This window comes from Cricetulus griseus, chromosome 2 (genome assembly GCF_003668045.3).
Source record: "Cricetulus griseus strain 17A/GY chromosome 2, alternate assembly CriGri-PICRH-1.0, whole genome shotgun sequence".
Classification (NCBI taxonomy): domain Eukaryota; kingdom Metazoa; phylum Chordata; class Mammalia; order Rodentia; family Cricetidae; genus Cricetulus; species Cricetulus griseus.
Window position 1 is genome coordinate 10,297,585 of NC_048595.1, and position 72,089 is coordinate 10,369,673.

Here is a 72,089-nt window from a genome sequence, read left to right on the forward strand (position 1 = left end):
CTGTGTGGATTTTCTTAAGGTGTTTTCAATAGGAAGTATACTATTATGGAGCCGTGTGAGAGTCACCCACACCAACAGACCTCGGTGGCCCCTCACTTACCTCTCTCGGTCACAGACCTTCAGAGGGAAGAAATAGTGGGAAAGAATGGAAGGACTTTCTCAGCATCGCACAGCAGGACAATGGGTGGCTGTGTAAGGGTAAGAGCTTGCACCCTCCCCTGCCCTTGTCTGTCATCTGTGCAGAAGTTCTGTGCCCCTGAGCTGAGTCTCACAGATGTGAATCACCAGTGGATGAATTTGTTTTTTTCCCCTCTTTCAAGACCAAACTGAAGCCTGCGTGTCACAATGAATGGAGGTTGGGGAGGGCACAAAGTAGCCACAGAGAAGAGAGTTGTGGGTCAGAAATCACTCCTGCTCAAGTTTTTGATGAATTCCACCGAGCTGGAATTCAGAATCTCTCTGGTTTTGGAGCCAGAAGGTCACCCTTCTCATACCTTAGAGTCACCCAAGAGGAGAGTCTCATGAGGAATCTTCTGGGTCATATTGGCCTATGGGCCTGTCCGGGAGGTTGTCTTGACTGTAGCCTACTGTGTTGAATGTCCAGTTGGTGCTCACATATGCTTTTCCACACTAAAGATCATTCAGTGTTTCTATCTTTGTGTGGCATTTTTGGTTTTCTCTTTGCTAGGGCGTTTATGCCTGTGACTGGGAGGACTGAGTGGGAGCTACATGAGAACAGGCCCTGTCCACGGTCTTCTCAGAAGCCCAGGGACTTTACCATCTGCCACCTGGGAGGCTGTGGCAAGGGCTCTCTGCTTTCTTCCTCCACTTCCTGTGAGATGGATGAAGCACACTCATGTCCCAGGGGTGTTTGAAGAAGATCCAGCAGGGCGAAGCATGGAGGGACACTTTTATAATAATGGCCTTGGATACCTAGCCAGTGTCCTCTCCACTGTGCAGTGTGATGCAAGGAACCAGAAGGAAGAAATGCATCCACCCAAACAGATGGACCCAGGTTTGTCCTGGCGGCACTCCCTGCTAGCTCCCAAACCGAAACACCCCCTCCATGGTGGACCCTCAAGTCTAGGGATAAATAAAACCTGCAAGTCCCAGGAAGCTGCTACAATATACGAAGTTTGCACAGCCCTTCTCCAAGGCTATGTCAGAAGTGAGGATTTCTAGGGACTCTCAGACCAGAGGAGTCACCTGCAAGTCACACAGGGAGCCCCAGGATTGCAGCTCATGAGAGTTGTCTCCCATGTTGGAAGTGGCTTTTTGATGACACAGTTGTTTTTGGGTTACCCATGCTCCTGTCAATAACCCCAGTAAAACCATGCCTTTGGTCTCTTTGTCAGCTTCCTATCTAGGGTGGATAGATTGTTCATGTCTCCCCAGGAAAAGTGGGACCCATAACCAGTTGATACCCTCTCTGGAACTTCCATTTCCTCCCTCTTCAGGGAGCATATAATGGCAAAAAGACACCTTTCACACCAAGTGTCCTGTCCCTAGCAGGCACCCAGAATGGCTTTCTTCCCTCCCATTGAGACCAGCTGCCCTCTCTGGGGTGCCTCTGGCTAAGGAGAAGAGGCCACTTTTGTGCTGAATGCATAGATGGAGACTTTCCTTGGCATGGCTGGTCCTGAAACTATAGGAGTTACTCTTCAAGTCCCGGCTGCAAGGCGATGAGTGACAACAGGCAGGACAGCAAGGAGGATGGAGACTCTTCATCTGTAACTCCCGAGATGAGCTCTGTAGGCAAATTCAGCAACAGGAGCGAAGAGGGGAGCCATCACTATGCACACTGCTTTTGAAACGTGAGCACCCTGAAGACAGTAGTTACAAAGGAAGACAGGAATGTCACAGCAGGGCAGCTGGACAGTTACAACAACTGCTCACACTCTAGTGTAGTGGGAACACATGGAATAAGACAGGAAAAGATTAACTTTTAATTTTATGTTTGGCAAGTAGAACAAAATTCTGCTGCACAACAGCCCTGATGCTCCTACTTGTCATCTCCAACATTTGGGGGACCAGGGTGGCTAGTGCAAATAGAGACCCATATGGTATACCTGTAAGCATTTAACTGTTATATTCATCACGTTGTTGGCTGAGTGGAAATTCTTCTGTCTTCCACCTCACAGACAAATCTGCTACCAACCTGAAGAATTGGGTTTGAATGTTTGGTCTGGGTTCCTGAATAGTTAGTTCTTGAGGTGTCAGCTATGAGGAAAGAGTTGGCTCTTGTTCCCCAGGCCCTGCCCCCCAGCCCCCGCTCACTATATTTCGCTCATGAAAAGGTTTCCTTCCATACCTGCTATGGGATGTCCTGACCCTACATCTGTTCACATCTGCAAACCACTGCCTCTTGCCATCCCCTGGGCTCATGTGTGTGGGAAAACACACACATACACATACACACACCAACCCAGCTGCCACAGGGGTTTAGACTATGTAGCTAGAACTCTGAGGATGCAGACACTTGGAGCTGTGGACACCTGGAGGTAGGAGGAGGAGACACAGGGAAATAAAGACCAGAGAAGATCTCTCTCTCTCTGGTGTCCAGCCTGGGAACCAGGACCAAAGGTAAAACTGATCACCGAGGTGTCTGGAGACTTCAAGGCTCCCATGATGTGTCTTCACACATCTTCACAGCGATGGATAGATTCAGAGGCTGGAGAATCCGTGCCAATGCTCATCTGTATCATGTTCCGTGCCAATGCTCATCTGTATCACGTTCTGTGTCTTTTGGAACACACACATGACCTTTCTTGGAGCCTTTTTTTCCTCACTAGTGAACTCAGGGCCTCTTTTGCAATCTGTGAAGTAAAACACAGTTGCTACATTTGTGACAATTTATGAGAAACTTTTGTTTTCAAAAGTTAGAAGTCATTTAAAATAAGCTCTTAACTCAGAAGGCTGAGGCAGGAGGTTCACTGTGAGTTCTAGGCCCTCACAAGGATATACAGTGAAACCCTTTCTCAACCACCCACCCACCACCCACCCAAAACAACTTATAATTTCTCTTTTGGAACAGTGTTCTTGTGTTTTTGATCCTAAAAGGGGGGGGAAATGTTGGGGTCAGGGGTTGCCAGCTGGAAAAAATTTGGCTTTTTATTGCTAATTATCTGTACCAAGTGGTTATGTAATGGAGATTTTGAGTATAAACACGCAGTCTTTTTAGTCTTTCATTTACCGGTATGAATAACAAAAACCAGCAAATGCAATCAAAGTTCATTGAAATGGTAATTCTAATTTGTACTTACCACTTATCCTCGAAGCTCTAATATTCCTCAGTTAAAGCACCCGCCCGCCCGCCCGCAGCCTAGGTTCCTGTGCTGCCTCTGGCATTCACTCTGCTACTAAGGGGGTTCCTTCAGTTTACTTCTCCTGTGTGCCATGTGCCATCTTTCTTTTTTTCTTCACAAGAGAGGAGAAAATGAGTTTCTTTGAAGGTGTGTTTTTCCGCCTCTGCACACATTAATACACAAAAAATTCCAGTGTCAGGAGTAACTTGTTGAGGATGTTGAAGGAGCCCAGATAAGGGTGGGCCATTGAAAAAGAAGATGGCAGGAGGAATTTTGTGCTTTAAGAAAAATGGATTTGGGTCAACCTTAAAAAAAAAAGCTTCTATTATTCAGATGCAGGCTTGCTTAGAGCTTTATAAATGCTGAATTTGCCCTTTCTAGGGGAATCGTCCCTGTTTAGAGAGATTGGTTTGTTCAGGACAGTCAGATATTGGGCTAAAGGGTTCTTTGTGCATTGGGGTGGATCTCCCAGGCATTGTAGGTGCTCAGATGTGTCCTCAATTCCCACCCTCTGCCATTACTGGTACCCTGCTCTGGATTGAATTGTGCATGCCCAAATTCATGCAAAAGTCTGAATCCTAGCTACTTCTCAATGTGACTTTATTTAAAAATAGACTTTTGTGTGTGCAGTTGGTTAAGACAGACTTGGTCATTAGAGTGGGCTTTGGAACCCAGCTGGTAGCTCAGTCAATAACGTGTTTAATCACACAAATGTGAAGGCCAGAGTTTGATTCCTTAGACACTACATTAAAAAGGCTGGGCATGGTGGTGCACACTCCTAAATTGTAAAGGTAGAGGATCCCTGGGGCTCACTGGCCAGTCAGCCTCCTCTCATCAGTCAGCTCCAGGTTCAGTGAGAGACTGTCTAAAAAATCCAACAAACAACAACAAAATGTGGACAGCTTCTCAGGAACCATACCTCATGTCGTCCCTGGCTTCCACATGGACATGGGCACACACACACATAGACACACATACACACACACACACACACACACACACACACACACACACACACACTTCTTTTTTTGTTGTTGTTGTTGTTTTGAGACAGGCTTTCTCTGTGTAGATTTGGAGCCTATCCTGGCACGCACTCTGTAGACCAGGCTGGCCTCGAACTCACAGAGATCTGCCTGCCTCTGCCTTTGGAGTGCTGGGATTAAAGGTGTGCACCACTAATGCCCGGCTACATACTTCTTTTTTATTTAAATAAAGGGAAGGTTTAGACACAGGTACCTGCTGGATGCTGAGTGACACCATGGGAAAGTAACTGGCTCATGGTGACGCACAGTCAAGAAGCACAGAAAAGCCAGGCACAAGGAAAGGACAGACTATGGCCGCCTTCAGCTGGATGCCCCTGGGAGCCCCAGCCCCAGTCCCAGTATCCAGAACTGCGATGCAATGATGTTCTGTGTTTCAAGTGTCTTTGCGCACATCACCTTATGACAGCAGATCTAAGAAACTTTTTGCCTCTAATGGTGACTAATGAGAATGCCTTGGGTTCAGTAGTTGTAACAGAGGTGACAAAGTCCACAGGGGCCCCCAAATTTACTATCTCTCCTGTCACAGAAGGATGTTTGCAGCCCCTGATCTAAGTTCTCCCGTAGCACCTTTGCACTAAGGACAGTTGCCAGCACTAACTAGATCCTAACCGCTGCAGCCACCCTTGCTCTCCCGGGCAGTGATCGCCATGTCTTATTATCTAAGCATCAATACAATTATCTGTCTGCCCCATCTGAGCTCTGTCCACAGCCTTTGGTACCATAACTAACAACAACAGGTATTCAATGTGTATTGGTTGAAAAATCGTTGGCAAGTCATTTATCATTTCTGAAGCTGCTTTCCCATCTGAAAAAAAAAAAAAGAAACATTACTAGAGGTTGGGGAGAGAGGATCTGCCTTGTCCTTAGAGACTGCTATAGCTGAGCGACATAGACTGAAAGAGAAATGTTTCCTGCTTTTTAAAAAATGTTCATCTATGTGTTTGTATGCAGACATGAGGGTGTTCATGTGTGTGTAAGTATGCCTACAAGCATGTACCCATGCATATGTGTGCACCCTGTTTAAAAGCCACAGGGCAATCTCGGGTGCTCTCCTTGAAAATGCCTCCCACCTCCTTTGAGAGAGGGGCTCTCAATGGCTTGGAGCTCATTAATTCAGTCAGCCCCAGGGATTCTGCTGTCTCTGCCTCCCCAGCACTGGGATGACAAGCATAGTCACACCTAGCCTTTTGTATGTGTGCTGGGGATTTGAACTCAGGTCCTCATGCTTGCAAGGTAGGCACTTTTGTAAGGATTCAGGCATTATGCTGGCTTGCCCCTGTCACCTGGCAGAATGCACTCAGGCAGCACCCTGGTCAGCATGCAGGTACAAAGGACCCCTATAAAAGGAAGACCACCCTTGGGCCTGAGAAACGAATGCACCAATCAGTATGGACAGTGCTAGGTTACCATCTGAGCTCTCTCTCCAGCCCCATTTCTCTTTTTTTGAAGGCAGAGAAGCTGAGTCCAGGCACTGGCAGATTCAGCGTCTGGCAAGGCCAGCATCCTTGTGCCATCATCTCCCTGTAAACAGCTGCTGGAAGGGACAAGGCAGTTCTCTGGGCCCCTTTAAAAGGGACCTAGTCTGTTTGGAAGGGTCCCATCTTATGGTCTAATCTCTTTTTGTAGTTCCCACCTCTAGTAAGCTGGGAGTTAAGGTTCGACATGTGGATTGATGCTGCCCCCAAGTTCAGATTGTAGCCAAATCCTTTCTCTTTCAGGTGGGGCCCCTGTACCAACCCCCAGACGACCCAGAGGAAAACCAACCAAAGCTCCTTAATATGCACGTCTCACGTATGCATGAGGATACCTAAGCCTGAAATATTGAAATGGCATGGGGACAGTGACAGAGTGCTCTGTGCCACAGAGCCTGACAACCTGAGTTCCATTTCTGGGTCCCAAATGGTGGAAGAAGAGAACTGACTCCTGCAGGTTGGCCTTTGACCTCCACACATGACATGGCATATGTATGTACACATGCACACATGGACACACATGCACACACATGCTCAGAGTTAGCAAATGAAAATGTAATTTAAAAAAGAAACGACTTAGACCCAGTCTCAGCTAGGCTCCAGGCTAGCCAGGGCAGCATGAAACCTTGTCTCAAAAACCAAAAAAAGTAAACTAACAACGAAAAAGAAGTGGTCCAAAGCCCAGGCTTTTTCTGCACCTTCAGCAAGGAGCAGTGCATTCATGGGGGAATGACAGAAGTCAGGGAGGGAAAAGGGCTCCTTGGGCCCCAAAGGGGAGAAACCGTGGGCTGGAAACAGAGTTTTAGTGTGATTGCAGACTGCTCTGGCAATCTCTGGGCTGGGGAGAACCTAGAATTGTAGGAAGAATTTATTTCCGGTCTGTAAAAGGAAAGGGGAGGGATGAGGAGACTGAGTGATCTCAGCATTGTTGCATCTTCATTGCTTCCAGGTTTATGTGGGGGTGATACTCGGGCTCCCTCCATCTCCTGTGCATGCATGCTGTGGTGTGGAGGGCATGTGGGAAGTGCCAGGCGCAGGCTTTCTTCAGGGTCCTTTTGTGTCTGGTTCTGCAGCCCCGGCAGTGCACAGAGCCCCCGGCTTTGTGTCCCTGCTCTGAATTCTGGCACAGTGCAGACCCAGCATGTGTAACTTGTTTTGACAACCCCAGGTAATGATTTGTCATTAAGAGCTACTGTGGAAGCCTGACCCCCTCTGGGGAAGTTTCCATGGTTTCTATGGCCTCATCACTAAACAGTCCCGAAAGATGAAGAAAGAGCCTTCCTTGCGATTGCCATTAAGGCCATACTTGTCACCCTGGGAAAAGTTAATGGACAGAAACATATTGATGTGCTAACAGTCTTGGACCTTTCCCCTAAGTAAACCTTTTAGGTAGCCAGGGTTTATTCACCTTAATTAAAAATTATCCGATGGCCTCATCTCTTCCTTTACTCTGTGGACATGAGGATGTGAGTAAGGTTGTTTTTTTTTTCTCTTTAAGGAAATTAAATTTTAAAACTCACCCTTCTTTAAATAAATCCTTTGTTTGCTTTGTTAAGCAGACAAGCCCGCTGGCTCTCCATTGTCAATTAAATGTAGGTGTTAATTAAAATAGCCACACACAAGCACTCCTAGGGATTAATCTGTCACTTAGAACTGGTCTTCGAAGACCAGTTGAGTCACAGTACATGACCTGAGGTACTCCTATTACCCTGGGGCATGGGAAGACAGTCTTGATATGTTTGCTGTGTACATTTTTGTGTGTTGTATATGCACACTTGGGTGTGCAGCTGAGCATGCCCGTGTTAGACCAAAGGAGGACTTGAATGTCCTACTCTATGATTTTTTTGTCTTACTCACTTAAGATAAGGTCTTTCATTGAGCCCAGAGCTATCCCAGTGGCCAGGAAGCCCCAGTGATACTCTGTCACCTCTCCACACAGTGCTGAGTTTTCAGGCATATATATTCAATGCCTAACTTTTTAGCTGGATGCTGGGACTCGAACTCAGGTCCTCATGCTTGTGCAGCAAGTGCCCTTGCTCACTCGATACACCAATTTTAAGTAGCTCTTTTCACCAAAAGATGAACCATGTTGTTGTGTGACTTAAATAGGTGTTGCCCATGGGGTCAGATCCTGTCTTCAACCTGTACTCGCTATATGACACGTGAGCTGAGATTCTTTGACGGTGTCAAATATTTGAGCATAGCTGACAGAGCTGTTGCAGCACACGGAGATGATTGTACAACTGAATCTCAGTGTTCAAGAATAAAGTTTTATTGACACACAGGCATGACAATTTGATGACTGGGCATCTATGGCTGATTCCGGATTTCAATGAGCACCTTGAGTTTAACCTGAGTGTACTCATACATGCACATACCTGCACATGTACCTCCTCACACATGTCATACCCCAGTCCTTACGTCTGACAGCTTTCAGAAAAAAGCTGCCTAGCTACCAGACATTTGAGAAAACGTCTTTTCCCTGAGCAGTAAAGTAATATTAACAATGGTGTTGTTTACCTGGTCGCCTAAGCAACCAAACTGGGGTTTTATGAGCAGTGAGTGTTTATGGTGATGTGGGATTTGTACAGCAAGCTTTACCCACTGTTCAGTGTCCGAGAGGCCAGAAGAGGGGATCAGATCTCCTGGGACTGCAGTTGCAGACTGTTGTGAGCTCCCATGTGGGTGCTGGGAACTGAACTCCGGGTCCTCTCCAAGATGAGCAAGTGCTCTTAACGCTGAGCCATCTCTCCAGCCTCCAGTGGCTCACTCCACTGCAGGGCCATGCCATAGTTTGCAGCTGATGAGCATCTAGGTATTTTCTAGTTTGAGACAACCATGAATGAAGTTGCTATGCACACTCACAGAGAAGAGCCTGTGCCTCCATGTCTTCAGGAAACACCCAGGGGAAGCATCATTGGTGCATGCAGTAAGCATGTGTGCTACTTTATAAGAAACCATCAGGCTGGGAGAAGGCCCCATTTTGGTAAAGTCTTTCCCAAGCAAGCATGAAGATCAGGGTTCAATTCCCAGACCCACACAAAAAGGTCAGGGCTGGTGTCTCATGCCTGTAAATCACAGCAGTCTCATGGAGGATGCAAACTCCAGGCTAATGAGGGGCCTATCTTAAAAAGGAAGTGCAGCTGGGAAGAAGGCTCAGTTGTAAAGCCCTTACTGCACAAGTGTGAGGACCTGAGCTCAAATCCCCAGAGCCCATAGAAAATCTGGACAAAGCAGCACACATCTGTGAAATCAGTGTCACTATGGCAAGATGGGAGGCTTAGGCAGAATGTTCCAGAAGCTCTCAGACCAGCTAGCCTGGTGAACACAGCAGCGGATACTAAGAGACCCTGGGAGGCAAAGATCAGCAGCTGAGGTGATCCTCTGTCCTGTGCTTGAGTGCCAAGGAACGGGCACATCTGCGCTCACACCTACAAATGTGCGGCACACACTCACACACACACACAGACATACATACACAGACATACACACAGACACACACAGACACACACAGACAGAGACACTCAGACACACACACAGAGACACACACACACAGACACACACACATACACACACAGAGAGACACACACACAGACACACACACATACAGACACACACACAGACACACACACATACACAGACACACACACACAGAGACACACACACATACACACACAGAGAGACACACACACAGACACACACACATACACACACACACAGAGACATGCACACACACATACACACACAAACACACACACACACAGATACACACACAGACACATACACACTCACACACATACAGACACACACAGAGAGATACACAAACACACACAGACACACACAGACACACACAGACACACACACACAGACACACACACAGACACACACACACACACAGACACACACACACACAGACACACACACAGATACACAGAGACACACACAGACACACACACATCACAGAGATACACACACATACACACACAGACACACACACACAGATACATACACATACACACACAGACACACACACACAGATACACACACATACACACACACAGACACACACACAGATACACACACAGACACACACACAGACACACACACAGATACACATACACACACAGAGACACACACATACACACACACAGAGATACACACACAGACACACACACAGAGATACACACACATACACACACAGGCACATACACAGAGATACACACACAGATACACACACACACACACACAGATACACACACAGAGACACACACACAGAGATACACAGAGACACACACACCGACACACACACATCACAGAGATACACACACATACACACACACAGACACACACACAGAGATACACAGAGACACACACACATACACACACACATCACAGAGATACACACACATACACACACAGACACACACACAGATACACACACATACACACACATACACACACACACAGATACACACACAGAGACACACACAGAGACACACACAGACACACAAACATACACACACAGAGAGATACACACACATACACACACAGACACACACACAGAGATACACACACATACACACACACATACACACATACACACACACACACACACACACACACACATTGCACAATCCATTATGACTCTTCTCTCATTTTCTTTCTTTTTAAACTATATATTACTGTGTGTGTGCATACTTCTGCAAGTGCTTTTTAAAGTATAGTGGTAATTTTTTTCTACCACTGAATATTGAATATAAATAAGACTTAGGGCAGGCTAGACAAATATCTTACCTCTGAGCTACATCTCAAGCTCTGTACTGGTAACATTTTACTTGATTTTTTAAATTTACATTTTAAAGTTTTATTTTTTGCAGGGATGGGGGGCTCATGGCTTCTATCTTGCTAACAGAGGTTAGGCAGGGAGGAAGCATCAGTGTGTGGCCAGACCAGAGCCCAGGCACATTCCTGCACTATCAAAGAGCACGCACAGCCAACAGTGAGTGACGCAAGGTAATTGGTCCAGAAAGACACTTGAGATTGTTCCATAATCGGCATTTTTATTGATTTTAATCACATTAGGTATTGTTGTATGTATACCACCATATGTTGCATGTATGCCGCTGCTTGTGTCTGGAGGTCAGAGAACAACTGTGGGAGTCAGTTCTCTCCTTCTACATGTGAGTCCTTGGGATCGGGTCATCAGGCTGGGTGGCAAGCTGAGCCACGCCACTGGTCCGTGTTTCTTTGATTTTATAGTAATCCTTTACACACAAGCACAGACTCATGTACACACACACACACATGAGCAAACATGCAAATACACGCATGCACACATATGCATGCACATGCATCCATACAATAACATCATTTCATCTCTTATTTTCTCCTTTTAACTTTGTGTCTCCCAGTTCAGCGCTTATCCATGAAATTACTCAGTTTTCACATCAATTTACAGCTAAGTGTTGGGTAATGTACTTTGTGCAATTTGTTTTTCCCGTGTGATTAAAATCAATAAAGATGTAATTTATGGAACAATCACATATTCAAGTGTCTTTCTGGACGAGTTCCATTCTGTCACTCAGTGTTGGCCGTGTGTGCTCATTGATAGTGCATCGATGAGCCTGGGCTCTGGTCTGGCCACACACTGATGCTCCCTCCCTGCCTATCCTCTGTTAGCAATATAGAGGCCATGACTGTACCTGCTCTCCACTCCATCCCCTTCTGAAGCCTGCTTTGCCCTTCTGCTGTACCCGTGCTCTTGCCCCCGCACCCATAGTCCACCCATGGATTAAACAAGACCATTAGATGATAAACTAGATTCATTAGATCGGAGCCCTTGTGAAGTAGTTTAAGTGTCTCTGGGAACAGCCTTGTAAACACGGTCGATATTAGTATTGTGGGAGGCTTCAAAGACATTTGGACTCATGAGCATCTCTCTCCCCTCAAGTGCAGGACCACAGACACCTGAGCCATCTCTGATGCTATGACTGTAAGTTCCCAAGGGGAAGGGATGATGGTGTTTCACCCTGGAGACTTGATAGGATGAGGCTTGCAGGAAGCACCAAATACTGAGCTAAAGTCACTGCACTGAGCCCAGCCTGCCCTTTTTTGCCTTATTGTCCTGCTTTGCCTCCTGAGACCTTTGGACAATTGCCCGAGAAAATCACCTAGACTGTTGGAATACCCTAAAGCACCGTTGGCAGGGGTGGAAGTAATTTCCGTGATGTGGAGGTAGGCCTGGAAGGCTCTGTTAAGATTACAAACCTCCACCCAGCATTCCTAACCGGACTGGTCATCCTGAAGACAGGAACAATCCAAATGAGTCAAAACTGCAAAGACCAAGGTTTGCACTTAGTGTGTATTGTGGCTGGGAAAGAGATTGAAAAATACCACAGGGACTGGAGAGGAGGTGGCTTAGCCTCTAAGAGGTTGCTGTTCTTGCCCAGTGCTGGAGTTTGGTTTCCAGCATCCACATCTGGCAGTTCACAGACCTCTGTAACTCCAGTTTCAGGGTATCTGATGCCCTCCTCTGGCCTCCACAGGCATTGCACCCACACAGTGCACATACATGGATGTAGGGGAAGCTGTAGTCACGCCCTCACAAGCATGGTTAGGCACACCTATAGCCAGACCCTAAGTAGGCGTGGCTACAGCTCCCCCTACACATGGAGGCAAGCTACTCATATACAAGAGATAAAAAAAATAATAACTATTTAAAAGAGAAAAACATGTAAACATTTATCAGTATGGAAGTGTTTAGCTGTTGGGTACTCACAGAATAGATTTAGACAATCTGTGTGTGTTCATGTGTGTGTGTGTGCACGTGTGTATGTGGCTGTGCGGGCAGATGCACATATATGCATGCAAACACGGAGATCAGAGGTTGGTATCAGGTATCTTCCTGGATTGCTTTCCTGGGCGCCTCTTGTTTTCGCCTCAGCACTGAAATTACAAGTGCAGTCTACCATATTAACTTTTTAAAATATTTAAATATGGGTTCTGGAGATGGAACTCAGGACTTGTCTTCATGCAGGCACAGCAAACACTTCACTGAATAAGCCATCTCCTCAGGCCTACTTAGACAAATTTTAATGAGGTAATATTAGCAGTTCACCCCAGAAACAGCCCTATAAAAAGGAAAACAGGAGAGACGTGATGGAAACTCTGTGTGTCAATTAAGGGAGCAAGTCAGGAAACACAGTCTCCTTTATTGAGTGTGACAGCTTCTCAGAGAGAGCCTCTGTGGCTGCAGGCTCTGCACGATTCACATCTGGAGGAATACACACCCCGGAGAATGGGCGTCTATGAGGATATACCTGAGCTGGGACAAAGGTGATGGTGAAGGAGCTTAGGATGGGTGCCAGCCTTCCAGGGCAATCTAATCCCTATGAAGTAGCTTGGGGGTTTGCAGAGAGTGGTAGGTTGTAGGCTGGATGTTTGGAGGGGGAGCAAAGGAGAATGATGATAACCAAACAAGAAATCAGAAGAGTCAGCATTTATTGAGCCCTTACTTTATGCCAGGTACCATCTGCATTCTCCAGGTAGATTTCAGAACAACCCCTGGAAGATAGGAGGGGCACTTGAGCTCCTCAGGACTGGGTAAGTCTTCCAGAAGGAAGTAGGCTTGAAGGCAAAACTCACAAACTGAGATTCTCAGCCCCTGGAGGCTGTTGCCATCACTGGGGAGTTTATTCAAATGTGAACAAGTCTCCAGGCTGATCCCAACCCTCCTGAAACAGAGCCAAAAGCTCCATTATATCTGTGGTGTCCCCTTCCCACATTGGAGAATGCTTCTCAGAAAGTCCCCTGGGCCTGTAAGGAATGCTGAATTCCATGGCCCTCTAATAGAGACTCAGCTCCCATAGCCTCAGAAGGTCCTGGGAGTCTGTCTCTTTAAAGTGACCCTGAATATGCTTCCTTCTGCAGCATGGGTGGAGAGGATGCTGGGAGTCCGGCCTTCTCACATGCACAGTAGGAAGAGAGATCCTGTTTTGGGGACAGATTTTGTGAAGTGGAGAATAGCTACAAAGGCCGGATTGAACTTGCTTGGGAAGCCTTGGCTTCATCAAAGAAGCAAAATTAGCAAATTCATCAAGGAAGACTGGAATCTTCCAAGCGATCAGTAACACCAGACCCATGCTCCCTCCAGCCTAGGCTGGGTGCTCACGGCATCAAAGAGTCATGGGTCGCATTGCCTTTTTGCTACTTCCCACCTCCTTGACTCATCAGTGAGAATAATTGATGCTCCAATAGCCAACATGAACCATATAGTGGCCTTGATAATGGAAGGAATTAACCCTGGGCCATGAAGTGCCTCACTACCCTTCCACCCCAGGGAGCTGGACAACTCTGGCCCTCGCATGCTCATCTTGACCTGCAGTGTGTGTTACTACCCAGAAAGAATCTAGGTGAGCTGCTGGAAATCTTCGGGACATTCAAGGACAGATGCTGAGTTCATCCCTCAGGTGGCTTCCTTCTCATCTTTCTTGAATCTTGGACACCATGGTGCTGTCTCATGGAACACGGATAAGGCATGAGAGCATCTGTAGTACCAGCCCATGATGAGGACAGCAATGGCAGCAGCTAGTGTTGTAATTTAAAAAAGTGGTGCCCGAGAGAAAGATGCCATGAAATAGAGCTTGGGTGGAGGGTTTTTTATTGGGGGAAAGTGAATGGGTAAAGGGCACAGGAGCAGCCTATTGCGTGCGCTCAAAGATGATCTGTAATCCGTAAGGCTAAGATTTCTTTATTCAGATAAACACAAGACCAAACGCAAGGCAGAGCGTGCCCAGAGGCCGCAAGCTAGCAAGGCCAGACAGAAGGGGCCTCCACGTGTTTGTGGCCTCTTAAGAATTCTCTCTGAATCATCTTCGACCTCCCCTGACCACACCCTCATGGGCGTGGTCAGGCACACCTGTAGGGGCTACTAAGAGGCGGGGCTACAGTGTCTCCCTACAGCAGCCAAAGAGGAGAGGCTTGGGGGAGGGGGAGAGGAGGAGAGACAGGCAGAGAAGCAGAGAGGGAAGGATGGGAGGTGGGCGGGGCTCTTTTAAAAGGGAACATAGTGAATATGCACAGGTGGTGTTCTTGGTGGCTGCCGCTGAGGGCGCATCTTGTCAGAACCCCAAGGGCAGGCCAGTACAGATGCCTGAATGCTAGCAGCGGGTCCATCTCCACTGTTGACTGTGTTCAGATTCACCCAGGAGACACGAGTCTCAGTGTACATGTATGAGCATCTCCAGAAAGGTCTAACTAAGGGAAGACCCACCCTAAATATGGGTGGTACCACTCCATAGGTTAGTGTTCTGGGATAATTAAAGCAGGACACAGGACCCCCCCCCCGCCCCGAGAGTCAGCATTGTCCTCTTTTGGCTTCTGCTCCCAAGCTGTGAGCAAGCAGCCTCGAGACCCTTCTCCCATAGCTGTAGTCCACCTCCTTGCCATGCCCTCCCCACAGGATCATTCTGCATTTTATTTTGTCATGGGAACCATAAAGTAACTAATGTAGCAGGATGTCAGGCCAGTTGGATACTTCATTTCGTCACTTGTATCTTTTAGAGTGAGGCTTTTTTATTGAATCCATTTCACAGATGGAGAAATGGAGGCTGGAACATATAGATTCCCTTGTCCAAGGCTTCCCAGGCAGCCAAGAGCAGCCCTCCCTCCCTTGTTGAATGCTTCTTCCCTAAGAGAGGCTTTCCTATTCCCCTCCAGTAGAGCCCTTCCATCCGCCATCCAGCATCTTGAAGTCAGCCAGCCATGGGTACAGAGCTATCCTGTAATACCCTGCCCCGTGTGTGTGTGTGTGTCTGTGTGTGTGTGTGTGTGTGTGTGTGTGTGTGTGTGTGTGTATCTGTGTGTGTCTCTCTGTGTGTGTCTGTGTGTGTGTGTGTGCACGCGTAGGGGTGGGGATGAGGGGACAGAAGAAATGGTGGAAAAGCATCTTCCCACCAAGACCCCTTTCCAAACCAAACAGCTTTTCAACTGCTGCTCAAACTAAATAGGTGATTAAATGAGTTTTCCTTTGCCAGTGGTTAATGAGGGTTGAATTAACCTCTGCAGTTACAATGTGTGCTTCTGATGCTGGGTCTCTGCTTACAGTAGAAAGCCAACAGGGAGTGACAATTGCAATGTTATGTAAATGACTGCCAGGAACCCAGTTGTTGCTGGCAGCCAGAGAGCTTGAGGAATGGGCTGTGTCTGTCTCTGTCTCTGTCTCTCCTTCCTGAAGCCCTCTGACACCCTGCCCAGACTCCTACTCCTTTTCCTGATTGCTCCTCACCGTAGTTCTAAGGGCAATAACATCAGGCTTCCCTCCTCCCCCCATGCAAGTGTCCCATTGAAGCTGTGCCCTTAAATGACTATACTATACACATCTGCATTAGGGCCTCTGAGGGACCCTCCCGCCTTGTGTCTCCCCAGGTGCCCCCTTACCAAGGTCTGCCTTCTGGATACTTATGATTACAGTTTATTGTGTTTATTTGGCTTATACTTCCCAAGAAAAGGGATGGGCTCAACGGGTGTAGGCAGATTATATACATGGTTGCATTGGGCTAGAATAGAGGAGAGTCTACCTCCCCAGTTCCTCCTCCTTCCTGGCCTGATCTTACCCTGCCTCCTGGGTAAGATGATGATGATGACAGAGGCTGCTCATATAATGGTGGACCAGGAAGCAGAGAACATGATAGGAACCAGGGACTGGACATTGCCTTCATGGGCCCTCTCTTGGTGACCTCCCAGGTACCTGTAGTATTGACCATGCCCATTTGGGGCGTGGTCACAGGTACATAGTAGATGGGTGGAATAAAAGGCTGGGGACAGGGACACATACACTCTCTTTCGCTTTCGGTCGGGTCTCTGAAGGCTGCAGAGGCTAACCTGGGTTACCAGCTTCTCTTGTGAGTAATTTCCCCTAATAAATAACCAACTATACCCCTTAGCCAGTGTGTGGTTTAATTTCCTTTTCAGTGACCCACTTCTGCCAGCTGTGCCTCGTCTCCTAAGGGTTCCTAGCTAGAGCTGTCGTAGTTGTTTCCAGTTTCTTCTTTCAGGCATTATGTTGTCTCTTCGGTCTCTAGTGGGCGCACACCATTTCATCAGAAAATTGAAAAATAATTTTGTGAGAAGTTTTCATTGTTCTTAATATAAACAGACATCCAATATAAAGGCAGATTAATGGTTGGCATGGGAATGTATGCCACTAAGTGACTGGAGTCCATTTATCCTCTTACGCAGATTGGACACTCTCCTTGCCACACTGTTTACATGCATGTTTGCCTAGTAAAACCTCTCTCCCTGAACAGGGCCAAGGTAAATGTGAGCCTGCTCACTACTGCTCACTCAAGCCCAGACCTTGAGGCTCCCATCAGTCTCTAGTGCTCAGAGCCAAAGGTTTGTTTCCAGCAGAGGCCATATCTCCCAGAGCAGACAAGGGGTACTGGAGGGACTTGAATAAAACAACAACAGTAAAAAAGACCAGCTGTTATCCTTACCAACTTCAGGAACATCTCATGTCTCACAAATACCAGATTATTTCATAGGACCAGCACTCAGGGAGCAGAAGCAGGTAGATCTCTGTGAGTTCAAGACTTGCCTGGTCTACACAATGAATTCCAGAGCAGTCAGGTCTACATAGTGAGACCCTTTCTAAAACAAACACACAGTCAAAGATGGAACACCCAGATGAGCCCAAAGTTAACTTTTACCAGCACACAGTTTAGAGGCCCAGAAAGTCACACATTGAACTGGCACAGAAGCTCCAGGTTCTACTTGGAGGAATTGGCTGCTGGTTGTTAAGTGAGCCAAAACTTTTCCCACTGAAGCTCTGGAAGGAAAAATCATGGAGGAGGTGGGTAGTTCTGGTTTTTGCTGTCTGAGCATCTGCCACGGGGCCTTTGGTTTGCAAAACACTCAGTGGTCACTGTTTGCCCAGACTGTCCTGCCTTATGACATCTTCTGGGCCCTTCATTTGCTTCTAATTTCATGGTTGAAGGTTCTTCTAGATATCTGCTTGGCCCCCCAAGAGGAGTGTGTGTACCTGTATTCTAGCATCTTCCAGTAGCTGTGCCCTTTAGAAGAATGCTGTAACTAAGCAACACAGAAAGCTGTTTGCTGTCGCCTCTGGAGGCTGGAAGTCTGAGACCACAATGTCAGTTGGGTTGGTTTCTTATTCTTTGCCTTGTTGTGGCCATATTTGCCCGGCTGTAAAGTTGGTTTCCTGTGCCCTAACATGCTCTTCTAAGGACACAAGTCAGATTGGGCTAGGATCCACCCTCAAAATCTCTGCTGACCTCTTTAAAATCAACCTCCAAATGCAGTCAGTTTGACCTTCAGGGCTTAGGAATGCCAGCGTGTGAATTGGGTAGAGGGTGTGGTCAGCCTGTGGTGGCAGCTGCCCCAATGCACATCCCTGCAAATTTAGGAGCTTAAAGAATATAAATTCTCTGCAGGTTGGTAAATTGTGTGTGTCTGTGTCAGTCTCCACCCACTGCAAAAAGATGCTTCTTTGACAAGGATGGAGAGATGCACTAGTCTAAGGGAATAAGGGTAAATCATCAGAGGGCAGTTAACCCTATGTCAGTTTAGAAGCAGAGTAGGAATAAGCTCTCGTCTAGGGCCTGTGACTGTTTTAACCTGGGGTTCTTGGCCCTGATAACAGGCTGAGCATTGCTTCAGTCTTGTGAAGTGGGCCTCAAGTTTAATCAGAAAGCAGTTAGTTATTTCTATAATCCATGCCATTCTGCAGCATTGGGCATCTCCTGCCAGGTTGTTGACAACTCACAGATTTCATAGCTGGAGGGGGAGAGAGGGGGAGGGAGGTCACTGGGGATGGACATCCGTACATCCGCATTTAGAAAATTCTAACAGTTTAAAAAAAGGATGCAAGTTTGTGTCTCAGAGTTCTGCTGGTGCAAGTCTGCCCTATGTCTTCCATCATTTCTCCCTATTTGTTCTAGACCCACAGCTTTGCTTTTTATAGCTTTTAGAACAGTGGTTCCCAACCTTCCAAAGGCTGTGACCCTTTAATAAGTTCCTCATGTTGTGGTGACCCCCAGCCATAAAATTATTTCATTGCAACTTCATAACCGTGATTTGGCTACTGTTATGGTTTGCAATGTAAATATATGATATTTGATGCCCAAAGGGGTTGGGACCCACATGTTGAGAACCCCTTTCTAGAAGAACATCTTATACCATCAAAACCATGAGAGGCCAGTGAGAGTTCCCACACTGCATCTCTGCAGCTGCTTCTGCCCTGACTTTGCTCCATGTCTCTTGCCCATTCCTGTATCTTACAATTCCCAGTGGCTTCACCCTCAGGGTATTCTAGTACAGTCTCCTATCTTACGGTCATAGACTTAGTCATACAGCAAAACATATCCCATAGCGGGGGATCAATACACAGACATTCCTGGGGTCCCAATTCTGCTGACCACACCCTGGTTATCTATGTATCACCATACAGCAGCTTTGTGCTGGGTCTCTGCATTCAACTGTTGCTACAACAAAATCCACGAGGCTCGGTTCACTATAAGAAGGAGATTTCTAAAGGGTCAAAGGCATGGCACTGGCATTGCTTAGCCTGGATCCTGCATGAGGGCTTCATAGGAGATACCATCATATGGTCATATGGTTGGGAAATAAAGACATCAGGATGGAACCAACCAGGTTTTTTGTTTTGTTTTTGTTTCATAGAGACTGCTGCAATGGGAACTAATTTATTCTGCCAAGTTCAAATACATTTTATTTTTTATTTTTGCGTGTTTTTTTAAAATCAGGATTTCATATAGCTCAGGCTGGCCACAAACTCAATATGTAGCTGAGAATGATCTTGAACTCCTGATTCCTTTCTCTGTTTCCCAAGTGCTGGGATGATCGACATGCATTACCCAGCTCATGATCAAACCCAGGTTTTCCTACATGCTAGACAGTCTACTGACTGAGCTATATTCTCAGCCTGTTTCCTTGAGACCAGCATTGTCCCTTTATGAGTTAGAATGACCATGACCTGGCCACTTCCCAGCAGGTCCCGCTCCTTACAATTCTGTTACACTGAGGGCCAAGCTTCGACATGAGTTTGGATGGGAGCAAGCCACAGTATTCTTCATATGGAAGAAATACCTCTCTACTTTCAAGGCAAGCAAACATCATCCATGTAGACTTTGCACGCTGTGTATTGGGTTTGTAGGGTGTATTTCATGTCTGCTTTTTGTTACTGTGACAAATTGCCAGAAACAGTTCATTTAAATAAAGGAAACACTGGCTTTTGCCTCATGGTTGCAGATGTTTCTGGCAATGGTAGGTTGGCGCCACTGGTGTCCTTCTGTGGCAGCTCAGTGCACCATGGCATGGGAGTGGTCAGGGCAAAACTGGCTATCTCCTGGTGACCAGAAACCAAAGACAGAGAAAGTCTGGAGGGACCAGGTGGCAGTGGCCTGACTCCTTCCCACTAGGAAGTCTTACTGGGAGTCAGGGTGGGGGCAGGGAACTTCAATCCAAGGACGGTCTACAGTGGTTGGTCACAACCTGTCACAGAGGGGCTGGGAATAATGCTGCCTTCCTAATTACACTACCTCCCGAGAGTGCCACAGGCTGGTGACCAAGCCTGCAACATACAAGCTTTTAGGAAATATTTAATATCCAAACTGCAGTGTAGGAGAGAGGAAGGACTTGGTGACTGTGACATTGTGAGTTCTCCATGCTGAGGCAATGTGGGTTAAAATGGCCTATACCAAGATGGATAAAAGTCATTGGAACAGGGGAAGAAGCGGGGACTCCTGGAGCCCCACCACAATGCTGGTGTGTATGGCACTCCCCTTCTCAGGGCCATGTAACCCCTTCCCTCTCCAGAAGCTTGCAGCTTCCTGATGCTTCAATGATCTTCCTTCAACTCTTGACCCAGACCCAGCATCTCTCTCATGCATTTCAGAGTAGAAACTTTTGCTGCCCCCCCCCAGCGCCATCATCTTAACACAAGCTAGAGTTATGTGAGAAGAGGAACCTCAACTGAGAAAATGTCACCATTAGGCATATCTATAGGGCATTTCCCTTTTTAAATTAGATATAATTAATTAATTAGTCAATTAATTTTGAGGCAGGATTTTTCTATTTAGTCCTGGCTATCCTGGAGCTATGTAGACCAGGCTGGCCTTAAACTCACAGAGATCCATCCACTGAGATTAAGGAAAATGCCTGGCCATTTCCTTGATTAACAGTTGATATGAGAGGGCCCAGGCCACTGTGGTCAGTGTCACCCCAGGCACGTGGTCTTGAGTTGGATAAGAAAGCAAACTTAGCAAGCTGTGAGGAGCAAATCAGTAAGCAGTACTCGTCCATGGCCTCTGCTTCAGTTCGTGCCTCCAGATTTCTGCCTTGAGTTTCTGTCCCGACTTCCCTCGGTGACGAATTGTGATATGAAAGCCAAATAAACACCTTTCCCCAACTTGCTCTTGTTCATCATAGCAATAGAAAATGAACCAAGACATTTGCCGTTGTTCAGCTGTTTCAAATAACTTCATTTCTGAAGAAACACATTTTTTTTTTCCCGTTTTGGAGAAATGGCATCCTGTAGCTCAGGCTAGCCTCAAACTTGCTAGGCATTCAAAGATAACCTTGAACATTAACTTTGTGGAAGGAATATGCTGAGATGGAGGGATTGGGGGGATGGATGGAGAGGAGGAGGGAGGGAGCAAGAGAGGGTGAGAGGGAGGGTGGGGGAGGGGAGGCAGGACTCAAGAGTTTATCATATCAGCAAAAAGTACCAGGGAAGTTTGAAATAAAAACTCCAGCCCACTAGGAGATGGCAGAGCCCTTCCTTTTGAGGTTGCTTGTGAGGAAGTGGGAAGGGGGAGGGGTTGTGCCAGGGGTTCTGAGGTCCGATGACGGGCACCAGCAAATTAGACTAAGATACAGTATTTGTGTTGTTGTTCTGTTTGCTGTTTTTGTATATCTGGCTGAGGTGGGTATTACTAAAGACATTTCTAGATAAGGGCTGCCAGGAAGAACCATGGTCCTGGGTACTGTGTGGTGTGGCAGCCGCAATGCCTGTACCCTTTCTCTGTTTAGGACTTTGCTATGTGGAAGGGCACAGAGTGGGCAGGGGAGGGCTCTTTGTCAGACACAGGCCTTCCCATCTGTCCTTCCCAGGTGCTGGGGCTATAGGCTTGAGCTAGTAACATTTTGTGTTCTAGGAACACACAAGTGTGTGGCAAGCAGGTTTCCTGTCAATGATCTGGCTTAGAAAAGTGGCAGGAGGCACCACCTGCTCTTGCCACTTAGAAGAAAGATGGGAGCTGGAAAGGAGGTGAAATCTCCAGGCCAGAGCTAGTAGACCACGAGTGACATGCATGCCTAAAACATGGGCTGTCTTGTGGACACCTCCCCCCACCCCCCACGCGCCTGTTCCTTCTGCTGCATGCACTTTCATGGGAGGCTGAAAGAAAAATCTGTGTGTCAGCATTGTGATGATTCTGTTGTGAGGATGCACCCGGGGCTTGGTTTCTTTGCCATTTTTCCAAGCAGGTAACTGATTTCTCTCATACAAAAGCACCGGTCGTCCATTCATTTTCTGTTGGCTGAGTGGTTTTATTGTATGCCTAATGCATTCCTCGTATTTATCCAAATTGGTTTTTCTTTACCACCATTCCTGTAACTATTTATCTTTTCCTTTTCCGGGGCTGTGAACATCCTTCATTAGGTATCTTCTGGATGGAGTCAGGGTCTCAGTCTTCTGTGGAGGACGGTGAGGTTTCCGGGGCTGTCAACATCCTTCATTAGGTATCTTGTGGGCTCCAGTTGGGAGTTGCTAGAAGGATGGAGTCAAGGTCTCGGTCTTCTGCGGAGGATGGTGAGGATTGAACCCTGGCTGTGCTGTCACTTTGTCTCCAGTGATACGTGATGCTCTTTTGTCTGCAAGAGCTGGTGCGTTTGTCAGATTCTGTGATAAGCAGGTGACAGAGACCCTTCTTTGTGGGAGGGTCTGACGGGCAAGAGCAAGGACAGAATTCTAACAGTGGTGTGGCCGGGTTCATAGTTCCCAGCTCTGAGCAAAGGAACACTATCAGTTGAATGCATATTATAAAAAAGGCCAGGAGCTTGGAAGATGGTTCCATTAGTGAAGTACTTTCTGCATAAACACAAGGACCTGAACCATTCCTGGACCACACCTGAACCACACCTGAACCATCCCAGAACCACACCTGAACCGTTCCAGAACCACACCTGGACCACACCTGAACTATCCCAGAACCACACCTGAACCAGCCCTGGAATGCACACTGAAAAGCCAGGTGTGCTGGCATGTCCCTTACCCAGGCATTACCAAGCCTCACCTTGCCCTGTAAGCCCTGTGTCTCTGTGCCCACACCTAGCCTACATGTTATCCCTTGAACCTAGAGGGTTTGAAAATTTATTTATCTTGGAACCCCTGTCCAAATGCAACCAGCACAGCCAAGAAGGCAAGTTATCTATGTGAGTTTTCATCTCGTCTATGAACACCACTAGTTTTCGGCCTCTTGCAGTTAAGTTGACTATCTGGGCTTCTGTGGTTTTGTCCTGAAAGAATCACAGTGATGATCCATCATCTCCAGAGAACTGACCTGCTTAATGTATCAGGTACTCCAAATGTGGGTTAATGGTTGCCTATGGTAGAAGGGTCGTCTTTGAGATGTCATGGGATGGTAGATGTCCCTACCTGTTCCCAGAGGAGCTGGTAAGCAGTTGCTATCAGGGTCATCGTGATGATGGGAGAAATTTTCACTCTTGTTTAGTTTTTATTACAGTGTCTTGTGTAGCTTTGGCTGTCTTCAAGCTCATGAGGTAGCTGAGGGTGGCCTTGAACATGTGTTTTCCCAGGCACTGGATTGCAGGCATGTACTTTCATGCCCAGTTTTATGAGATGCTAAGGATGGGGTCCAGGGCCTCATGCATGCTAGTCAAATACTCTACCAACCGAGACACACCTCCAGCCTCAGAAGCGATGCCTCTACCCTCATAATTTCCTCCCTTCTTCTCCTCCCCCTTTGCAGCAATCTGTTGGCATAAAATGCTTTTGATTGTTTTTGGCACAGTGACTTAGCCATATAATCTTTTACAGAGAAAGACAATAGATAATTGGACAATTAGGAGGAGAACATGCCACGTGAAATTCTCTATCCTTCCATGAATGAAACTGGAGGGGTTGTCTCCAGGTGGAGAAAATAACTCTGACTTCCCTCATTTGGAAATCCAAAGGGTTTCTAAGACTCCTCCATGTCCCCTGGAAGAGCCCAGTACCCCCTACCCATGCTCACCCCAAGCTTCGTTTCCTTTTTAGAATTCTCAGAGCAACAAAGATATTATCTGTACATCCTCAGGTGGCTGTGGAAAATGGATTCCCCAGCTGAGATGGAAGGCAGGGGTCAGGCCCAACTTGCTCTATACATAGCAGAAAAGGGTCTCCGGGAAAGCTGGCTGATGGGGCTGCTTGACGCACTCCCTCTGGGGCAACCTACTTCTCTTTCCTCAGCCTACCTCCAGCCCTCTGAACCCCTGAGAGTTTCATCCTTTGCTGCTCCCTCCCCAAGCATCCTTCCCTGGCTCTTTCCTAAAGAGCTGGCCTCCCAAAGACCCCTTACTCTGCTGTCCTCCTTCTGTGGAGTCAAACCAGAGCAACAAATCTTCACTAAGCTTTGATAAATGATGACACCCAACATGCTTAGAGAGGCGCTTCATTCTTTTAAGTAAATTGACCCATGTGAGCCTCCATCCAGTGGTAACCCAAGCTCTGGGTGTTATACTTTAAGACAATGGGCTTTTACTGGAGGATGTAACCATGGGAATTTTGGCAATCCTTGCTTCCAGGTTGTGTTTGGTGGGTCCTGCTAATGTAGGATGCATGAATGCAAATAAATCAGTTCCACTAGCATTTTGATAATACACCCCCGTCCCTCCCTCCCTTCCTTCCATATTACTTTTCTCATACCTGTGACAAAGCAGTGGAAAGAAAGAAGGGTTTATCTGGCTCATGGTTTGAGCGATACAGCCTCTCTGGGCAGGGACGGCACTGCAGCAGGGGTCTGAGGCATGGCTCAGGAGATGGCTCTCAGTGTCTGCATTTGGGAAGCAGAGAGAGACAGATGGATGCTGGTGCTCAGCTCACTTTCTCCTTTTTGTTAAGTTTGGAGTTCCAGCCGATGGGATGGTGCCGCCCACATCCAGGGTGGGTTTACTACTTCAGTTAAAACTCGCTGGAAAATTTCTCACACTCACACGAAGAAGTTTGTTTCCAAAGTGACTCTAAATCTAGCCAAGATGAGAGAAAACATACCTACTACCCCTCTTCCTTCCATTCTGCAGCTGTCATCGGATCCCAGAGATCTGCTCTCTGAAGTCACAATGCTGGGCTGCCTTGTCATCATTAGGCTTTTTTAATCCTCAGGTTCAATTGAGAACTCTGGGTTTTTAATCCTCAGGTTCAACTGAGAACTCTGGGTGAGGAGGCTGATGTTCCTGAATTCTTAGAGCCTTCTGGGGTCAGTGACTTCCCTGTCCCTCCATTCTGCCCCTGGCTCTGACATGGAGACATCCAAGTCATGTCCTAGCCATGCTTCATTCCTCACCATCCCTGGCGCTTCTCTGCCTATTTTGCTTTTCTTGCACCAAAATGTGTCTTCATTGCAAAAGAACTAATTAAAGTGGTTCCTTCCAAGTTCCTATTGACCCTTACTGGTGGTGAATGGCTGAGATGAACACATCTCTGGACCAGAGAGTCTCTAGGAGGAACACCATATGGAGTGTGATTCTGCACCTCACAGATGCTGTTCTGTGATGGGTTTCCACCCAAGGTCATCTGGTTGATTTTTCAGGTCATTGGGGAGTGTGAGATGGAGGGTTGTGTCTACCAGGTTGTCTGGAGATGCTCTGAAACAGGGTGGGTAGAGGCCTTTGCTAAACTGGCTTATGGAATGTAAACCCATCAGCTGGTGTACTGGGCTGGGAGCCCTGATCAAATGTGCTTATTGGCGACTTCTCCAAGACAGAAAAGGGAAGACAGTAATTCCTCAACAGTGCAAACACTTCCTGCTCCCCACAGCCAAGAAAGCATCATGTCAGACCTCCTCCATGCTCCTGAAAATGAATCTCTCTCTATTGTGTCTCAATTTGCTCCCATCTATAAAGGGAGGTACACGGATGGTGTTTTGGCAACTTGACACAAGCTAGAGTCATCTGGGAAGATGAAGCCTCAACTGAAAAAAAAAATTGGCCTGTAAGCAAGTCTATGGGACGTTTTCTTGAGGTGGTACCTTACTCTAGGCAGATTTTTAAAAAAGCAAATAAAAAAGAAAAGAAAAGAAAACAAAACAAAACAAAAAACCAATCTGAGTGAGCCATGGAAAGCAAGCCAGTAAGCTGTGTTCATACATGGCTACTCTTTTTTTCTTCTTTCCTTCCTTCCTTTCTTCCTTCCTTTTCGAGACAGGGTTTCTCTGTATTGTTTTGGAGCCTCTCCTGGAACTAGTTCTTATAGATCAGGATGGCCTCTAACTCACAGAGATGCGCCTGTCTCTGCCTCCTGAGTTCTGGGATTAAAGGCATGTGCCACTAACACCCGGCTTCATGGTCACTCTTGAAGTTCCTGATTCCAGGCTCCTGCCTTGACTTCCCTTCATGATGAACTACAAGCTGTAAGCTAAAATAAACCTTTTTCTCCCCAAGTTTTGCATTTTTTAAAATTTGTTTTGTTTTGGTCATGGTATTTATCACGGCACAGCAAAGTAGACAGAAAAAAGAAAGTGGGCAAGATCTTTGCAAACTTTTCTCTGCTAAATTTGGGAGCCTATGTACATTTCATCCCCCTGCACTTACCTTCCACAATGTAGGCAGAATATCTAGAATATTCTTTCTAGAACATCTGGTTGGCTGAGGTGCTTATCTGCTTAAAACACACCTGTGGCTCCAGGTGACGGGTAACTTTCCTGGTTAGATATCTGTGGCCCTTGACACCTGTATGCATGGCTTTGCCTCCTGCTACTCCTCCCATCAGTGTGAATTGTAGTTATGTTGAACCTCATGGCACTCATCACGGCCCTCGGCGCCTTGGGAATGCTGTCTTGGAAGAGATAGGGGCACTGCTTAGCCTTTATTATAGGAACATGTTTGTGCATTGTTCCGTAAGAAAGGAATCTACACATCGGCTAATGGTTTGTTTTTGAGTTATCCTTTCATCTCCATGACGTCCAAAGTGTGGTATAGTAGTTTCTTTTCCCACTACTGTCATAAAATACCCTGACAAAAGCCACTGAAGGGAGGAAAGGTTCATCTGGACTCACAGTTCAAGGATGCAGTCTGTGGCAGGGAAGTCAAAGCAATAGGAGCACGAGGCAGTTGGTCACATAGCAACGGTAGTCAGGAAGCAGAAAGAGAAGACGAGCAGAAGAAAGCTCTTCCTATGTTTTATGTCATTAGGAGACCCAAGACCAAGGGACAATGCCACCCTCCTTTAGGGGAGACTTCCCACCTCAGTTAACTAGTAATCCCTCACCAGCATACCCAGAGGCTAACCTAATTGGAATAACCCCTCACAGGCATGCCTGGAGGTGTGCCTCCCGAGTGGTTCCAGATCCCCTCAAGTTGACAGCCAACACTAAAAATCACAGGTGGGCCCAGGAGGAATACAAGGTGGCCTTGGTGTTCTGGAACCTTTCCCCTTTTTACAGAGAGATGAGACCATCAGGGGGAGAACAGCAACACCATGAATCTCAAGACCTAACACTTGATCAGAAGATCAAGGGAAAACATTGGAATGGCCACCTGCCTTTGTTTGTCCTCCTGCTATAATCCACTGGGTAAAGAAGGGAGGAAGACAGAACCTTAGGCTGCTAACCTACTCTCAGATGGATGGCTCTCTGAATAAGACTACTGGCCACATTTCCCTTTCATCCCTTGGATCTCAGCTTCAAAATCACTGTAACCTGAGAAGTTTTCTCAGCCCCTCCAAGTCTGGAGGAGACTGATGCAGCTAGCCAGGCAGTCTAGTCTAAACTCAAATGGAGAGCTTCAGCTTGAAAGAGAGACTCTGCCTCAAGGAACAAAGGTGGAGTTCGATGGAGGAAGACACTGGCATCTTCCTCTGGCTTTCCTAGATACAAATACTATACAGAACAAACAAGGAAAGGTATATCTCTTCTGCTCAATGATAAGATCTCCAAGGATGGACTGTACCCTGCTCACCTGTCCCCTGATCTCCCACACAGTGTCTGGCATGGAACAGACATGCGGAGAGTGTTTGTCACTGGAACCATTTTTAAGATGCCCCTCTGTGCCTGCATCTCCCTCCCTGGAGGCAGGCAGTGATCACACTTTGGATGCTGTGGTCAATAGACTCAGGCTGTCTCCAAACGATGGTCACCCCACTTTCCAAAGTGTTCTGCTATCTTGCAGGACTTGGAATTGAACTCCATTTGTGCCATGTCATCTCACAGGTCCCCCCAAATGACCCGTTATCTTTAGAACATGCTGGAAGCCACATGGACCTTTCCCATTTGTTTCATCTTAGAAACACAGCCAGGCACATACAGCTCGTTTTAGATGGATCCTGGCAAGCCGGCTTCCTGTTCCCATTCAGTCAATCATCCCCCATCTTTGGCAGAGAGCAGAGCATGCAGTTTCACGTGTGCCAACCCCAACATATTTCCAGTTCCATCGCGGCTCGGTGTGTGCCGCCTCTGCCGTAGGATTTTAAGATGCTTTAAAAAAATGTGTGTGAGAGTATTTCACAGCCAGGACTAGGAACTCACAGGCCGGGGAGTGACAGAAATAAGGCCAGAATTCTGTGTGGTAGTAGGAAAGAGGCCATGCTATTGGGAAGTGTTGCCAGGGCTCAAAGTGCTGGGGCGCTGGGTACCGAGGTGCTAAGTAAGGGCTCCCCTGCTTCTCTTGACCTATGTTAATTTCCCTCTTTTAGCCCCACAGTTCAGTTTCATCCCCTTCTGTTCTGTTCTCAGCTGGCTCCTGGTGTTTCACTCTGTGTACCAAACTGGAAGAGGGACCATCTGCGAATATTAATAAGTGGCTCGATGGGCAGGAAACAAGCAAATCTTACTCATTACATCTGCAGTGCTGTGCAAAGTCCCTGGCCATGCAAACCGCAGTCGTCAGCAGGTTGGTCTTGGTTTATGGCCAAGTCCCTAGTTCCCTGCTGCAGCCAGATGTTTCTTGTCCCTTGTGAACTCCAGGCTTCTAGAGCTGAGGTATGGGTTCTAGGTGTATATATATATGGGGAGATGGCTCATTTGGTAAAGCGCTTGTCATGCAAGCATGAGGACCTGAGTTTGGATCCCCAGCACCCTTGTAAAAAAAAGACGGTGCATACCTGTAATCCCAGTGTTGGAGATGAAGAGACAAGAGGACTCTTAGGGTTTGCTGACCAGCCAGCCAGCAATGCATTGGCAAGCTCCAGGTTCAGTGAGAGACTCTGCCTCAAAAACTGAGGCAGAGAGGCAATTGAGGAAAACACACAATGTCAGTATCTGGCCTCCACATATATGTGAACACGGGTGTACCTATGTATATGTGTGCATAGTCAAATAAATATGTGTACATACACAGCCACACACAACATATACATGGAGGGGGGAAGAGAGAACATTTTTAACCATAGAAACTCCTTTTGGGGACTATACTCCAGGCCATGGAAGAATTATTAGTCCATATCTATGTCCTACTTTTGATGCATTTGTGTATAACTGTCTAAGAATTTTGGCTCAAGTTGCATCACACACACACACACACACACACACACACACACACACACACACACACACACTCACACAACTAAGGGTGCTGCCACTATGAGCACCATTCCTGAGCCCTCTAGAAAAGTTCTAGAAACTTTTTTTTTTTTTTTTTTTTTTTTTTGCTTTTTCGAGACAGGGTGTCTCTGTGTAGCTTTGGAGCCTATCCTGGCACTCGCTCTGGAGACCAGGCTGGCCTCAAACTCACAGAGATCCACCTGCCTCTGCCTTCTGAGTGCTGGGATTAAAGGCATGCACCACCAACGCCCGGAGAGTTCTAGAAACTTTTAAGCTGTGTGCATATATATTTCCGAAGACAGTGGTCGCATACTAAAGGGCACAGGCCGATGGCCCAGGTTGCTCCCGGGCTCCAGTGAAAGCGAAGCACTACACCAAGGAGGAGAGGGCACGTTACTCACTATGCGTTAGTCACTTTGTACCCGACAGGCGTCTACTGAGAAAATGCTGTGTGTGTCAGATACATGGTGGAATGCTTGGAGAAAAGGGGGCAGGATGCCCAACCAAGGTGCACACTTAATTTTACTCCAGCCTGGGTCTCACCCAGAGCTGGGGGGCCGCAGCAAGATCGGGATACCTTCTTGGTTCACATGAGGGGCTAGCTACAGCTTGTAGGAACACCTTGTGCAAGAGCCCTTGGGAACCATCACTAGGCCTGTTTCTGCCCTCAGAGTAGTAGATCTGAACAACTCTGAACCCCAGTACCTGGTGTCCTGGCCCTTTGCCTGTATTCAAACCTCTGGTGGAATTCTTCCAAACCTGATGACCTCCCAGCTTAGAGACTCTGGATGTCTGACCCGAGGTCATCTTACTGAAAAGCTCGTTCTCATATGTGCCAAGGTGGCATCCTTTCTGCCCTCTCCTCTTGTCAAGAACACTCTTAACTATCTATGACTTTCCAGATTCCCTCACTAGAAGATAAATTCCTAATTCAGTGTGTGTGTCGAAGTTCTTGCCTTGGTTTCCCACCCCCCCCCATTGTTATGAAAAACCACCCTGACAAAGCAATCTCAGAGGGAAAGAGCTTAGCTGGCTCACAATTTCAGGACATAGCCCATCTTTGTGGGGAAGTCAAGGCAGGAACGTGAAGCAGTTACTCACATTGTATCCACAGTTGGGAATATAGAGCAATGAATGCTTGTTGATGTTTAGCTCCTTCTCATACAGCCCAAGACCCTGCCTAGGGAATGGTGCCTCCCACAGTGGGTAGATCCTCCTACCTCAGTGAACGTAATCAAGACAATCCTGCCCAGATAGGGCCACAGGCCAACCTGATCTAGTAATGGCTCATTGAGACGCCCTTCCAGAATGGTTCTAGAATGTGTCAAGTTGACAATGCTGGCTACTACATGTCTATAGTATCTGAGACCGTGACAGCCATGGATGATGGTCTGCCACTGTACTCCCGGTCTCTGAGTCACCTTTAGTTGCCTTTAGTATGTCACCTTTAGTACGTAAGCCATCTGAAGTCCAACATGTGGCAGCTGGCTTTTAGGAGTGGGAATTGGCTGAGAGGGTTGTGGCTTCATTCTCCTCCCACTCACTGGTGCAGGGCTGGGAACTGAGGCCTGGTGCTTGGTGGCAGCCACCTGTTTCCACTGCATCCTTGGAAGATCTTGGTTTGTCTCTCCACCCTTCTCAGGCACATACGTGGAATACAGAAAGTTCCTGGTAACAGCTCATTCACTCAGTACCAATATCAGCCTGAAGGGGGCGCTAGGGTAACAGCCACACTGGGAAGGCACACTCCTCCTCCACGCTTTGATGGCTGAAGACTGTGCCAAGGTGTCTAACATAATATGCCACTTCCCCTTCCAGAAGCCACTCCCTAGAGAGAGCTTCATTTGGAATCATGTCCCAGGATCCTTAAATACTTCTTGGCTTTCTACTCCCCTGCCCCTCCCCAGTTACCCCCGAGGTTGGGCATCTTTTGTTTCTTGGTGGCTACCGCCATGTCTGCTACAGACGGCATTCCCATGCCCTCAGTTAGGTCTTTCAACTCACCTGTGAGAAATCTATGCAAAGGGCCCCGAGCTCTCTGCACTGGGGAGAAGCTAGGCAGCGATTCCCATTCCGTTCACAAAGGGTCTGTGCTCTCTTGCACCCACATACTGGCTTGTGCTGGATGCCAAGCATGGGGGAGTGAATCACCAGAGATGACTCTGTTAGCTGGAGATATGCTCGAACCCACAAATAGGAGATGGCAGGCATATATGCACAGACACTTGCTGTACAGCCTAAGCCCTCAGCACAAGTCCCATGAGCCACTGAGAATGCAATATCACACTTCTAGCTGTGAGTCTGAGAGCACACATTTGCAAGCCCTGCTCTGTGGGCTCAAACTCGGACAACCACAGCAACTCCATCTCTGGAGACTGTTCACCAAGAATGTAACGAGATGTACTCTGTGATGGTGCCGGGATTTTAAAACGCCTTATTGACTTTTTTTCCCCTTTCAATAACATGTATAACCAATGAAGGGACTTAGGGTGGATTGGGGCAGACATCAAGCTCAGCTTACATGAAATCACCATCTTCTTTGATCTGAGGGTTATTCACAGATCTCTGGTGACGTCCCTGTGGGAATTGGGCTGGCTGTCTGCAGGAAGGGGTGAGCCTCTCCCCGCATGATGGTGCCATACCATGCTCTTGTCTTTCCCTCTTCTGCATGCCTCTCTCTGTCCTCAGATCTATCTTGTCATCATTTCTTTATTTATTTAGTGTGCACGCACACGCAGGCATGTAGCGGTCAGAAGACAATTTGTGTGAGTTTTTTTTCCTCTTTCCATATGTAGAGCCTAGGGACAAAACTCAAGTTGTCAGGCTTGGTGGCAAGTGCTGTTATGTGCGAAGCCATCTCACCTCCCCCATGTTTGTGTGTGTGTGCACAGTGTGTGTGCAGCTGTCTACAGGGGTCAGAACGCAGCATCAGATCCACTGGGCTTAGATTTACAGGCAGCTGTGAGCAGTCTGATGTGAACTGGGAACCAAACTTGGGTTCCCTGGAAGAGCAGCAAGTGGAGGCATCTCTCCAACCCCATTTTTTCTGCTGGTCACCAAGCCATGCGTTCACTCCTTATGGGTAGCCAAGGCTTCCAGCAACACAGCTGTTCCCCAGCAACACCCCAACTACCCAGTGACACACAGCTACAAGATAGTAGGAGGCAGAGCCCTTCAAGTTCTGTCTGTATGTTCAGAGGCTCATGTCAGGCACGGCAGAAGTGGCTCAGCTAGGCTTGTCATGCATGTGACTGATGTTAGAGTTTGGTCTATCAGGCTTTCTGTGCAGAGAAGACCCATGCTGACTAAATAGATCACCCATGCTATAGACTAGGAAATCGATACCCAGAGAGGTTGGGTCACTTTCCCTGAATTGCACAGCTAATTGCAAAGGTTAGGGTGAAGACCAAGGGCAACTGGATGCAGACAGGAAAGAGGAATCAATTTGCTGACAATTTCTGCTTATTTCATTGTGCAGCCAGAAGTATCCCGGCCTCTGTTCTGTCTCCTAAGGCTTGTCTTCCTTTTCCCTCCCACCCTGCATCTGCATTCTCTGATCTGCTATTGAGGATGGATCTATCGTAGGGGGCTGGCCCTGTCCTACAGCAATGCTGAGCATCTCTTCTCCAGAGCTGTGACCTTGGGAGAACACCACCCTTTCTTGACCTTGGCGTCCCATCTGCTTCCATAAGGGCTATGGGGGAATTTTAACAGGATTGTTAATGGGTGGGCTCTCAGGGTAGAGAATTCAATAACAACAGATCAGAGAAAGCAGTGGGATGTCTGTTGGCAGGAGAGCTTGGAAGGGACGTTTGTCAGGTGTCTGCCCCAAGGAAACCATGGAGTGTGGTATATCACCAGAGAGGGGCGCCCTTCCCTTGCCACTCAGCCAGTCCTCAGTGCAGTGCCTGCTTCAGCAAGGAAGCATAACTGGGCCTTCTGCCTCTTTGAACCTCAGTACCCCAGCCTGGTGTGGCTGTGAAGGCTGACCCTGACCGTGGGAAGATCTGGTACCCAGCCCCTAGCAACAGATGGCCTGTCACATGGGACATCACACAGGGACGCTAGCAGGATAGGATGCTCAGCTTCTGCAGGGCGTGGCTTCTCCCTGTGGTTGCCTTTCATCCTGCAGGAGCAGGTCATGCCCTAGGAGTTTCCTAGCATTGCATAGGACAGGAGGGAGGCTTTTGAAACCACCTGCTTCCCTCCTGCCTAGAGCTCTCTGGAACCCCTCATCCCACTTGTCCAGATGGTTTTCCTATGTCCACCACCATGTTCCTGATGTTACTGTCTTGTGTCTCCTGAGCCCTCTCCTGTCCTCACCCCAGCATCTGCATTCTTTACTCTACCACCTATGGCAGAAATGGGTCCCCGGGGGTTCTTTGCAGACCTCAGGCTGCAAAATGGATTAACGAGAATTTACTGGAGCCCTGCTTCCTCGAAGTGATGACTGTTGTGCCAGACCCAGAATCAGCATCTTTTCTTTTGTTCTAACATTTATCAAGAGTTTACTGCACTCTGGAAAATGTCAGGTGCTCTGTATCTTCACTCTCATGAGCTACAGGAAAAATACTCTGACCTTTTTTCAATTTTATACCCCTACCCCATTCCTATTTGTAGATGACCATGAACCAGAGAAGCAGAACAGCTTCCTTAGCTCTGAACCTTGAATCCATGTCAGCTGCATGCCAATTCCACCCCTTTCATCCTTAGCTGGTCCTCCTGGATTCCTCTGTGATGCCTCTGGTCTAGCGCCACAGCAGCTTAGATCATAGGCATTTATCACTCATAGTTTTGGAGGCTGAGAATCCAAGGCCAGAACTTTGGTAGGTTCAGCCAATGGTGGTGACCCTTTTCCTGATTAGTACAGAGTACCTTCTTACTGTATGTGATGGCCAATCTTGATCATCGACCTGACCAGATTTAGAATAACCATGGGAATAAACTTCTGGGTGTGCTTATGAGGTCATTCCCACCGGGGTTTAACTGAAGGAGGAAGGAAGACATACCCTAAGTGTGGGTGGCACTGTTCTATGGGCTGAGGTCCTGGTGTGAAATAAGAGGGAGGAAGTGAGTTGAGCACCAGCATCCATCTCTCGCTGCTTCCTGAGTGTGGATGTGGTGTGACCAGCTGCCTCATGGTCCTCTGTGATGGGCAGTAATCCCAAACTGTGAGCCAAAGTGAACATTAAGTCACTTCTTACCAGGTATCTGGCCACAGTACTGAGAAAAGTGAGGGGCACTGTACATCAAATCCCCCTCTCCCTTCCTCCTTCCCTTCTTCCCTCTTGCTTACAAAGTCACTAATCCCATCCTGAGGGGCTCCATCCTTAGGGCATCGTGGAACTCCCTCCCTAATTTCCTGCCTAAAGCTGCATCTCCAAATTCCAGCACATTGGAGGGCAGGCAGGGTGACTTCAGGATACGAACAGGGAAAGGCCACAATTGAATCCTTAGTACCGCAATCATGTGAAGAAGGCTCAGCAGCTCTTGCCTGAGAGGCCACGGGGTGAAGAAGAAAGACAGACACCCTCCTTCTGATAGACAGATGACAGGCCTGAGTCCACCTTCTGTCATCTTTCTTCTTAACACTTAAAATGAGTCCACCCAGTCAGATAGCTCAAGCTCTCGGATCCACTTTCTGCCCTTACAAGCAACACAGACCATGACGGAAGCATGCTCCTTACTCTGTAAGGAGCTCTCACTTTGGGCAGGTCAATGGTCCCAGGTGGGAACCTGGGGCACACTCAAATGAGAGCCAAGAGCAATGGGTGAGTCCGGGTCCTGTGGCCAGATGGTGACCGCTCACAACCACTGAATGGTGGGTACTCTAATGTCTGTAGAGAGTTATACTCATCCAGCTGGCACTGGTCTTATGTTGCCCACTCTCCAGCTCACTTTAGAACCTGGCCCTAGGAATCAGGGGACATGAGGCCAGGTCACCATGGGAGGCACAGCCACATCCTCCTCTGCAGTTTTCCAAACTGGGGTGCAAACCCAAAGTTGAGATGAAAACCAACAGGTCTTTCTTCCCACCAAAAGCTAGATGCTTATAAAATCTTGTTTAATCTTTGTAACTGTGAGAAACAAATCTGTTAGAGGTGCTGAGGGCTCTCACAGTGTGTGTGTGTGTGTGTGTGTGTGTGTGTGTGTGTGTGTGTGTGTGTGTGAGAGAGAGAGAGAGAGAGAGAGAGAGAGAGAGAGAGAGAGAGAGAGCCTGAGATCAACCTTGGGTGTCATTCCTCAGGTGCTGCCCACCTTGTTTTCCAAGAAGAATTTTGCTTATGATTTGAGACAGGGTCTCCTATTTCCCAGGTCCACCACCAACTCTCTGTATGGAGCAGAAGTCTTCCTTGAAATTTGTGCATAACTGAGGTCAGCCTTGAAGTCCTGAGCTTCCTGCCTCCACCTCTCAAGGGCTGGGCTCACAGGTGCCCAGCAGTACATTCCACTTATGCTTTGCTGAGGATGGAATCCAGGGCATTGTAGATGCTGGACAAGCACTGTACCAGAGGGAGTCGTCCCTGCCCTGGACGAAGGAGTTCTCACGACTTGAAGCACTCTGATTAGGCTAGCTCACCACAGAGCCCCACAGATCTTCCTGTGTCCACCTCCCCTGCATTTGGATTACGAGCAGGTGACCCCATGTCAGCTGTTTATGTAGATCCTGGGGTTCAAACAACATCCTCATGCTTGTATAGCAAGACCCACCTCCCCGGCCTCTCCGAACAGCACAGTGTTTTTTCACATAGAGCAGAGCGCAAGTTCACAACTTTCTGGAGCCAGTTCTCAGCTTCCAAGGAGTCATCAATTCAGACCATCAGGCTCACCCACAGAGGCATTTCCCCCAGGCCCTCACAAGAAAGTGATGCCCAGATCTGAAGACGGCGTGGAGTATGGTCAATGTAAACAGCCACCCCGGATGAGTATTGCCCAGTGTCCTGAAAACAATGGCCGTCTACTTCTCAGAACCAGGACATGCCTGAGGGTATTGGATACAGATTTACTGCACATTGCACCTGCATGGTTCCCTTCATTTTACAGATGAGTGAGCTGAGCATGGCAGGGAGTCCAGCGGGACCTGGAGAATTACAGAAGATGATCAGGATAGGCGCTGGGAGTGTTTTTGTGGAATTGAGTTATTTGTAAGCTGATCAAACGCCTGACCTGGAATTCAACTCAAAACTGCAAAGGTTTTGGGAAGAGGGCGACAGATTGGTATCTCTGGCTTTCCTCCTCGAGCTGTCAGGAAAACAGTTGGTTTCAGATCTGCCCAGATAATCAGCGAGGGACCCTCAGCGGGGTAGCCTTGGCAAGTCGATTGTTGCCAAAATCACACTTTGCTAAAAGCCAGAATTACTTGCTATCTTTTCCAGGGACCCACACCTGGGAAGACAGTTGCCCACAGAGCACTCAGCTTTAACCCTATGTGGCTTGTATTTTTTCTGTCTGTGCACTTCTGGGTCCTCAGGATGAAGGGGCAGCATGGCTCAGAGACTAAAGCAGTCTAATCCTCCTCAACACAGGGCTCAAGGGTGTCCTCTCAGCCCTGGACCTTCATTGTGTCACAGGCTCAGCCCAGAAATGCCAACTGTCTCACTGTTTGTGTAGAACAGAAGCCAACAGAAGCCGGGTCCTAGTCTCCCCTGTGCCCCCACCCTGTGTGTGTGTGTGTGTGTGTGTGTGTGTGTGTCTGTGTGTGTGTGTCTGTGTGTGTGTGTGTCTGTGTGTGTGTGTGTGTGTGTGTGTCTGTGTGTGTGTATGTGTGTGTGTGTGTCTGTGTGTGTGTGTCTGTGTGTGTGTGTGTCTGTGTGTGAGTATGTGTGTGTGTGTGTGTGTCTGTGTGTGTGTGTGTATGTGTGTGTGTGTCTGTGTGTGTGTCTGTGTCTGTGTCTGTGTCTGTGTGTGTGTGTGTGTGTGTGTCTGTGTCTGTGTGTAGAGAGGCATTGTGCATGTGCAGATGGAGATCAGATGTCAGTCTTAGCTGTCATTATTCAAGTACTGTCTATGTTGATTTTTTTTGAGATAGGGGACCAGAGAACCACCAATTAGGTTAGGCTAGCTGTCCAGCAAGCCCACAAGATCCGTCTACCTCCATCTGTTCTGCAGTGGGATTATGAACACATGCCGCTGTGACTGGCTTTTATGTGGCTGCTGGGGATTGGTGCAGGAGGAGCTTATTACTGACAAAGCCATTTCCCTAGTCAGCAGATCTGGGCTTCTGGGGAGTCCACAGGAACTGGAGACAAATAAGAACTTGGGTTTGTCATGCTAGGGCTATTATTTTCCCTGCTCTGATAGTTCATGCATGGACCAGAGGTCCAGCAAAAGTCTGCAACAGCTTTCAGATATGGGTGTCACCACGTTGTCATTAGGGCTTCTGCAACAGGGACAAAGGTTGGGACACCTCTGCAATCTCTAGGCTGTTGTCTGTGGGGACAGATATTTTTTAATCTCTGTTCTGCTCTTCTTTGACCCCCATAACTCAGCAGCTCTTTATTAACCAGAGACAGGCAAAGGCCAGCAGTCTCTCCCGATGAGATATATTAACACTTCAGCAGGTGGGGTAGAGCTTAGCCTGGGACATGCTGGGAAGTGCAGCTCTAAATGACTTGATAGCTGACACTCTAGGACGACACTCCCTCAGGGAGGGAGAAGGGACGCTCAGGCCAAATAACATTGCACATATCTGTCACATGTCAGAAGACGTAGTGCTGAGCTGCAGTGGTTATTGGCCCCTTGCTCATCATAACAGGCACAGTAATCATTGTCAACACGGACTGACTCTTGGCTGTTATTCTGGGTAACTCTTCTGAGTGACTTGTGCATGGTAAGATTTAACCTTCATAGCAGCCTTGCACAGTGGGAAGAGTAGGATGCTCATCTCAGAGATGGGAACACTGAGGCATATGTGGGTAGCATATGCATGCTCCCCAGACTATGAAAGAGGGTAGACAGATCACAAGTCCATGTGTAGACAGCCCTGCAGCTGCTCCCAAATAACCAGTTTGAGGCTTATGTTAATTGTAAATGCTTGGCCAATAGCTCAGTCTTATTACTAACTGGCTCTTACATTTTAAGTTAACACATATTCCTTATTTACACTCTTCCACATGGAGGTGTCTTTATTAACACAGCACATTCGTCTGCTCCCTCTGTGTCTCCTCATGACTCCTTTTTTCCACCCATCTTCCTCCCAGAATTCTCTCTGTGTGTCAGGCTGTTTCACCCAATCACTTCCTGCCCAGCTATCGGACAATCAGCTTTTTCTTAACAATGAGAGCAATGCACATTTACAGTGTATAGAAATTGTTCCACAGCATCCAGGCAATTTGCTATCACAGATAGAGTTTTGCTGTGGAGCTTGGATTTCTGATTCATGGTACCTGATGGTTAGGTCAAGCAGTAGGTAGGTGCTAGATACCTGCCCTTCCTCATTGAGACTCCTTTCCTGACACTTGTGCTAATGTGACTGGCTGTGAACACATTTGTGTCCAAATATGACTTAGTGGCTCCGTTCTCTAGATAGTAGGAAGTTCTGTTTCCAGCTTCTAGAAGTCAATAACAGCCCTGTTGTTGCTGATGCTGTCTGATCTTGCTGTCTCTCACTCTCAACTCATGAGTTCTGGGAGGGACCCCCCACCCATGACTTAGGAGGAATTTGACTGTGCCTTCTGCTAACTGTAGCATCATAGTGCTCTACCTTAGTGATTAAGACAGAAATGATAATGGAAGCCAAAGAGAACGGTAGAGACCTGTCCCTGGTTAGTTAATTATCAACTAGACACACCTAGAGTTATTTGCAGAGAGAATCTCAGTTGAGGAACTGCCTAGATCAGATTGGCCCGTGAGCATGTCTATGAGGGATTGTCTTGATTGTTAATTGATGTTTATGGCCCAGTCCACTGTGAATGGCACCATTCCCTAGGAAGATGGTCCCAAACTGTACAAGAAAGCTGGCTGTGTTTAAGCCTGCCTTCCATCCAGCAAGCAGGATCCTCCATGGTTTCTTCCACACGTGTTTAGCAGTGAAGTGAGTTTCTGATCAGAGGTAATGCTGTGTGGAATAGCAGGCCTTGAATTCTAGCCTTAACTTCCCTAAGCGATTGACTCTGCCTTCAATTTTCTAAAGCCGAATAAACCCCTTTCCACCCCTATGCTGCCTGGCCAGTGTGCTTTATTACAGCTATAGGATAAAACAAGAACAGGACTCAAATGGGACTTTTGGAGATGTGGCCACTATCAGTAGTATCTTAGTTATTCTCTATGGCTGTGAAGAGACACTGTGATCAAGGCAACTTATTAGAAAGGGGGTTTAATTGGGAGATGGCTTACAATTTTAGAGGGTGAGCCCATGATGATGATCATGGCAGGGAGCATGGAGGCAGGCCGATAGGCATGACAACTCTGGGGCAGCAGCTGAGAGTTTATATCATAAGTTAGAGGCAGAGAGAGATTGGACTTGGCATGGGCTTTTGAAACTTTAAAACCCACTACCCCCAATAAATCCACACTTCCTCATCCTTCCCCAAATAGTCCCACTAGGTAACAATCAAACATTCAAATATATGAGCCTATAGAGACTACTTTCATTCAAACCACCCCAAGGATATCACAGTCTCTGAGGATGTTTGCTTCAAAGCTGTGACAGCCATCTTCTCACCACAAGGCAAGAGCTGGCTGAGACTGGTACCTGACCTAGAAGTAGACCCGAGAGATGGAGCAGGAGAAACCCTCAGACCACACTCGCTCATGTTACTCCATCAAAGGCGCTTGAATGATACGTAGGGGTGTAGTTTTAGTGGAGGTCATATGGACACACTTTGAAAATGGCTAACTAGCAGAAGATGTGCAGCTCCTCTTAGAATCCTTGTGTGGGCTCAGCTAACCAGTCGCTATGGTGAACGAAGTCTGAGGGTCTAGGAGCAAAGATTGCATGGAAACTGCTTGGACAGCGCGTGGGGCTCTGTTTTCAGGAGGGGGACCAGGCATAGGGATCACCGAGAGCAAAGAGTCTGCTATCACAGCTATGAAACAGGAACAGCAGAAAGGCAAAGCAGCCACTCTGGATCTAGAATCCCGGTTTCTAATCACTGTGCCTAATAAATGCCTTTAAAAAAAATCCAAACACTGAGACCTCACTGTGAGATCATTGTATAACTACCTTATTTTGAGACAGGGTCTCCCACTGGCTAAACTTAATTAGGTTAGGCTAGCTAGCCAGCAAGCCCCAGGGACGTATCGTCTACGCAGTTCTGTGGACACTCCGAAGTGCCCTGCTTTTTATGTGGGTTCTGGGGCTTCAGCTCTCCAAGCCAAGCAGACACTTTATAGCCTGAGCTGGAGAGCTTTATAAGTAAGGCTGTTTAGAGGGGTGGTTAGGGAATGGGTGGTCTGCAGAGGGCTTTACAGCCTAGGAAAGTTACGTGGGATTGTGGGCTGTCGGTCAAACTGGATAGCCTGGAATTTCCATCTCTGTGTTAATGCCACTGCTCAGTGTGCTGAGTCTCTCTCCTTAGGGACAATGACACGGCTGTTCCCATTGCCTTGTTCCTGCAGAGGGTGGAGCTCTGCCCTGCTCCTTTACAAATGTAATGGAGGCATGTTCTGAGTTCAAAGCTGCCTTAGTGGTATAGGAACCACTTAAATTTTAAGTGAGTCAATTAGTGCCAAGTCCAGGCTATGAGGAGGAGGTTGTCCTCAGTCAGGGGCTGCCTTGTCACCATCCACCATTTTGTCAGGTCCCTTTCCCCCTTCCTGCTTCACTGGGCCTTCCCTGGCAGAAATGAATGTCTTGTGACAGAGACAACAATCAGCCTGTGTGTGTGTGTGTGTGTGTGTGTGTGTGTGTGTGTGTGTGTGTGTGTGTGTGTTCAAAGGAACTCATAAGAGAACATCCCAAACGCTTAGAAGAGGCAAAGGGGAGGAAATGAGAGAGGCCAGGCTTCTCATTGGGAAACGAGGAGGGGCCTCTGGTGTCCATGCCTGGATTGTTGCAGTGGCTGGAGAGCCGGCCTACTGCCTCACAGATCAATCTCCCCAGGCCTGTGGTTAGGGAGGTGTGGGATGCTGAGCCCATGCACTCTGACCCCACACTGCACCTGTTTCCCGTGGCCTGACTTCTTTCTTCATCTCTCAGGGGCTACATCCTGTGCTGGTTCCTTGTGAGCGCTGAGAGGGTTACTCTACCCCGATTGTAGGTTTCTCTGCCAACACCGTAAGCCAGATCAAGCCAAATAGTAAAAGACCAGGTATATTTGAGCAAAGCACTCCTGGGTGACTCTCCAGCACCCATAGATGAGGTAGGGGAAGGGGACAGGAGAGAGATAAATGGCTGATGTATCTGAGGGGCTTCATTATTCCGTAGGCCCCAGGGCGAGGACATATCCTCCATAAGCTGGGTGTATTCCCGATTATAATGCTTGCAGTGGGACTGGGGAGCTGGCAGCTTCAGGGGAGGAGCCACCACCGCTTTTGGCGATTTTTTTGAGAGGGCAGTGTTTGGAGAGTTGGAGATTCCAGCCAAACAAGCGCTTCTCTGGTACTAGCCCTCCTATTAGTATAGCCCTAGGTCAAGGCCACAAGATCTTCTGTGGTAACCCCCCACCGCCTGTCCCCTTCTCTGTCTAGGGGCTTGCTCCCTCTAGTCTTGCTCAGCTTTGCACATGACCAACTGCTCCGTATTCAGTCTTACCTCTCAAAACCCAAGCTTGCAGAAGCCATGGGCAGAGCTTTGAACATCAATTGTGAATGGATGCTTCCCCAAATCCCCAGTGCAAAATGGACACAGGAGAAGCCCTCTCACCCTGCAAGCTTAGCTTGCCAAGGGAAGAAGCTAAAGCCTTTCTTTTCTCTTAAAGTCTTGGTCAGGGAGACCTCTCACTGTATCCCTATCCATGGCCTCTCTTTTCCAGGACTCCCATAAGCCCCTGCAAGGGCACTGCCACACTGAGAAGTTGAGAGAGTGGTTGATGGGAGGGACTTCTGGGTGCCACCCGCTTCTTGCACAATCATTTGCTCACTCTGTGTGGAGATTAGGTGTGGAGAGAAGTAAAGTCCCATGCTCCTGGAGCCTGTGGTCAGTATAGTGATGGTGGAGGGAGACACAACACAGCAAACACCTAACTGAGAAAGTGAGGATACTAATATCTCTTAAATCTATTTTTAAAAATATCTTATGTGGTACACTGTCCACATGACCTTGCTACTGATGAGTTTTTCCATTAGAACCTTTAACATATTAACCACTATTATTTTATATTCCCTTTCTGATCATTTTAATCCCTGTGATATCTGAGTCTGATAGTTGGCTCTTCAGATTGTAGTTTTTGGAAAGTCTAACCTTGCTGATGTTATAGAAAGCTTATAAATGGAGTTCTTTTTTTCATTTTGATAAAACTGTTGCAATAAAATGAAAAAAAAAGAAATGACTGAATGCATAGAAAAGAAAATGATAATAAGGGAACAAAAGTAGAATTTAAAGAAATGTGGATATATGTGACATGTATAATATACATGCAATTCAAATAAAAGAGGAAGAAGAAATAGAAATCAATAAAATAGTATTGGTTATTAACTTCTCCAAGTAAATAAGACACTTAAAGACCAAAATACCAAGAATGTCAGAGAAACTCAAACAGGATAAATTAAACTAAACAAAAGGAAAAATACCTTATGTGTATGGGTATATTTGTATGTCAGTGCACCGTGTATATACCTGGTACCCAATTAAAGCTACAAAACCCCTGAGACTGAAGTTAAAGATGGTTGTGAGCCTCCTGTGAGTGCTGGGAATCAAACCCAGATCCTTTGGGAAAGTATCCACTGCTCTTCACTCACTGAGCTACCTCTCCTGTTCCAGGGTTGCTATGAAGATGCTTAGAAGGCAGTGTGGATTTTAGGCTGGTAATCCTAGAGAGACATGCTTGGTCCCCTGGAGAAGGGGAAAGGGTCAAGATCCCCTGAGCAAATTGAGAACACGGGAAGAGGGGGGAGGGAGCTAAGAGAATGAGAAGGGAAGGAGAGGAGGGATGCAGAGGTCATGAGGGAGCAGAAAGGTTGAGTCAGGGGAAGAATAGAAGAAAGGCTATGTGATAGGTAGGGTTTTAGTTGGGGGGGGTGGTAGGGAAGGACGGGAGGGAGAAGGGAACTGGGATTGTCATGTAATTCAATCTTGTTTCTAATTCAAATAAAAAAAATCTGAAAAAAAAACCCTCAAACAATAAAAAAGAAAAAGATGTTTAGAAGGGAATTCAACAGGAACTGTGGCAGGGCACGGAAGGCAGGAAGGGTGACAGGGGTGGCCTCAATCACAAGGCCAGTTCAGACACCATCTCGTGTTACAGATTGAACTTCCTCCTCAAAAGTCACCTCCACCCGGGCACATCTTTGAGGCCATGACACCCCCTACAGCGGACATTTGGAACCATATCAGAGACAATTTGGATTATCATGGTGTGGTGGGGAAAGAGAATAAATAGAGTTGCCGGCATCCAGGGGGAGATGGAGAACATCTCTGCACTGAAGCTTTGACCCCTTTGGGCATGGCTTCAGGTGTAAACATGTCCAGAAGGTGGAGAAGCCTGGGGCAGGCTGTCTCCCCCCTTTCTCTCTCTCTCTCTCTCTCTCTCTCTCTCTCTCTCTCTCTCTCTCTCTCTCGGATCATGGATCACATCGCAAGGGCAGAGACTGCGTCTTCTGGAGCATGAAGGCCGTGGCAGTTCTTTACTCTTATCTGTGTAAGTTGTTCCCCAATAAAACACCATTTATCATTTATCTTGGGTCTAGTGAACTCATTAAATCCCTGCCTTCGTGTGCGCCACCATGCGTCCTGCCCTCATGATACAATGGACTAACCCTCTGAAACTGTAAGCCAGCCCCAATTAATGTCTTCCTTTATAAGAGTTGCTGTGGTCATGCTGTCTCTTCACAGCAGTAGAAACCCTAAGACAGTACATTCCTTTCTTACAAATTCAATCCCCAACCCCAACAACAAACAACAGCAAAACAAACCAAAAACATAATCAACTAAAACCAAGAAGATTAGAAAGGTAAGGACATTTCTCCCAACGCATGCAGCTTTTAATTAGTGAGCCGTCCATTAATCAAATCTCCGGGACCTAGGAGGCTGACTGGAAAAGCAGAGCTGGGACAGAGGCATCTAGGAGTCACGTAGGGCTCCATGATGCAGCTGACAGAGGCAGCCTGGGATGGTGGAGGGCTGCTGCCTCCCTTCTGCACACCGGACAGCAAGAAGGCTTCTTAAGGATGAGGCACTGAGAGGCTGACTTTGCCCTTCTGCCTGTGGTGCCATTCGCCTGACTCCCGAGTCTCTCCCAAAGTGGGACTATGAGTTCAGCAAGCCCCCCAGTTGCCAGTTTCAGGACAAAAGGCAGGAGAAGAAATGATACGTGAGGTGGTGTGAATTAGAGTGGCCCCCACAGGCTCATGTATTTGAATGCTTAGTCACCAGGGAGTGGCACCACTTAAAAGGATTAGGTGTGACCTTGCTGGAGGAGCTGTGACACCGGGGGTGGACTTTGAGGTTCCAAAAGTCAATGCCAAGCCCAGAGTCTCTTTCTTTGTCTACGCATCAGGATGCAGCTCTCGACTGTTGCTCCAGCACCTGCCTGCACGCTGCCATGCTCCCTGCCATGATGATAATGGTGTAGCCTCTGAAATTATAAGCAAGCCCCTAATTAAATGCTTTCTCTTATAATAGTTGCCTTGGTCATGGTGTCTCTTCACAGCAATAGAACAGTGACTAAGGCAACACCAGATGCTGGCTGATGGCCTTACACCATGGAATTTCTTCTCTGATAGTTCCGAAGGGCAGAGCTACAAGGTCAAGGTGACTATAAGGTTGATGCCTCTCAAGGTCTCCCCTTGGCTTGCATTAGACCACCTTCCTGCAGCTTCTCACGGAGCTCTCCTCTGGTGAATGTGTACCACTGGGTTGCCGTGGACGTCCAGTGTGGCTGTTCTTATGAGAACACCAGTTAGATCACATGAGGACCCACCACCAGGAACTCACTGTGACTTAGGGAGACGAGAACTTCACCTTGCTGCACTTCCCAGCCTGCTGCTCAGAGTAGAGCCGGGTGCAATGCAGGGGGTGCATGCCTTACACATCTGTAAAATTAGTGTGCCGAGATCGTGTTCAAAGCTGAATGCTGCTTGAATGAGGGGGACATGCAATGTGTTATTTAACTGGAGGCAAGACATTGAAGGAATCTCAGGACCTTGGCCCCTCCCTCTACCTTCTCTCCCCTGCTGGGTCATGCTGGTTGGTTCCTGTGTGTGACTCTTGCAATGCCATCTAGTGAACGTGTAGCTTACATTCAAAGCCTATGCTACTTGCTAGCTCCTTAGCTTGCCACCATGACCGGGGGTACTTATTTGAACAGCAGGCCTAATTAAATGGGGGTGTGAGAGGCAGAATAGCCCTGTGCCTTCTGCTCTTTATTCCTCTCAAGATCTTCCTTCCTCTTTCTCATGAAAGAATTAGCAGGAAGGGACAGGCTCTTGGCTGGCTGCCAGTCTGTGGGCTGTGCAGTATCTTCTCGTGGCTGGGGAGAGTCTGGGGCTCTGAGCCAATGAGATGAGCTTTTTATTGGGGCCCTCCATCCTTCCCCTCCATCTTCTTCTTCTTCCAATGGGTCTTACAAAACTGTCACTGTCCACTTTCCACCAGTTCACGTGAGAAGAAAACTCTCAGATGGGGGAAAAATGGAGAGGCCCAGACAGACAGATGGGCAGACAAACATATCCACATAGTTTCTGTGCTCACTTTTATCCAGAAACACTGGCCTTTTTGGCAAGGAAACTGTTTCACACCTCTGCAGCCTGGTGGAGGAAATGCATCCGTTCTGAAACATAAATTAAAAGAAAGGCAGCCCCCATCATGTTTTATGTACACAGATAATTGAAAGAAAGTGAACCGCCATGGCCGGCAGACTAGGTATCCCAGTTCCCGAGTGAGAACTCATAAGCAAGACCAGATCAATGATGTTCTCCAGACTTCAGTGACTCTGTCTCTCCTTTTCACTCTCTTCCTGCTCACTTATGTGAAGCTTCCTCCTGATCCAAAGCTTTCTTCCTCAACCCCACAATGGAGAGAGAGCTCTTTTTGGGGGGGCTGGGGGGGGGAGTTTCGAGACAGGGTTTCTCTGTGGCTTTGCAGGCTGTTGTGGAACTAGCTCTTGTAGACCAGGCTGGTTTCAAACAGTTCCACCTGCCTCTGCCTCCCGAGTGCTGGGACTAAAGGTGTGTGCTACCAACGCCTGGCAAGAGCTCTTGTCTTCCTGCTCCATGTAATTCTTCTGTGTAGCTCCAAGCAAGGTATTATGAGCTTTTCTCCTGAGACGCTAATATTGATTGTCAGTGTACCAGGATGTGGAGTGACCAAGGAGACAAGCCTCTGGGCTCGCCTGTGAGGAAGTTTCGTGACTGGGTTAGCTGAGGTGGGAAGACACACCCTGAATGTGAGTGGCACCATTCTATAGGCTGGGATCCTGGACTGAAAAACAAGGAGAAAGGGAGCTGAGCACCAGCGTCCATCTCTCTCTGCATCCTGACTGGATATGATGTGAGCAGCTCCCTCATATCTCTGTTGCTGTAATATTCTTGCCATGTTAGACGGTACTCTCAAAGCATGAGCCCGAGTAAACCCTTCGTTCCATAAGTTGCCTTTGTGACTTTGTCACAGCATCAAAAAAGAAAAAAGTACTGGGACAATATATGAGGCCACTGGCAGTGGGTCCAAGACCTAACAGGAATGCACAAACTGACTTAGTGGAGCCCATTCTATATAGAGAGATACCTTGCTCAGCCTGGACACAGGGGTGTGGGGTGGAGAGATGCCTTGGTCCTGACTCAACTAGATGATGGGACAGACTTAGTAGACTTCCTAGGGGAGGCCGTACCTTCTCCATGGAGCAGATGGGAGGGGGGAGTGGAGGGAGTGGGAGGAAACGAGGGAGGGAGAACTGGGATTGGAATGTAAAAAAAAAATAGTAAAAAAGGAAAAAGTAACGAATACCTTCCAAATGTGAGAAGTGTAACTCAAGTCCTTCCATCTAATGGAGACTTGACTTTGATTTATAATTTTGCAGCCAGCCATGCCCCAAAAGCACTTTGAGTATGCTTGATGGATGTCTCTCTCACAAGTGAATCATGAGTGATTTACAAATTATTCACATTTACAAAGAGATGGACACCAGGAGCTGCAGAGATGGTTCACTGGTTGAAAGCATTGGCTGCTCTCACCGAGGACCCGGGTTGATTCCCAGCATCCATAGGACTGCTCACAATCGTCTGTAACTCTAGTCCCAAGGGGATCAGGTAGTTTCTTCTGACCTCCTCACCACCGAGTACACATGTGTGCACAGATGTCCATGCAGCAAATGCCCAGACATATGAAATTAGTAAACACTTTTTAATTAAAAAAAATAAGGAGCTAGCACGGCTCTTTCATAGGACCAGAGTTCAGTTCTCAGAACCCACACTGGGCGGCCCACAACCACCTGCAAATCCAGCTCCAGGGGATTCCATAACCTCTAGAGCACCCATACATACATACATGGCATACACTCCTACACACACACTTCAAATTAAAAATATTAAAAGAAAAGGTGGACACCCAGCTATTGCAAGCTTTCTTAGTCCCTTTTGTAAAGCATGCTGTCCCTGCAAAAACAGATGTCAGTGTTCCATGCCTGCTGGGTCCTGTCTTTGGGAGCTCTGTGAACCCGTGGATAATGCATCTGAGGTTCCTACTGTCAAGGTAATCATCAATCTCGTGTGAAGGGAGATGCATCAGGTAACGTTGTTATTTCAGTAGTCAGAAAACAGTGGAGCTGCCTTCTTGCAGCCCTGGGCTTGCTGAGTCCCCTTCAGTGACAGGGCAATGTGTGTGTGTGTGTGTGTGTGTGTGTGTGTGTGTGTGTGTGTGTGTGTGTGTGTAGGGGGGGGGAGATGTCCCTGAATGAATGCTGCTGTATTTGATGATTCTCTTGTCAATCCCATGATTCAGACAGAGGCTGACACGGTTAATGCAGTCTGGGAAGAAAAGCTTCCAATTACTCTCAGCAGTCCCAACTCTAGAAAGTAGGGAGGTGACTGGTGTGTGACCAGTGAAATAGCAATGGCTGGTGGCAAGGAAAGAAGGCACTGGGGAGCAGAAGACCAAAATGGGAAACACTTTCACCCAGCTTCTGCTCAGTAAGTCAGTGAGTGTTTTTGTAGTGATTCATTTTTTAGAAAATTATTTTTAATTACGTGTATGCACATGTGTCTGTGTGTGGGTTCATGCACACGCATGCAATTGCCTAAAAAGGCCAGAGGAGGGCGTTTGTTCCCTTGGAGTTGTAGTTACCCGTGGTTGTGAGCCACTCAATGCGAGAGCTGGGAACTGAACTTGGTTCTTCTGCAAGAACAGTGCATTCTCTTAACTACTGAGACACTGAACCAGTCTCCACAATTCAGGATATTGTCAGTCAATCAATATCCTGGGTTGATTGGGTTTAATTTGTGTAGATTTGTTTCCCAAATCCCAAAAATTGGTTCTGTGTGGAAGTAAAACTCTCTCCAGTCTGTCAGGGATATTTATGCTCTACTTGAATTCCCGAGTCATGGGGTACTCAGTGATTTTCACGGCAGCTGATGACTGGAAATGTCATTATTGCTTTTATTCAGAACGATTTGCTTGATTGAACATTGTGGGGAAAACCCTTCTACTTAATTTGGATTTGAAAAGATGTTTATTTGGTCCTATAACTTTCAACACTCTGGGTAGGACAAAGTTTAGGTATGGCTTGACTCAAGGTTCCAAGGATATTGCCAGGCTCAATAGTAATTTTATTTCCCTATCCTTGGCATTTTCCAGGCTATACATGATAGCTTCTGACACATTCAGGCTCATATTTTCATGGTTCCAGGTCAATGTCTCCATCCTAATGGGTAAGAGAACGTCTCTGTGATGATGAGGACCTGAGTTCAAATCCATAGCATACACACAAACATCCAAGCACACATGCAACTCACTGGGGAGCAAAGACAAGCAATTCTCAATTCTTTTCCATTGCTGTAATAGAATGCTCTGAAAACAGTGACTTAAGGGAGACAGGGCTTTTTTTTTTTTTTTTGCTTATGGTTCCAGATGGGGGGAGAGTCCATCATGGAGGGAAGGCCTGGCAGCAGGTACAGGAAGCTGGCTGGTCACATTTTCATTCACACACAGCAAGTAGGGCAAGAACAGGAAATTGGCAAGACTATATGAAAGCCTTCGCCCGGTGACAGACCTCCTCTCTCAAGACTCCATCTCCTAAGGTTCTACAGCTTTCCCAAACTGCACCACCATCTGGGAACCACGTGTTCAAACAAATGAATCAGTGGGGGAAATTTTCTTACTCAAATTACCACAAGGTTGATGCCATTGGCCAGCCTCACCCAATGATGGGCTTCAGGTTCAGTGAGAGGGACCCCATTTCCAGGCAATGAGGTGGAGAGCAATAATGGAGGGGACACACGCGCACACACACACACACACACACACACACACACACACACACAGAGAGAGAGAGAGAGAGAGAGAGAGAGAGAGAGAGACAGAGAGAGAGACAGAGACAGAGACAGAGACAGAGAGACAGAGAGAGACAGAGAGAGACAGAGAAGTGGGGGATAGAGGGATGCATATACAAGGTTAACCCTGGGGGCAATCCTATGACATGGTACTGGGAAATGTTTTAATATATTTTGCTTATTTGAAAACAAAGTTCCGCACACAACTGTCAGCCAGAGCACACAGGGTTCCGCTAGTTATGACTCTCAGCCGGCAATGCTAAAAAGCTGTGTTTCTCCATTCCCTGTGCCACAAACATGACAAAGCTATGGTGCAGAGGTTCATTACATTGTGTTTTCCAAACAAGGGGAAGATGGAACAGCGTGTTCTTTCCTGAATGATAACCCCACTTGTGCTCTCTGGCTTTCAGAACATGCCAGCATCATCACCTACCCATTTCCCTGGTTGGACTGTTACGAATGACATCCACAGTCTGGCAACAATACAGAGAGGTACTTGAAAGGAGAGAAGTTGCACATAGTTCTAACCATTCCCCAAATATCAGATTAAATGCCACCTTCTCCAAGAAATTATCATTGGTATTCTCTGCTTGATGTATCTATGTGTTTGTATTCGTGTGTGTGTGTGTGTGTGTGTGTGTGTGTGTGTGTGTGTGTGTACATGCATCCTCGCTCTCTCTCTCCCCCTCCCTCCCTCCCCTAGTATGTGTGTGAGAGAAAGAATACATATGGTTGCAGACCCATGTACATGCAAATGTGCAGATACACACACACACACACACACACACACACACACACACACACACACACACACACACGGGGAGAGGGGAGACCCAAGGATCTAGGAAAAAGCAATCCCATTGAAACCCTTGTGGAGGTTTGAATGAGAAATGCGCCCATAGTCTTAAGCATTTAAACTCTTGGTCCCCAGTTGTTGTTTGGGAAGGCTTAAGTGATGCACCCTTGATGTGACTGGGGACCCTCCTGACACAGCCACTTTTCTCTCTCTGCTTTGTGCTGTGGCTCAAGATGTGAGCCCTTAGCTCACTGCTTCAGCAGCTGTGCCTACTGCTTATTCTCAAACCTCTGGCTTTGATGAGCTCTTATCCCCCTGGACCTATAAGCCCAAACAAACAACTCTTTCTTCCATAAGTTGCTTTTATTTATGGTGTTTTATCACATCAACATTTACAAAAGTTTCAGAGTGATTTTAAAGCGTATATATATATACATATATATATATATGTACATATATGTATATATATGTGTGTGTATATATATACATAATCTTGTATTTTGCTTGTAAAATGTACTGAAACTCACATTATGTATGTATATATATGTATAATATATATGAAATATAGTGTAATAATATAGTGTAATAACTTACCTATTTGGGGTCTGTAAAGATATTAGGCCTTGATACATACACACACACACACACACACACACATGCATGCATGCACACACACATGTATATGTACACCTTAATATTTAAAATGATTGTCCTTTTTTTCATCAGTTTACATCCCAGAATCCACACCACTCCTTCTCTGCTTCCTTCTTAGCACCCTGCAGGGGCCCTGGGTCCCCACTGCCTGCTCAGTCATTATTTTCTGAATTGCAAACAACATGAAGTAAAATTTTATGTTCTTTTGCAAGGGACAGTCCCAAGGTCAGCCCCCCCCCCCACAACTGATGTCCGGCTGTGACTTCTGGGAAGGCTTCACGTTTCTGAAAAGCTAACATTCTTCTTGGACCTGTGCTCTGATTGCAGGAGGTTCTCCAGGGAATCAGAATTAACGGGATATTTGAAATGTTTATGGAAAAAGGCTAAATTTAGAGGATCAAAGGCTGTGGGACCCTGGCGCCCTTGAGGCTGAAGACTGGGAACCCTTCACCAGCATCTCAAACAGCAGGAATTTATCTTCTCAAACTCCCCTTCAGAGGCATTGAAAGTTCTAGCTGGAAGCCATTTGAATTTCTCACTAATTGCTGGAATGGAGCAAGGGTTCCTTGAAGCAGACCCTTGGGGCATCCCACTTTCCTTTGCCGTGTGGCCCCAGCCCAACTTTTGAGGGAAAGTTGCTTCCTGTCAATCTGGCCTTATTGTTAGGAGGGAAGACAGGGCAGTGTGAGTGGGATGTGTTGGTTCATTGCCACCTTGAATTCAAATGGAGACAGCTCCAAATCCCAGAAGGACTGGCTGCTTTCCATAATTCTGCTGAAATTTGGAGAGTGGGCTCAAGACACAAAGATAAGATGCTCAGTGGTTAGAGCATTTGTTGCTCTTGCCAAGAACCCAGGTTTGGTTTCCAGCAACCACACGACGACACACAACTATCCATAAGTCCAGTTCCAGGGCATTTGATGCCTTCTTTTGACATCCTTGGGCTCAAGGCATGCACGTGGTGCACACAGGCAAACACACGTATACATAAGATAAATGAAACAAATCTTAAAAATCACACCAGGAAGGCCTCCTATTCCCTGGACTAGGTGGGAGGGAGCATTAGTGTCTATGGCGTAGATGTCAACTGTCCCTCACATGTTGAATGCTTGCCTTCTGACAATGGCACTGTTTTTGAGACGTTCTAGAATCTTTAGGAGGTGGGGCCACTGGGGGCATGACATTTCCTGGGACATTCTCTCTCCTCTCCCACCTCCTTCCCCCACCCACCCCCTCTTTCCTGTCCACCATGACGGGATGATGCTCCTCACACTCTCCCACTGCCGTGATGTTTTGCTCAGAGGCACAGAGCTGAGAAGACATTGAGCCCTCTGGACCTGTGAGCCAAAGATCCATCTTTGTCCTTTGATCGGGACCTCTCAGGTATTTTATTAAAGCAACAAGAAACACAGCTAATTCTAGTGTTGCTGTTGGCTGGCCTGCTGGGAGTGATTCTTCTTAGTAACCTAGCAGGAGGTGGGGAGGGATCAGAGATGTTGAAGGAAAAGAGAGAAGGCCGAGGGTCTTTGTGCAGCCCAAAGCAGAACATGCTATGATGCAAAGTGAAAGCACTGGAGGAAAGTCACCTTCTGGGTCATTGCATAGGTCACCTCCCATATGGCACTTCCTAGGTGCTGCAAGGTCATCTTCCAGGTGGTGAAAAGTCAACATTTTGGTAGCTTCTTGGTTTGTACTGAGTCTCCTGGGAGGAGGCAGCTTTGTGAAGATACTGGGAGCACTTCCTCAGGCTCTCCTTGTCATTCTGTAACCTAGAGTACACTGTCCTGCCTTCCTGAGCCTCAGGGGTTATCCCTGTAACAGACAGCATAGGAAGGTAACCTCGACTGGCACACAGCTCACACCTGCTCACCCCTGACGCTGGCACATCAGAGTCACTAATGTACTACAAGAGCTCCTGAAAGAGACTGCCGATGGGATGTCCTACTGACACAGGGTGCTTCAGCCACAGGCTCCTCCCACGGTGTGTGTATATATAGGTCAGGTTGCTGTGGAGGGTCTCCCACAAACCCCAGAGAGCTTCCCAGGCACAGGTGACCTCCTTCACAGGGCTCCAGGGAAAGCCCATAAACCAAAAGTGAGAGGAGTTTGGGGAGTGGGAATGTTTTGCTCTTACTGCCTTGGGGTTTGTAAGGTTAGTGTGTTTGTAAGCAGAAAACTACAAATTACTGTTCCTTGCCAATTCCTGCTGGAGTGGGAAGAACCTCTAACGAGCCAAAGCATTGGTAATTACTGCTTTGAGCTCTGCCTGGACGCTGATTGAGGACAATCACTGAACAAGGAGGAGACTGCTGGTCAGACTATTGGCAGCACTAGCGGTATGGGGTCTGGTGGAGCTTCCAGAAGACAAGGGGAGGGGTCATGCCAGCCAGGCCACCGCCATCTTTGGAGTCTTGAACCTTCCTTTTAATCTATGGAAAGGCTTCTCCGTGTGGTGTGCAGAGGCAGTAACTAACTTGCCCATTTTGCTCATTGAGTGAGGAAGACAGAAACTCTGGAAGGAAGTAAAGGGGGCAGGGAGCATGTTCACATTCAGATATGAGCTCAGCCCCAGCTGGTGGACTCTGTACTTGCTCATTGTAGTCCTTGGGAGTTTGTTTGGGTGACTCTAGATGGCCAGGCAGGTTCAGAATTGAGGGCGCTTCTATGGTCTTTGAAGCAGCCAAAAGCCACCCTCCGAAACCTACACCTGTCCTCCACCAAGAACCATGGAACCCCAGGTTCTTACACAGTTTTGGCCTTGCTGTCCTGGGTGCTTGGCTACCCTGGCCCTCGGAGCAGATGACCACCTACTAGTGACCACTCCCAGGACTTTTGCTTGGTCGGGAAACTCATAGGGTTTGCCCTGGGTCTTGATGGGTTCATTCTATAGACTTTGGAGCCAGACTGCATAGGTTCAAATCCTATTGCTACCACTTCCCTGCCAAGGAACAAAAAGGAGAATCATCCTGAAGCTGACTCAAGCTGTATAGAAATGTATTCCTGCTTAGCAGGAAGTACAAGGTGGGGGACACATTTAGAGACTCAGTGGCTTCAGGGACCCAGGTGGGTTTTTTTTGTTTTTGTTTGTTTGTTTGTTTGTTTTCTTCCATGTCTCTTCCTTGCCAGCTCCAGAACCTCTCAGGCAGGTCTAGATATGACCACATCCAGGAAAGAGCCATTTCTAAGGCTTACCCTCTAATGGGAGAGAGCTTCCCTAGATTTCTTAGCTGACCTCTCCACAACGCCCCAGGGCCAGGTTTCTATCATGTGCCCAGGCCAGAGCCTGAGTCTGCATCTGTTTACGTCTAAGTGACCAATGGCAAAATGGCAAATGGGGTTCAAAGAATAGAAGAAAGAATCCTATTTTGGAAAGAGTTATTTAGAGTTCCTGTTTGGTTCCCTTCCTGCCTTTCTTCCTTCTTTTCTGCTCCCGCCTTTTCTTTCTCTAAGAGATAAGGGCTAGGGTGATGGTTCAGTGGATACAGTATTTGCTATACAAACATGAGGACCAGAGTTTGATTTCCAGACCCTACATAAAAATGCCCAGTGTGTCAGCATGAGCTTGTGATCCCAGTGCTGGGAATGTGGGGACAGATCTCTGAGCATTGTGGACACCCAAGCCAGTGACAGATCCCATCTCAAAAACAAAACCAACCAAGCCAAAAAGAAAATTAAAAAGGTATATAGTAACTGAACAATAATACCAAGGTTGACCTTGGCTCCCATGTGCACACACATTCATCTGCAAGTGCAAGAGCATGCAAGCATGCAAGCATGCACACACACTCACACAGAGAGACAGATTAAACCCTATGTTCTCCAAAACTCCTTATGGACAAGTGAACTTTTAGTGACATGTGAGGTGGCTGATTTCCTTTAATATGGGAAGCAGAGAGCTGTGTGCACCTTGAACAGCAAGATGGAAGGCAGTCGGCTCTCTTCTGGACGCAGCACATACAGAACCATCTGTGAAAGTCTCCTAAAAGGAGACCACCCCTGAGAGCTCACAGAAAGACAGAGGAATCCCTGCCTCTTTAAACAGGTCACTAGGGTCAGGCTTAAAGCAGGGAGCTTTAAAACAAAACACATAAGGGGAGTCAAGGTCATCATGGAGAAACCTACAGACACCATTGACCTGACCTTGAGGCAGCTCCCAAACTCTAGAGCGACAGCTGGGGATCCTGCATGGGACCAAACTAGGCCCTCTGCATGTGGGTGACAGTTTTGTGGCCTGATCAGTTTGTGAGACCCCTGGCAGTGGGACCAGGATCTATCCCTGGTGCATGAGCTGGGGTTTTGGAGCCCATTCCATATGGTGGGATGTCTTGCTCAGCCTTGATTGGGGGGAGGGGCTTGGTCCTGCCTCAACTGAATGTGCCAGGCTTTGTTGACTCCCCATGGGAGGCCTTACTCTTTCTAAGGAGGATGGGGTAGAGGGGACTTGTGGTTGGCATGTAAAATGAATAATAAAGAAACAGACATGTTTTTATTTTATTTATTTTAGAAGCACTCTTATTTACATATCCATCCCCTATTCCCTCACCCTCCCATCCTCCCACGCTCTCCCCCAACCCCCATTCCCCTCTCCCATTCCCCAGGGATAGTGAGGCCCTCCATGGGAGACCATCAAAGTCCATCACATCATTTAGGGGAGGCCCAGGCCCTCCTTGCTGTATCCGGGCTGCAATAGTATCCCTCCACAGAGAATGGGCTCCCAAAGCCCATTTGTGCTCTAGGGATAAACACTGGCTCCACTGTTATAGGTCCCATAGACTGTCTTGGCCTCCTAGCTGGCACCCACATTCAGAGGGCTTGGTTCGGTAGGTCCAGTGCTGGTTCCCCAGCTTAATGACGAGGGTCTCAATCCTCCCACTAGGTCAGGTCAACTGTTTCTGTGGGTTTCTCCAGGACCGTCTCAGCTCCTTTGCTCATCCCTCTTCCCTCTCCACAAATGCTTCGATTAGCTACTGGATGAAGGCTCTAGGAATGGTAATCAAGATAGTCATCTCATTATAGGAGAAGGGTTTCAAAGGCAGGCTCTCCACCATTGCCTAGATTCTTAGTTGGGGTCATCCCCGTGGTTTTTAGTGGAGGTTCTACCAGTTAGAAAGTCTGATTCGGAACAAGTGATTCAAGCCTTCTAAGCCTTGGTGTCCTCATCTGTAAATCTGGGGTGATGGGAGAATTATGTCCAAGTACACACCCAAGGTGCCTGTTGGAATGATTGGCATATCTAGCATACAGTCTAGCACATGGCCTGATATACAGAAAGGCCTAATAAGTGAAACCATCATTTCTCTCAGGCAAGATTTTGTTAAATATAAACTTGAAAACATGTAAGTGGACTCCTGGCTAATGTTTCCATAACCCCTCATTCTCTTTCCATTCTGTAACGTAAATATCTACTTCAGTGTTCATGTAAAGAGGTCTGCTCCCATCCTCCACTCACCCCCCATATCCTATGCCCCTGCTTTCTGCTATCCCATCTCCACCCCTCCCCATTACTTTTTCTAGACCTTTAAAAATGCTAATCACGCCTTTTATCTCTGGAACAGTTATTTCTCTGATCAGCTTTCTGGGGTCTCCCCACTCTCACCCCTGGAAATTTCTGGCTTCTCCTGGGGGCTCGCTCTGTGCCTTGAATTATAGCTCACATCTGCACGTGCCCAGGTAATGGGGGACTGGCTGGCAAGGTGCCCTCTCATCCAGGAAGAGAGACATCCTGTCTTCACCTTGGCGGTGTGTGTGTATGCATGCCCCTGTGTGTGTGTGTGTGAGAGAGAGAGAGAGAGAGAAAGAGAGAGAGAGAGAGAGAGAGAGAGAGAGAGACTGAGATACTGCGGGCTGGAGCTTTCAGAATTTGTCCTGCCAAGAATGAGTGGCATGTGAACGAGGCCAACTCTGTGATTCCGGGCAGATGTCCAAGCTTGGTGAGGATAGTCCCTGTGGCCTCAGAGGAGCCATGCCAACAATGCATATTGCCAAGAGTTCTGCACCCCCGAGGGGCCATTCTGGCTGCTTCCTTCTCCTGCCAAGCTGTTTCAAGATCAGGTTTCTAAATTTCATTCTCCTAGCCCCCAAAAAAATACCAAGAAAAGAAGCTGGAAAAGCCAAAAAATAGTAGGGAAGCATTTAAATCACCTTCCACTGTGCTGCCGCAGTGATTAGCAAAGATAATAATAATGACAATAGAATAAAATTTGTGATTTAGCGGGCTGGAGAGATGGCTCAGGGTTAAGAACACTGGCTGCTCTTGCAGAGAGGCTGAGTTTAGTTCCCACCACACATGTGGTGGCTCACAACTACCTACAACTCCAGCTCCAAAATACCTGACACCCCCTTCTGGCTTCCAAGGGCATGGCATGTCTGTGTGTGCTCACACACACACACACATACACACAGATATATTATAATATTAAAATAAATTAGTGGCTTTGAGCAGGTGAGGGCAGGAGTGGTCCATCAAAGCTTTTCATCACTCACATAGACTTGCCATGGAAGCAGCACCCTGTCTCTCATTGTCTTGGGAGCTCCTGGTCATGGAGTCCCCGGTGTCCACTTGGTGGCGCAAATCCCCAGTGAATGCTGGGACAGTAGAGGTGTTTTTCCCCTCCCTCCCTCCCTCCCTCCCTCCTTCCCTCCCTTCTTCCTTTTTAGTTTTTACTGTGTTACACGTGTATGTATGTATGTTCATGAATGTGGAGGGCAGAAGACAGCTTGTGGGAGTTAGTTTTCTCCTTCCACCATACGAGTTCTGGTCATTAGGCTTGGCACCAAGCACCTTTACCTACCGAGGCATCTTACTGGGCCCCTGTAGCGTTTCTCAAGGAGATGAAATGTACCTTTCTAGGGCTGGACAGGTGGCCTAATGGGTAAGACTGCTAGATGAGAACCCAAGTTGAAACTTCCAGCATCAATGTAAAAAGCCAGATATAGCCACACACCCTATAACCCCAGCACAGTGGATAGGGAGACACAGGAGGATGGCTGGGACTGGCTTTCTGCCAGCCTAGCTCTGGATTCAGTTAGGGGTCCTCCCTCAGGGGAATAAGGCAGAGAGTTTTCGAGCAGGACACTTAATATCCTCCTTTGGCTTCTCTCTGTGCACGTGTGTGCACATAACACACACACACCATGCACACTGTGTATCTTGCAGGCGGGCTAAACCACAATGGAAAGCTCACAATAATAGCACACCACCTCTAAGCACCGTGGTGATGTCATGGCTAAGACAAGGATAGCAGGGCAGATTCAGCACACTTTGCTTTCCCAGAGAACCGGGCTCAGTGAGGAAAGCACCCTCAAAGCCAATTTGGTTTCTGTAATTTCAGACCCTTGGGATTCAGCGACCGTCTGGACTGGCAGTAGTGTTAGTCTGATGTAAATTAAAGGGAAATATGCAAGTTTGGGCAAAATAAGCAACTCTAAGCATGTTTCTAGAGTCCTGAAGAAAAATCTCTGTGTTTCGGGGTTACACCTGTGTGTGGATAATGGCATGTTTTTATTTGTTATTACCGAGTGGCTTGGCCATTATGGAAATTATGGAAAATTGCTGGATGCTGTGAAGTCAGATGTTGTAGTAAAAGTTGTTGACTTTGTGCTATGTGGGTGCAGATTCCCTTCCCCTGCACTATTTGTTCTCATTTCGCTGTAAAAAGCAAAATTCTGAGATTAGGGAGATGGCTCATTGGGGAAGGGCTTGCTGAACAAACTTGAATATCTGAGTTCAGATTCCTGACACCCATGTGAAGTATGGGCACGGCTGCGTGTATTTACAGCCTTAGGGTTGGGATGCGGGCAGACGTGGGGGTGAGGGGTCAGAGGCAAGCAGATCCCCAGAGCTTACTGGCCAGCCAGCCTAGACAACCAATCAACTCCAGGTTCAGAAAGAGGCCTTGCCTCAAAAAAGAAGGTGGAGAGAGATTGATGAAGATACCTGATGTCAGCCTATAGCCATCATATATGCACACAGAAACACATACAGAGAGCAAAATTGTTGTGGGAAATTCATATAAACTTATCTATTGTAGAGGTAAAATCATTCCTTTCTTGCCTTCTCTCTTACCGATTCTTTCTCTCTCTCCTGCCTCCTTCCTTCCCTCCATCAACTCTTCACATTCCTAGCTTGAACTAGGTGGAGGTAGACTCACAGGCTATGCCTAGGACCCCAATATGTCCCCATCACAAACTGTAATTCAGGAACGCCAGCATCTAGTGCTCTGTCTAGCTGTGAATGTTTGAAGTCTTTAGTCCCCCATTTCTAAAACCACCCCATACACTCACAGCTAGAGGCATTTAAAATTCCAATAAAATACCCAGGCTAAAATGTCCTCGCTCTGGCTTCCTGGACTTTGCTAACAGCAAATGGAAGTGGGAGAGTGTGTGTTCTCCTTGGCAGTGCCTTTTGGAAGACGGTTAATGTTATGGCATGCCACTGGGTGAGCATTTCCCCGCTAAAAGCCGCAATGCATTTTGCAAAGAGCACCTCCTACTCAAGTTTACCTGTGATGTGGGCTGCAGAAAGCAGCATATTGATCCATCATCTCTCACAACCTGCCAAGACTCAGGTGCGAGCCCAGTACTTCAGCTTGAAGGCTCTGCAGCCCCAGCGTTGGCTGTGGGTTCTTTATACAGCTGAGGAGATCTTCAAGTGGCATTTTGTCTCGCTTGGTTTTTGTGGTCACGGTCACGAGGGAGGATGGACCTGCTGGAGCTGGAGGGTCTGCCCTCCTCGAAGGACAAGGTGATGTCCCTTCTCTACCCCAAGTCTCTTCCAGTCTTAGGAAGGGGCGAACCACCTTGAGTTGGAGTACTGAATATTTCAAGCCATCTGTGTCACTAACCTTTTAATTTGTTTGTTAATTTAATTTATAATATTCTCTCTGTGTGTATGTATGTATTCATCATGCACACATGTACATACCACAGAATGGAAATGTGGAGGTCAACTGTGAGAATCAGTTTTCTCCTTCAACCATGTAGGTCCTGGGGATTGAACTTAGGTTGTCAGATGTGGTGGCAAGAGCCTTTACCTGCTGAGCCATTTTCCCAGACCCTTGTTAACCTTCTTAAAAGAAGTTGCTCTTACATGCATTTTCACACCCTCAGTTAGGACGGCCCCAGGTTCTCCTTGGGTGTTGATAGGCTTGGTCACCAACTGTTACTTAATGTAGTTATAAAAGTGAAGGACGTGCTCACAGGTGACAGCATGACCCCATTTATAATAATCATCTCAAGGATGGGAGAGTTAGAGGGACACCTAAAAGACACATATGCTCCAGGGCTGTTCTCTGTGTGGCCCTGTCTGTAGGATGGCTTTGGGTCGGGACACACTGCCGAGTGCAGCAGTTCCTAATTGCACAATATTTAGTATAAAATAATATTGTTTTCCAAACCTACTGGATGACTTTGATTTTTTAAATTTTATTTGTGTGTGTGTGTGTGTGTGTGTGTGTGTGTGTGTGCGTGCTTGTCTGTGCTCCACATATGTTCAGTACCTTCAGAGACCAGAGCATAGGGCATAGATCCTAGAACTGGACTATGGTTTTGAGCTGTCTGATGTGGGTGCTGGTAACTGAACCCAGGTCTTCTGAAAGACGGGTGCACATCTTCGGCCAACTCTCCAGCCTGGATTTTGAAATGGTTAATCTAACTTTGCTTTTTATTTTAGAACACATGCACGTGGTTTTGAAAAGTTAGATGTTACTTGTAGGCATGAAGGGCAGACAGGGTGTCACCTATGGATTCCCCTCCTATATGAAGCCTGTGGGAGCATGGTGCACGCTTGTAGTCCCAGCACTTGCGAGACTGAGGTAGGAGGAAGGTGGGCTCCAGCTTAGCTGGCCTGTGAACTTCACGACGGTCACCTGTTTTCACCCCTCATCTCACTGGAGGAGTGCCGGGATGCTGGATGTGCACCTCAATGTCTGGCCTTCTCACGTGGGTTTTGGGGATTAAACTCGGGTGAGCAGGCTTACTCAGCTAGCTCTTTCTCTGAGCCATCTTGTCACCCCTTCTTTCAGATTCTGTTTTTCTTATACCCAGTCTTCTTAGACTTCACAAAAATATGTCTAAGTGGATCTGTTTGGGGAATGCTTATAAAATGTTTAAAAGTGTGACTATGAATACTATATACACAATATTAATTAATCAATTAATTAACATAGGTCTTGCTATGTAACCCAGGCAGACCCTGAACTCAGTTCCCATACTCTAAGCCCCCAAATGCTGCTATTACAGGTATGCAGCACTCCTGAGTTTAAATCTTAGAGTTCCCATTGACCAGTATAGGTGAGTATTTGAACTAGGTGGTCACTATGTTTTCCATTGCCCAAAACAAAACACATCAATAAATAGTAGTTACCTCTTAGATTCTTTCAAAGGATTAATCAATTGCTCCATAGAAAGTGGTGCATAGCATGTAGTAGTTCTGCAGTGGCCTTTACCTATGACTATTTCTTAGTATTTTTTTTTGTAATGGTTCCTCAAATTGGGGGGTTGTTCCTTTGTTTCATGTCTTAGACTTTCTTGCAATGTCAGGAGATCCTTGGCAGTCTATTTATCCTCAAGGGTAAGCTGAAAAAAAAAAAAAAAGCAAAAGCAGACAGTAAACTCCATGCACGTGGGTATTGGATGGGACCCACCATATGGCCAAGTCCCTGCAAATGCCAGAAGGTCAGCATTTTGTTGCAGATGCCAACATCCAAATCAGATGCCCTCTTCCCTGCAGAGGCTCTGGTTTATGTCATTCACAACAAACCTTCTACTTTTTATTTGTTTGCTTGTGGCTTCTTGGAGCCTTGATCTTTCCATATGGTCAGGTGAGGATCACTGTGGGCTGTTCCATGGCTGGGGTAGAAGAGAGAGCCACCGCTCAATACAGACACAGACAATGTCAATGGATTTCCTGTTGGAGAAGCCTGCATTTAAAGGTGCAGTCCACCATGTGTGGATAGCTCTCTGAGCCTGGTGCAAAATGGAGGACTTCCTTTTTTGGAGGATGACTCTGAACAGAGCTCCCTGCAAACTTTGTATGACTCAGCACACAAGTCCCACTCTTTCCCCCACCTGTGTGATAATTAACATGCTGTGTCATGACCAATCAGCCCTTTCCACCGTAACCCTCAGAACCTTTACCCTTGGAACGATAAAATGAGCTGTCTCTCTGCAGCTGACTCTCAAAAGTTCTTTCCATCATGCTCATGGCCGTCCGAACCCTGCTCGCCACTTCTGCTCCCTTTGCCTTCATGGGCCAGTGACCAATGACCCCTGAGGAAAAGGAGACTCATATTTCCTATCTCCATTGCATACTTGTGGTTTAAAAATGCAATGCCCCCCCGCCCCAGGATCGTTTGTTTCAACTCTTGGTCCCCAATTGATGGCCTGGCTTGGGAAGGTTGTGGAATCTTTAGGAGATTGGTCCTAGCTAGAAGAATTGGGTCATTGGTATGGGGAATGCTTTGAGGTTTATATCCTGGTCACACTTCCTGTCCTCTTTCTGTTTCTTCCATCCAGCCTTGAGTCACGAGCCTCTCCTTCTGCCATGTGCCTTCCCTACTGCAGGGATGTGAATGAAATTGTCCCCATTGGCTTATGTGTGGTGGCGCTGTTGTGGGAGGTTATGGAACCCTTAGGGGGTGGAGCCCTACTGGAGGGAGCACATCACTAGGGGTGGGCTATAGCCTTGCCCTACTTTTCAGTTTGCGCTCTCTCTCTCTCTCTCTCTCTCTCTCTCTCTCTCTCTCTGCTTCTGACCTCTCTTTGAAGATGTGATGTTTTAGCTTCCTGCTCCAGCCACCTGCTGCCCTGCCTCCCCCAACATTATGGAAATTTCCTTTGGAATCATAAACCAAAACAAACCCTGTCTTCCATAAGTCACTTTGGGCCTTGGTGTTTTTTTCATAGTATCAAGGAAGTAACTGATATGCCCACCACAATGGGTTGTATCCCCTCCAATCATGAGCCCCAAAACACTTTCCACCCCTCTAAGCTGATTTTTTGTTTGTTTGTTTGTTTTTGTTTTTTGAGACAGGGTTTCCCTGTGGCTTTGGATGCTGTCCTGTTACTAGCTCTTGTACACCAGGCTGGTCTCGAACTCACAGAGATCCACCTGCCTCTGCCTCCTGAGTGCTGGGATTAAAGGCGTGCGCCACCAATAAGTTGATTCTTGACCGATGTTTGATCATGGTAATGAGAAAGTAGTTGACACAGTGTCTCACTGTCTTTTTTGTTGGACTTGAAATTATCTGGTCTCAAAGCTTGCCAGTGTTCTACTTAACAGAGCAGATCTCAGAGGAGCTTCATCTCCTCTCTCCACCCCAGCCACCATTTCTGCATGCCTGTGGACATCCTTAGATAGTTTCTCTACGTCGCTGCAGGACTGTCCACACCAATGACAGTCTTCCTGTTGTGACTGTGAGTTGATCTCCATTTTATCCCTCTGCCATCATTATTCCAAGACAGGCAATGGGATGAGTAAGTATTGGTGTGCTCTTGTTATCAAATACTCTGGCTTTTAAAAACACTTGTGTGGCCTGGCATTGGTGGTGCACGCCTTTAATCCCAGCACTCGGGAGGCAGAGGCAGGAGGATCTCTGTGAGTTTGAGACCAGTTTGGTCTACAAGAGCTAGTTCCAGGACAGCCTCCAAAGCCACAGAGAAACCCTGTCTAGAAACTGCCCCCCCCCAAACCAAAACAACAAAAACCCTTGTGTGTATGTGTGTAGGGGCCTCTGTAATGTGTGGCACACACGCTTGTGCATGCATGGAGGCCAGAGGCTGACTCCCACTGTCAGACATTGTCCGACTCCCACTTCCTCAGACATTGTCCACCTTTTCTTTAAGATTTATTTTTATTTTTAAGTTTTGTATATATGTTACATATGTGTATGTCTCTGTGTGGATATGTGAATGTGTAAATTCAGAAGCCTGAGGGGTCCAAAAGAGGGCATCTGATCCTCTGGAGCATGGGTGCTAGGAACTGGACTTGGTCCTCTTCAAGGACAGCACACAGGATTAACCACTGAGCCATCCATCTAGCTCACTTTTTGTATTTGTTTTTCAGGGAGGGCCTCACTGTGTAGCCATGCCTATGAGTTGCTTTGTAGAACTAGGCTGACTTTAAATTCACAGAGATAAGCCTGCCACTGCCTCCGAGTACTGGGATAAAGACAAGGTCACTCACTGGCCCAGCCTTGCAAGAAGACCAGGCTGCCTGGCCAGGGAGTCCATTGAATCCTCTTGTCTCTACCTCCCCAGTGTGGGGATTATAAATGTATGCCACTATGTCTGGCAGCGTTTTAAAACATGGCTTCTGGGGGTCAAACCCTGTGCTTGCAAAGTAATTGCCAACGGAGCCATCTCCCCAGCTTAGCATGATTTTATGAAATCGTCATGGAAGGACCAGGGACTAGCTTAGGACGGAAATGTGTTGTCTTGAAAGATGCAATTCACAGATTTGAAGGCAGGAGTTTGATCTCTTTTATCCACAGAATATTATGTCCTCTGGTCTAAAGATTTCTGTGGGATTCCAGAATATGAGGAGATATCAACAGCAAGAGCTGCAATGGTGGCATGCCCTGTCTCCTGACACCTTGGACATTCTCAAAGCACCTTTTCTAGCATTGTCTCATCTTAAACGCTGCCCGATTTCAGTGCTCAGTGGGTGAAGTGTATGCTTTGCAAGCATAAAGGCCTGATTTTAAATCCCCAGAATTCATATAAAATTGAGTGCAGTGCACACATTTTCAGACATCTGCAGCCCCAGAACTGGGGAGGTGGAGAGGATGGGTCCGTGGAGCTAAGATGATGAGCTCCATGTTCAATAAGAGAGCCTGTCTCAAAAAAAAAGGTGGACACTGAAAATTGAATTGAGGAAGACATTCCAACATAAATTCCTGGCTTGCACCTGTGCCATAGGAGTGAACATATCTATCCATACCCTCCCCCCACGCAATACACACATACATGATGCCATACATCTTGTAAGCATTATCTTCACCTTTTCAGCTGAGGAACTAGAAGTTCACACAGACCAAGGATTTACCTACCAGAAGTTACCCAATAATCCTTGCTGACCATAGCTCTCACATGGCCCCTGTGCTCTGCCATGCCATTCTGCTTTGGTTAATGCTTTGCAAAGCCACCATCGATGGCTTAAACTTGAAACTAGTGTGAAATGGCTCGTGTAACATTAGACAAGGTGAAATTTTCAGTCAGCTTAGTGTCTCAGGGGGCAATTTAACACTTCTTAATGATAGAAAGCTTCCAGAAAGACTGAGTTGTCTTGTGTGTGAACCAAACAGATTGTCTGTTCACTTGGTCTACACAAAGAGCCACAGGTCCATGGAATTTCCAACACTATTGTGTCTCTGAAATCTATACTTTGAAAGCCTTGGTTTGAGGGTTCCCATTGAGTTCTCACCCAAGAAACCATTTTTACATCTATGTTATTGGAGACACATCTATTTGTGTGCTGATTGTGCTGAGCCTGTGAAAAGATAGTATCAGACGCCGGCATGCAGGGACCTCCTCACTGGAATCTGTGTCTGCAGAGACCTAATTCCATTTCTTATCACTGACTTCTCATGCCACCGAAGGCCCCCACAACATTCTGCCATCACTGGGAGACAAGCCAAGGAGAATGTAGAAGAGATGCATATATGTTGGCTCATTTTTTATTTTTAATACAGCCAGCAAATAATTGCAATATACCTTATATGACATACTTTTTGTGGGAAATCAGTAATAGGTCATGTTGTGGAAAGGCTGAGGTGACCAGCCTGGGCCTGGACCATGCAGAAGTCCTCAGTACCTCATGTGCTGTAACCCCTCCCACCATGTGGATGGGGAAGATTAAAAAATACAGAAAGCAAGTCAATTAACGGCTGGTAATAGTATCAAGTAGCGATGAACCTGCTAATGTGTGTGTGTTCGTAATTATATTTGCATAGGTCATTTTGCCATAAGAACACATGAGCAGCATGAGGTCTGCTTGTCTGAGTCACCCACTGAGGTCAAGATAGTCGCGTGATTTTCTATTTCCCGACAACACAAAGACTTTTTTTGACAATGACATCTGCAGTGTCAGTGCAGTCTCTTCTTTGTCACTAATTCTCTTCCCTGATTATAGAGGGAACAGAAAGACAAAGGAATGCGGATGATCAGTGTAGCACAATGCTTATGGCTGCAATAATTCTTTCCAAAAGACACTAGATTGGTAGTTTAGAACCATGGGATTTTTTGAGGACATAATCTATATGATTTAGTGTCCCAGAGAAGCCATTTCTTAGCTACTTTCCTCATTAAAATTTCTGAAACTAAGTCACAGTGTGTTTCCTTGGAAGCCATGAAAATGACCAGTTTGATATTTTTCATGTTGGCTTGTCGGGGATTGGTCATCATTCCCACACTAATATGCTCAGTAATTTAAATCATCAGTTGACCTACTATTTACTGAGTTCTTAACTTTTGTGCTAGACATTCTGCATACTGGCAAGGTGGACAGCCAGGATCCCTGTGGACACAGAGAGAACTTCTAGTTTAGACAGCAAATCCATAGTGATTTCAGTCAGACTTGGTCCCCTCAGTGTTTGTTAGCATGCACAGAGAGTGATTATGTGTTGTTTCTAGTTCTTAATTAGTTATTTGAGAATTTCATATACTGTGTTTTGATCATTTCCATCCCTACCCCAATTCCTTCCAGATCCATTCCTCCTTAACCACCCATCCCACTTGTTATTCTTTAAAAAAATCCATCAAGTTTAATCTGTCCTGCCTGTATACCATTGGATGAGTGTCCTTCCCCTGAAGCCTGATCCACGCCCAAGGAGATACACCCTTAAGGAAAACTGACTCTCCCTCTCCCAGCAGATATCAGTTGCCATTGGCTTGGCTAGGGGTGGGACTTCATGCTCACACCCCCTCTTCATGCTAGAATTCTGCCTGGCTTGAGTTTGTATAGGTCACATGTGTGCCGAGTTCTTATGTGCAACTTCTCTGTCATATCCAGAAGACAGCTTTTGCAGTCATTCTCCATGTCTTGCAATCTTTCTATTCCCTCTTTTGCAATGATTCCTGGGCCTTGGGAGCAGGCAGTCTTGGAGACAAATGTCTCATTTATAGCGATCATCCCACAGCCTCTTAGTTCCTTGCCCAGCATATGTCCTCTACAATAATCACCATATACAGAAAAGGAAGCTTTTCTTAGGAGGGTTGAAGAGATGCACTCATCTATGGGTGTAGGAATAAGTCATTAGGAGACAGTTTAATACTACACTACTTAGTAGACTCTCCCCTTGGGCCTATGACCAGACTAGCCACAGGATCTTGCTTACGATCAGTGCCAGATAACTTGTGCAGCAGGACTTAAATTCAAGCAGAAAGCAGTTGCTCACTCCTGTGACATCTGTGCCGCTGTTGCGTCATGGCCTTGTCTTATTAGGCCAGTTGTTGTAGCTTACAAGCTTCACAGCTGCATAAGATTAACGATCACCTTTGTTTGCACGTAGTGTGCATAGCAACTTCCAGACTATGATGCTGGCTGAGATGAAGCTTCCATGTCACTACTAGCTTGATTCTCTGTGGTGATGCGGTGTCTTCAGAAATAGATGTCTTGCGGTTGAATTCTGGGGGGAAATGAAGAGCATTGGCAATAGCCTGTAATAGTGGGGGTTCTATGGAGACTTGATGACCAATAACTCTAAGAGACATAAACCATTCCTGCCACCGGGCTCTTTATTTGTTGACTTGTGATGTCTAGTAGGGGTATTATTGCCCCAGTATATGGTGACTCCATTTAAACTTTTTGTATATGTGAATGTATATATTTTAGGAAGCTTGCATAAGCCTTTTTACAAATGTCTTTAGAGTCATCTCTCCTCCCCATATTCCCTCCTCAATCATGCCCTCCCATCCCCCCATTTACCCATCCTGTTCAATTTTCCCCCTTTTTGATCCTTTTTACCTCTGCTTTCTATCTACCATCCCTTCATATCTTCCCCCTGTGGCCCTTTACTAGTGTCTTGACCTCTGTGGGTATTCTGAATATCTGAAGATTCAAGGATACCATCCACAAATGAGAGAAAACATTCAAGGTTTGTTATCCCGGGCACATCTTAACATCACTGGGCATAATTGTTTCCAGCCCCATCCATCATCAAGTTACTTGTGAATTTCATAATTACCTTTTGCTGAACACCTGAGTAATATTGCATTGTGTAAAATATCACACTTTGAGTATCCGCTCATCAGTCCATTTCCTGGCTATTGTGAATAACACATCAATGAACATGGATGTGCGGGTGTCTCTTTAGTAGGATACAGGGTCTTTTGTGTGTGTGCTCCTGAGAGACATGGCTGGTGATGCGGTAATCTATTTATAGTCTTTTTTAAACCTCCACATTGATTTCCGTAGTAGCTGCACCAGTTTGCACTCCTTCCAGCAGTAAGAGATGCGCTTTCCCCACATCCATCCCAGCACTTGTTGTCGTCCTAGAACTTGTTGTCTTTTTATTTTTGTCTTTTTAAATCTTGGTTGTTCGATTTCGGTGAGATGAAGTCTCTAGCTCTAATTTGGATTTCCATGATGGTTAAACATGTTGAACATTTCAAAAAATGTTTCCCAGCCATTTGGGTTTCATCTTTTGAGAACTGTGTTCAGTTCCGTGCCATTTAAAAAATTGGGCTGTTTCCTTAAGGTTTAGTTTTTGAATTCTTTGTCTATTCTGGATATTAACTCTCTGCCAGATGTCTAGCTGGTGAAGATTTCTCCATTCCTTAGGCTGCCTCTTCACTCAAATGATGGTGTCCTTGGTTGTACAGAGGCCTTTTAAGTGCATGAGGTTCCATTAATGAATTGTTTGTCTTACTGTCTGCATTATTGAAGGAGTTCTAGCACATTTCCTACTTGCCCCTCTATCGGATTCAAGGATTCAGATTTTAGGTTGAGGGTCTTGATTCATTTGGAATTGAGTTTTGTGTAGGGAAAGAGAAAGACAGAAATTAAGCTTCATTCTTTTATGAGTAGCCATCCATTTTGACCAGCACCATTTATTGAAGATGCTGGTTTTTTTCCAGTATGTCCTGTTGGCTTCTTGGGGGAAAAAAAAAAGGTGGTTGTAGGAGCAAGGGCTTTTATGTGGGTTCTCAATTCTATTCCATCGATCAATTTGTCTGCTTTTATGCCAGTACCATGCTGTTTTTATTGCTATAACTCTGTGAATATAATAATACAGGGAACATATCTCAATATAATAAAGACAATATACAGCAAGCTCATAGCCAACATTTCTCTAAACTGAGAAAAACTCAAAGCATTTCCACTAAAATCAGAACCAGTCTGAGAGTTCATTCAGACCCTGACATTTCATTCAGCACCTCCATTTATTTATAACTCTATTTCTACAGAGAAGATATGTATATCTTTATATCTTTTTAAAAATGTATGTTTTAATTATGTGTGTGTGCCTCTCTCTCTCTCTCTCTCTCTCTCTCTCTCTCTCTCTCTCTCTCTCTCTCTCTCTCTCTCTGTGTGTGTGTGTGTGTGTGTGTGTGTGTGTACATGTAAGTGGAGGTACCTGTGAAAGCCAGAAGAGGGCATTGGATCCCTGGGAGTTGGAGTTACAGGCTGTTGTGAGGCACCTTGCTTGAGCAATTGGAACTGAATGCTCTTGCTCACTAAGCCATCTCTCCAGCTTCTAAATTGTCTTTAGCAGATGGGTGGATGTTCAGTTACTCCCATGTGCTGTGGCTTGTTTTCTTTTTCCCTCTCTGAGTGGTTAGTTCTTCTTCTTCTCTTCCTCCTCCTCCTCCTCCTCCTCCTCCTTTTTTTTTTTTTTTAGAAGATTGCATCTGATGATAAATAAAAGCCTACAGCCTTCCCTGTTCCCTCGGTGGAAATAATTCCCCACTGATAAGAGACCTTATCTCTGAAGTCACTAGAATCTCAGCAGTGTGTTATGATTTGTCCTTCAACCCACAAGTGCTAAAATCATGTCCCTGCTGGGTGGAACTATCTTTCTTTCCTCTGGCAAAAGACCAAGAAAACATAAGCAGAATTAAATGCTTCTTAAACATAAGTCTTTAGGAATGTAGTTACATAGAAGATGGTTTTTGTTGAGCTGTTGGCACGAAATCAAAACTGATTTAAGAACGAAACTCTTTGCTGTATTAGTTCCTGTTGCTAGGAGGAAATTACACCCCAGTGGAGAGGTTTGAACAACAGGAACGACTATAGCAAATCTCCATGCCATAGTGTCTTTGGAGCAGGGATTCTAGAATGCTTTACTTAACTGGATAGGTCCAGTGTCTCATTCAAAGATGCAAATGCTGCTGTTAGATGAGAGTAACTGGGAAACTCAGCAGGAGCAGAATGATCTGTTTCCAAAACTGATGTGCTCCCATGGTCATGTGCCCCCATGATTCTGTGCTCCTCATGCTCATGTGCTCCCATACTCATTTTCTTCATGTGCTCCCATGATCCTGTGCTCCTCATGGTCTTGTGCTCCCATGATCCCATGCTTATGTCCTCCTATGATTCTATGTTCCCCATGCTCCTGTGCTCCCGTGATCCTGTGCTCATGTGCTCCCATGATCCCATATCCCCGTGCTCATGTGCTCCGAGATCCCATACTCCTGTGGCTGGAAGGTTTGTGCTGCCTTCAGTTCCTTGCCATGTGGACATTTCTCCAGATCCTCAGTACTTGAGACAGGGCTGACATCCTACTAAGAGCACTCAGAGAGAGAGGAAGGTCGGGCAGGGGGATGTTTGGCTCACTTGGTAGAGCTTATGGAGCATGTGCAAAGTCCAAGCCTTTATCTTCAGTACCACATAAGCCCTATGGTTGCACAAAGTTGTAAGCTCAACACTACAGAGGTTGGGGCAGGGAGAACAGGAGTTCAAAGTCATCCTTAGTTGTATGGCACGTTTGAGGCTTGAAGGAGCTATAGAGAAAGATTAGATTCAGAGAAAGCAATAATAGTGCTGGGAGGTATGGGGGAAGGGAGAGGACGAGAGTAACTAACTCTGCAAGCCTGTGAGACTCTGACATCTTCAGATTATTCCTGTCTGGGGTGGGAAAGGCCTTTAGGGGTATGTGAATAGCAGGAGGTAGCACTTGATGGAATCTGTTTTGGAGCGAAGATTATACCCCCATCTTCCCAAGAGCTCCATACCATCTACCCAGTGCCATCCCATTATCCCATCAGCATTGTTGAAAGTCTTGAATCATATAAAATCAGGTCCATATATATGGATATACATACACATATGTACACATGTACACACACACACACACACACACACACACACACACACACACACAGCCCTCTACTTGGGTACTGACTGAATCTAAACCTACTCCCTGAATCTAACCCTGAGAACTGAGGAGACGTGTTATCCACTCCTGCATTCAGAGGGGGTGTAGGGGACCTGCCGGAAGCATCCATTC